The sequence below is a fragment of the Camelus bactrianus genome, chromosome 36, assembly GCF_048773025.1.
Source record: "Camelus bactrianus isolate YW-2024 breed Bactrian camel chromosome 36, ASM4877302v1, whole genome shotgun sequence".
Taxonomy (NCBI): Eukaryota; Metazoa; Chordata; class Mammalia; order Artiodactyla; family Camelidae; genus Camelus; species Camelus bactrianus.
This window is the reverse complement of record NC_133574.1, coordinates 6,842,809-6,914,897: the sequence shown is the minus strand read 5'-3', so window position 1 is coordinate 6,914,897 and position 72,089 is coordinate 6,842,809.

The following is a 72,089-nucleotide window of genomic DNA, read 5'->3' as shown; positions in this document are numbered from 1 at the left end:
CTAGGAAACAGACTGAGAAATCAGAGTAAAAGTTTCTCCTGCCACGCGTTCCGTTGGTGCTAAATGAACAAAAGTCTCTCCACATGCTCAGTTCTGAGAGATAAGTGTGTGTAAAAGCCGTCCTTCACCTAGCTTGTTGGGAACACAAAGTTTTTTTCAGTTGCAAACCCAACTCCGTAAATATATATGGGGAGGTACTAGCTCCAACTCTGTTTTACAGTGAAAACTGCAGGAACTTCAAACCGGCACTAGGAAACAGACTGAGAAACCAGAGTAAAAGTGTCTCCTGCAACCCGTTCCCTTGGTGCTAGATGAACGAACGTCTCTCCACATGCTCCGTTCTGAGAGATAATTGTGTGTAAAAGCCGTCCATCACCTAGCTGGTTGGGAACACAAAGTTTCTTTTCAGTTGCAAACTCCACTCCAAACATATATATGGGGAGGTACTAGCTCCAAGTCTGTTTTACACTGAAAACTGGAGAAACTTCTAACCGGCACTAGGAAACAGACTGAGAAACCAGAGTAAAGTTTCCCTGCGACCCGTTCCCTTGGTGCTATGTGAACGAACGTCTCTCCACATGCTCAGTTCTGAGAAATAAGTGTGTGTTGAAGCCGCCCTTCACCTAGCTTGTTGGGAACACAAAGATTCTTTTCAGTTGCAAACTCCACTCCATACATATATATGAGGAGGTACTAGCTCCAACTCGGCTTTATTGTGAAAACTGCAGGAACTTCAAACCGGCACTAGGAAACACACTGAGAAACCAGAGTAAAAGTTTGTCATGCAACCCGATCCCTTGGTGCTAGATGAACGAACGTCTCTCCACATGCTCAGTTCTGAGAGATAAGTGTGTGTGAAAGCCGTCCTTCACCCAGGTTGTTGGGAACACAAAGTTTCTTTTCAGTTGCAAACTCCCCTCCAGACATATATATGGGGAGGTACTAGCTCCAACTCGGTATTACAGCGAAAACTGCAGGATCTTCCAACCGGCACTAGGAAACAGACTGAGAAACTAGAGTAAAAGTTTCTACTGCAACCCGTTCCCTTGGTGCTAGATGAACGAACGACTCTCCACATGCTCAGTTCTGAGAGATAAGTGTGTGTGGAAGCCATCCTTCACTTAGCTTGTTGGGAACACAAAGATTCTTTTCAGTTGCAAACTCCAATCTATACATATATATGGGGAGGTACTAGCTCCAACTTGATTTTACAGTGAAAACTGAAGGAATTTTAAACCGGCACTGGGAAACCGAATGAGAAACCAGAGTAAAAGTTTCCCCTGCAACCCGTTCCTTTGGTGCTAGATGAACGAACGTTTCTCCACATGCTCAGTTCTGAGAGATATGTGTGTGTAAAAGCCATCCTTAACCTAGCTTGTTGGGAACACAAAGTCTCTTTTCAGTTGCAAACTCCACTCCATATATATATATGGGGAGGTACTAGCTCCAACTCTGTTTTACAGTGAAAACTGCAGGAACTTCAAACTGGCACTAGGAAACAGACTGAGAAACCAGAGTATAAGTTTCTCCTGCAACCCGTTCCCTTGTTGCTAGATGAACGAACGTCTCTCCACATGCTCAGTTCTGAGAGATAAGTGTGTGTGGAAGCCGTCCTTCAACTAGCTTGTTGGGAACACAAAGTTTATTTCAGTTGCAAACTCCACTCCATACATATATATGGGGAGGTACTAGCTCCAACTCTGTTTTACAGTGAAAACTGCAGGAACTTCAAACCGGCACTAGGAAACAGACTGAGAAACCAGAGTAAAAGTTTCCCCTGCAACCCGTTCCCTTGGTGCTAGATGAACGAACGTCTCTCCACATGCTCCGTTCTGAGAGATAAGTGTGTGTTAAAGCCGTCCATCACATAGCTTGTTGGGAACACAAAGTCTCTTTTCAGTTGCAAACTCCACTCCAAATATATATATGGGGAGGTACTAGCTCCAACTCTGTTTTACAGTGAAAACTGGAGAAACTTCAAACCGGCACTAGGAAACAGACTGAGAAACAAGAGTAAAGTTTCCCTGCGACCCGTTCCCTTGGTACTAGGTGAACGAACGTCTCTCCACATGCTCAGTTCTGAGAGATAAGTGTGTGTGGAAGCCGCCCTTCACCTAGCTTGTTGGGAATACAAAGATTCTTTTCATTTGCAAACTCCACTCCATACATATATATGAGGAGGTACTAGCTCCAACTCGGCTTTATTGTGAAAACTGCAGGAACTTCAAACCGGCACTAGGAAACACACTGAGAAACCAGAGTAAAAGTTTGTCCTGCAACCCGTTCCCTTGGTGCTAGATGAACGAACATCTCTCTACAAGCTCAGTTCTGAGAGATAAGTGTGTGTGAAAGCCGTCCTTCACCTAGCTTGTTGGGAACACAAAGTTTCTTTATAGTTGCAAACTCCCCTCCAGACATATATATGGGGAGGTACTAGCTCCAACTCGGTTTTACAGTGAAAACTGCAGGAACTTCAAACCGGCACTATGAAACAGACTGAGAAACCAGAGTAATAGTTTCTCCTGCAACCCGTTCCTTTGGTGCTAGATGAACGAACGTCTCTCCACATGCTCAGTTCTGAGAGATAAGTGTGTGTGAAAGCCGTCCTTCACCTAGCTTGTTGGGAACACAAAGTTAATTTCAGTTGCAAACTGCACTCCATACATATATATGGGGAGGTACTAGCTCCAACTCTGTTTTACAGCGAAAACTGCAGGATCTTCCAACCGGCACTAGGAAACAGATTGAAAATCCAGAGTAAAAGTTTCTCCTTCAACCCGTTCCCTTGGTGCTAGATGAACGAACGTCTCTCCACATGCTCAGATCTGAGAGATAAGTGTGTGTGGAAGCCATTCTTCACCTAGCTTGTTGGGAACACAAAGTTTCTTTTCAGTTGTAAACTCCAATCCATACATATATATGGGGAGTTACTACCTCCAACTTAGATTTACAGTGAAAACTGAAGGAATTTTAAACCGGCACTGGGAAACCGAATGAGAAACCAGAGTAAAAGTTTCCCCTGCAACCCGTTCCTTTGGTGCTAGATGAACGAACGTTTCTCCACATGCTCAGTTCTGAGAGATATGTGTGTGTAAAAGCCATCCTTAACCTAGCTTGTTGGGAACACAAAGTCTCTTTTCAGTTGCAAACTCCACTCCATACATATATATGGGGAGGTACAAGCTCCAACTCTGTTTTACAGTGAAAACTGCAGGAATTTCAAACCGGCACTAGGAAACAGACTGAGAAACCAGAGTAAAAGTTTCTACTGCAACCCGTTCCCTTGGTGCTAGATGAGCGAACGTCTCTCCACATGCTCAGTTCTGAGAGATAAGTGTGTGTGGAAGCCGCCCTTCACTTAGCTTGTTGGGAACACAAAGTTTCTTTTCAGATGCAAACTCCAATCCATACATACATATGGGGAGGTACTAGCTCCAACTCGGTTTTTCTGTGAAAACTGTAGGAACATCAAACCGGCACTAGGAAACAGACTGAGAAACCAGAGTATAGTTTATCCTTCAACCCGTTCCCTTGATTCTAGATGAACGAACGTCTCTCCATATGCTCCGTTCTGAGAGATAAGTGTGTGTAAAAGCCGTCCATCACCTAGCTTGTTGGGAACACAAAGTTTCTTTTCAGTTGCAAACTCCAGTCCATACATATATATGGGGAGGTACTAGCTCCAACTCGGTTTTACAGTGAAAACTGCAGGAACATCAAACCGGCACTAGGAAAAAGACTGAGAAACCAGAGTAAAAGTTTCTCCTGCCACCCGTTCCGTTGGTACTAGACGAACTAACGTCTCTCAACATGCTCAGTTCTGAGAGATAATTGTGTGTAAAAGCCGACCTTCACCTAGCTTGTTGGGAACACAAAGTTTTTTTCAGTTGCAAACCCAACTCCATACATATATATGGGGAGGTAACAGCTCCAACACTGTTTTACAGTGAAAACTGCAGGAACTTCAAACCGGCACTAGGAAACAGACTGAGAAACCAGAGTAAAAGTTTCTCCTGCAACCAGTTCCCTTATTGCTAGATGAACGAACGTCTCTCCACATGCTCAGTTCTGAGAGATAAGTGTGTGTGGAAGCCGTACTTCACCTAGCTTGTTGGGAACACAAAGTTTTTTTCAGTTGCAAACTCCACTCCATACATATATATGGGTAGGTACTAGCTCCAACTCTGTTTTACAGTGAAAACTGCAGGAACTTCAAACCGGCACTAGGAAACAGACTGAGAAACCAGAGTAAAAGTTTCTCCTGCAACCCGTTCCCTTGTTGCTAGATGAACGAACGTCTCTCCACATGCTCAGTTCTGAGAGATAACTGTGTGTGAAAGCCGTCCTTCACCTAGCTTGTTGGGAACACAAAGTTTCTTTTCAGTTGCAAACTCCCCTCCAGACATATATATGGGGAGGTACTAGCTCCAACTCGGTTTTACAGTGAAAACTGCAGGAACTTCAAACCGGCACTAGGAAACAGACTGAGAAACCAGAGTAAAAGTTTCTCCTGCAACCCGTTTCGTTTTTTGCTAGATGAACGAACATCTTTCCACATGCTCAGTTCTGAGAGATAAGTGTGTGTGAAAGCCGTCCTTCACCTAGCTTGTTGGGAACACAAAGTTTTTTTCAGTTGCAAACTCCACTCCATACATATATATGGGGAGGTACTAGCTCCAACTCGGTTTTACGGCGAAAACTGCAGGATCTTCCAACCGGCACTAGGAAACAGACTGAGAAATCAGAGTAAAAGTTTCTCCTGCCACCCGTTCCGTTGGTGCTAGATGAACAAACGTCTCTCCACATGCTCAGTTCTGAGAGATAAGTGTGTGTAAAAGCCGTCCTTCACCTAGCTTGTTGGGAACACAAAGTTTCTTTTAAGTTGCAAACTCCACTGCATACATATATATGGGGAGGTACTAGCTCCAACTCTGTTTTACAGTGAAAACTGCAGGAACTTCAAACCGGCACTAGGAATCAGACTGAGAAACCAGAGTAAAAGTTTCTCCTGCAACCCGTTCCCTTGGTGCTAGGTGAACGAACGTCTCTCCACATGCTCAGTTCTGAGAGATAAGTGTGTGTGGAAGCCGCCCTTCACTTAGCTTGTTGGGAACACAAAGTTTCTTTTCAGATGCAAACTCCAATCCATACATATATATGGGGAGGTACTAGCTCCAACTCGGATTTACTGTGAAAACTGTAGGAACTTCAAACCGGCACTAGGAAATAGACTGAGAAACCAGAGTAAAGTTTCTCCTGCAACCCGTTCCCTTGGTTCTAGATGAACGAACGTCTCCCCATATGCTCCGTTCTGAGAGATAAGTGTGTGTAAAAGCCGTCCATGACCTAGCTTGTTGGGAACACAAATTTTCTTTTCAGTTGCAAACTCCACTCCATACATATATATGGGGAGGTACTAGCTCCAACTCGGTTTTACAGTGAAAACTACAGGAACATCAAACCGGCACTAGGAAAAAGACTGAGAAACCAGAGTAAAAGTTTCTCCTGCCACCCGTTCCGTTGGTGCTAGACGAACTAACGTCTCTCAACATGCTCAGTTCTGAGAGATAATTGTGTGTGGAAGCCGTCCTTCACCTAGCTTGTTGGGAACACAAAGTTTCTTTTCAGATGCAAACTCAACTCCATACATATATATGGGGAGGTACTAGCTCCAACTCGGTTTTACTGTGAAAACGGTAGGAACTTCAAACAGGCACTAGGAATCAGACTGAGAAACCAGAGTAAAAGTTTCCCTGCAAACCGTTCCCTTGGTGCTAGATGAATGAACGTCTCTCCACATGCTCCGTTCTGAGAGATAATTGTGTGTAAATGCCGTCCATCACCTAGCTGGTTGGGAACACAAAGTTTCTTTTCAGTTGCAAACTCCACTCCAAAATATATATGGGGAGGTACTAGCTCCAAGTCTGTTTTACAGTGAAAACTGGAGAAACTTCAAACCGGCACTAGGAAACAGACTGAGAAACCAGAGTAATATTCCCTGCGACCCGTTCCCTTGGTGCTACGTGAACGAACGTCTCTCCACATGCTCAGTTCTGAGAGATAAGTGTGTGTTGAAGCCGCCCTTCACCTAGCTTGTTGGGAACACAAAGATTCTTTTCAGTTGCAAACTCCACTCCATACATATATATGAGGAGGTACTAGCTCCAACTCGGCTTTATTGTGAAAACTGCAGGAACTTCAAACCGGCACTAGGAAACACACTGAGAAACCAGAGTAAAAGTTTGTCATGCAACCCGATCCCTTGGTGCTAGATGAACGAACTTCTCTCCACATGCTTAGTTCTGAGAGATAAGTGTGTGTGAAAGCCGTCCTTCACCCAGCTTGTTGGGAACACAAAGTTTCTTTTCAGTTGCAAACTCCCATCCAGACATATATATGGGGAGGTACCAGCTCCAACTCGGTATTACAGCGAAAACTGCAGGATCTTCCAACCGGCACTAGGAAACAGACTGAGAAACTAGAGTAAAAGTTTCTCCTGCAACCCGTTCCCTTGGTGCTAGATGAACGAACGTCTCTCCACATGCTCAGTTCTGAGAGATAAGTGTGTGTGGAAGCCATTCTTCACCTAGCTTGTTGGGAACACAAAGTTTCTTTTCAGTTGTAAACCCCAATCCATACATATATATGGGGAGTTAATACCTCCAACTTAGTATTACAGTGAAAACCGAAGGAATTTTAAACCGGCACTGGGAAACCGAATGAGAAACCAGAGTAAAAGTTTCCCCTGCAACCCGTTCCTTTGGTGCTAGATGAACGAACGTTTCTCCACATGCACAGTTCTGAGAGATATGTGTGTGTAAAAGCCATTCTTAACCTAGCTTGTTGGGAACACAAAGTCTCTTTTCAATTGCAAACTCCACTCCAGACATATATATGGGGAGGTACAAGCTCCAACTCTGTTTTACAGTGAAAACTGCAGGAACTTCAAACCGGCACTAGGAAACAGACTGAGAAACCAGAGTATAAGTTTCTCCTGCAACCCGTTCCCTTGGTGCTAGATGAACGAACGTCTCTCCACATGCTCAGTTCTGAGAGATAAGTGTGTGTGGAAGCCGTCCTTCAACTAGCTTGTTGGGAACACAATGTTTATTTCAGTTGCAATCTCCACTCCATACATATATATGGGGAGGTACTAGCTCCAACTCTGTTTTACAGTGAAAACTGCAGGAATTTCAAACCGGCACTAGGAAACAGACTGAGAAACCAGAGTAAAAGTTTCCCCTGCAACCCGTTCCCTTGGTGCTAGATGAACGAACGTCTCTCCACATGCTTCGTTCTGAGAGATAAGTGTGTGTTAAAGCCGTCCATCACCTAGCTTACTGGGAACACAAAATCTCTTTTCAGTTGCAAACTCCACTCCAAACATATATATGGGGAGGTACTAGCTCCAACTCTGTTTTACAGTGAAAACTGGCGAAACTTCAAACCGGCACTAGGAAACAGACTGAGAAACCAGAGTAAAGTTTCCCTGCGACCCGTTCCCTTGGTACTAGGTGAACGAACGTCTCTCCACATGCTCAGTTCTGAGAGATAAGTGTGTGTGGAAGCCGCCCTTCACCTAGCTTGTTGGGAATACAAAGATTCTTTTCATTTGCAAACTCCACTCCATACATATATATGAGGAGGTACTAGCTCCAACTCGGCTTTATTGTGAAAACTGCAGGAACTTCAAACCGGCACTAGGAAACACACTGAGAAACCAGAGTAAATGTTTGTCCTGCAACCCGTTCCCTTGGTGCTAGATGAACGAACGTCTCTCCACATGCTCAGTTCTGAGAGATAAGTGTGTGTGAAAGCCGTCCTTCACATAGCTTGTTGGGAACACAAAGTTTCTTTATAGTTACAAACTCCCCTGCAGACATATATATGGGGAGGTACTAGCTCCAACTCGGTTTTACAGTGAAAACTGCAGGAACTTCAAACCGGCACTATGAAACAGACTGAGAAACCAGAGTAATAGTTTCTCCTGCAACCCGTTCCTTTGGTGCTAGATGAACGAACGTCTCTCCACATGCTCAGATCTGAGAGATAAGTGTGTGTGAAAGCCGTCCTTCACCTAGCTTGTTGGGAACACAAAGTTAATTTCAGTTGCAAACTGCACTCCATACATATATATGGGGAGGTACTAGCTCCAACTCGGTTTTACAGCGAAAACTGCAGGATCTTCGAACCGGCACTAGGAAACAGATTGAAAATCCAGAGTAAAAGTTTCTCCTTCAACCCGTTCCCTTGGTGCTAGATGAACGAAAGTCTCTCCACATGCTCAGATCTGAGAGATAAGTGTGTGTGGAAGCCATTCTTCACCTAGCTTGTTGGGAACACAAAGTTTCTTTTCAGTTGTAAACTCCAATCCATACATATATATGGGGAGTTACTACCTCCAATTAATTTTACAGTGAAAACCGAAGGAATTTTAAACCGGCACTGGGAAACCAAATGAGAAACCAGAGTAAAAGTTTCCCCTGCAACCCGTTCCTTTGGTGCTAGATGAACGAACGTTTCCCCACATGCTCAGTTCTGAGAGATATGTGTGTGTAAAAGCCATCCTTAACCTAGCTTGTTGGGAACACAAAGTTTCTTTTCAGTTGCAAACTCCACTCCATACATATATATGGGGAGGTACAAGCTCCAACTCTGTTTTACAGTGAAAACTGCAGGAACTTCAAACCGGCACTAGGAAACAGACTGAGAAACCAGAGTAAAAGTTTCTACTGCAACCCGTTCCCTTGGTGCTAGATGAACGAACGTCTCTCCACATGCTCAGTTCTGAGAGATAAGTGTGTGTGGAAGCCGCCCTTCACTTAGCTTGTTGGGAACACTAAGTTTCTTTTCAGATGCAAACTCCAATCCATACATATATATGGGGAGATAGTAGCTCCAACACGGTTTTACTGTGAAAACTGTAGGAACTTCAAACCGGCACTAGGAAACAGACTGAGAAACCAGAGTAAAGTTTCACCTACAACCCGTTCCCTTGGTTCTAGATGAACGAACGTCTCTCCATATGCTCCGTTCTGAGAGATAAGTGTGTGTAAAAGCCGTCCATCACCTAGCTTGTTGGGAACACAAAGTTTCTTTTCAGTTGCAAACTCCACTCCATACATATATATGGGGAGGTACTAGCTCCAACTCGGTTTTACAGTGAAAACTGCAGGAACATCAAACCGGCACTAGGAAAAAGACTGAGAAACCAGAGTAAAAGTTTCTCCTGCCACCCGTTCCGTTGGTGCTAGACGAACTAACGTCTCTCAACATGCTCAGTTCTGAGAGATAATTGTGTCTAAAAGCCGACCTTCACCTAGCTTGTTGGGAACACAAAGTTTTTTCAGTTGCAAACCCAACTCCATACATATATATCGGGAGGTAACAGCTCCAACCCTGTTTTACAGTGAAAACTGCAGGAACTTCAAACCGGCACTAGGAAACAGACTGAGAAACCAGAGTAAAAGTTTCTCCTGCAACCCGTTCCCTTAGTGCTAGATGAACGAACGTCTCTCCACATGCTCAGTTCTGAGAGATAAGTGTGTGTGGAAGCCGTACTTCACCTAGCTTGTTGGGAACACAAAGTTTTTTCAGTTGCAAACTCCACTCCATACATATATATGGGTAGGTACTAGCTCCAACTCTGTTTTACAGTGAAAACTGCAGGAACTTCAAACCGGCACTAGGAAACAGACTGAGAAACCAGAGAAAAATTTTTACCTGCATCCCGTTCCCTTGGTGCTAGATGAACGAAAGTCTCTCCACATGCTCAGTTCTGAGAGATTAGTGTGTGTGGAAGCCGTCCTTCACCTAGCTTGTTGGGAACACAAAGTTTCTTTTCAGATGCAAAATCCACTCCATACATATATATGGGGAGATACTAGCTCCAACTCTGTTTTACAGTGAAAACTGCAGGAAATTCAAACCGGCATTAGGAAACAGACTGAGAAACCAGATTATAAGTTTCCCCTGCAAACCGTTCCCTTGGTGCTAGATGAACGAACGTCTCTCCACATGCTCAGTTCTGAGAGATAAGTGAGTGTGGAAGCCGTCCTTCACCTACCTTGTTGGGAACACAAAGTTTCTTTTCAGATGCAAAATCCACTCCATACATATATATGGGGAGATACTAGCTCCAACTCGGTTTTACAGAGAAAACTGCAGGAACTTCAAACCGGCACTAGGAAACAGACTGAGAAACCAGAGTAAAAGTTTCCCCTGAAACCCGTTCCCTTTTTGCTGGATGAACGAACGTCTCTCCACATGCTCAGTTCTGAGAGATAAGTGTGTGTGGAAGCCGTACTTCAACTAGCTTTTTGGGAGCACAAAGTTTCTTTTCAGATGCAAACAACACTCCATATATTTATATGGGGAGATACTAGCTCCAACACGGTTTTACAGTGAAAACTGCAGGAAATTCAAACCGGCACTAGGAAACAGACTGTGAAACCAGAGTAAAAGTTTCCCCTGCAACCCGTTCCATTGGTGTTAGATGAACGAACGTCTCTCCACATGCTCCGTTCTGAGAGATAAGTGTGTGTGGAAGCTGTACTTCACCTAGCTTGTTGGGAACACAAAGTTTCTGTTCAAATGCAAACTCCAATCCATACATATATATGGGGAGATACTAGCTCCAACACGGTTTTACAGTGAAAACTGCAGGAACTTCAAACCGGCACTAGGAAACAGACTGAGAAACCAGAGTAAAAGTTTCCCCAACAACCCGTTCCCTTGGTGCTAGATGAAAGAAAGTCTCTCCAAATGCTCCGTTCTGAGAGATAAGTGTGTGTGGAAGCCGTCCTTCACCTAGCTTGTTGTGAACACATAGATTCTTTTCAGATGCAAACTCCACTCCATACATATATATGGGGAGATACTAGCTCCAAATCGGTTTTACAGTGAAAACTGCAGGAACTTCAATCCGTCACTAGGAAACAGACTGAGAAACCAGAGTAAAAGTTTCCCCTGCAACCCGTTCCCTTTGCGCTAGATGAACTTACGTCTCTCCACATGCTCAGTTCTGAGAGATAAGTGTGTGTAAAAGCCGTCGTTCCCCTAGCTTGTTGGAAACACAAAGTTTCTTTTCAGTTGCAAACGCAAATCCATACATATATATGGGGAGGTACCAGCTCCAAATTGGTTTTACAGTGAAAACTGAAAGAATTTTAAAACGGAACTGGGAAACCGACTGAGAAACCAGAGTAAAAGTTTACCCTGCAACCCGTTCCTTTGGTGCTGGATGAACGAACGTCTCTCCACATGATCAGTTCTGAGAGATAAGTGTGTGTGAAAGCCGTCCTTCAACTAGCTTGTTGGAAACAAAAAGTTTCTTTTCAGTTGCAAACTCCAATCCATACATATATATGGGGAGGTACTAGCTCATACTCGGCTTTACTGTGAAAACTGCAGGAACTTCAAACCGGCACTAGGAAACAGACTGAGAAACCAGAGTTAAAGTTTCTCCTGCAACCCGTTCCCTTGGTGCTAGATGAACGAAAGTCTCTCCACATGTCCAATTCTGAGAGATAAGTGTGTGTAAAAGCCGTCCTTCACCTAGCTTGTTGGGAACACAAAGTTTCTTTTCAGTTCCACACTCCCCTCCATACAAATATATGGGGAGGAACTAGCTCCAACTCGGTTTTATAGAGAAAACTGCAGGAACATCAAACCGGCACAAGGAAACAGACTGAGAAACCAGAGTAAAATTTTCTCCTTCAACCCGTTCCCTTGGTGCTAGATGAACGAACGTCTCTCCACATGCTCAGTTCTGAGAGATATGTGTGTGTAAAAGCCGTCCTTCAACTAGCTTGTTGGAAACAAAAAGTTTCTTTTCAGATGCAAACTCCAATCCATACATATATATTGGGAGGTACTAGCTCCAACTTGGTTTTACAGTGAAAACTGAAGGAAATTTAAAACGGCACTGTGAAACAGACAGAGAAACCAGAGTAAAAGTTTCCCCTGCAACCCGTTCCCTTGGTGCTGGATGAACGAACGTCTCTCCACATGTTCAGTTCTGAGAGTTAAGTGTGTGTAAAAGCCGTCCTTGACCTAGCTTGTTGGGAACACAAAGTTTTTTTCAGTTGCAAACTACAATCCATACATATATATTGGGAGGTACTAGCACCAACTCTGTTTTACAGTGAAAACAGGAACTTCAAACCGGCACTAGGAAACAGACTGAGAAACCAGAGTAAAAGTTTCTCCTGCAACCCGTTCCCTTGGTGCTAGGTGAACGAACGTCTCTCCACATGCTCAGTTCTGAGAGATAAGTGTGTGTAAAAGCCGTCCTTCACGTACCTTTTTGGAAACACAAAGTTTCTTTCCAGTTGCAAACTCCAATCCATACATATATATGGGGAGGTACTAGCTCCAACTTGGTTTTACAGTAAAAACAGAAGGAACTTTAAACCGGCACTGGGAAACAGACTGAGAAACCAGAGTAAAAGTTTCCCCTGAAACCCGTTCCCTTTTTGCTGGATGAACGAACGTCTCTCCACATGTTCAGTTCTGAGAGATAAGTGTGTGTGAAAGCCGTCCTTCACCTAGCTTGTTGGGAACACAAAGTTTTTTTCAGTTGCAAATTACACTCCATACATATATATTAGGAGGTACTAGCTCCAACTCTGTTTTACAGTGAAAACTGCAGGAACTTCAAACCGGCACTAGGAAACAGACTGAGAAACCTGAGTAAAAGTTTCTCCTGCAACCCGTTCCCTTGGTGCTAGATGAACGAACGTCTCTCCACATGCTCAGTTCTGAGAGATAAGTGTGTGTGGAAGCCGTACTTCAACTAGCTTTTTGGGAGCACAAAGTTTCTTTTCAGATGCAAACAACACTCCATATATTTATATGGGGAGATACTAGCTCCAACTCGGTTTTACAGTGAAAACTGCAGGAAATTCAAACCGGCACTAGGAAACAGACTGTGAAACCAGAGTAAAAGTTTCCCCTGCAACCCGTTCCATTGGTGTTAGATGAACGAACGTCTCTCCACATGCTCCGTTCTGAGAGATAAGTGTGTGTGGAAGCTGTACTTCACCTAGCTTGTTGGGAACACAAAGTTTCTGTTCAGATGCAAACTCCAATCCATACATATATATGGGGAGATACTAGCTCCAACACGGTTTTACAGTGAAAACTGCAGGAACTTCAAACCGGCACTAGGAAACAGACTGAGAAACCAGAGTAAAAGTTTCCCCAACAACCCGTTCCCTTGGTGCCAGATGAACGAACGTCTCTCCAAATGCTCCGTTCTGAGAGATAAGTGTGTGTGGAAGCCGTCCTTCACCTAGCTTGTTGTGAACACATAGATTCTTTTCAGATGCAAACTCCAATCCATACATATATATGGGGAGATACTAGCTCCAAATCGGTTTTACAGTGAAAACTGCAGGAACTTCAATCCGTCACTAGGAAACAGACTGAGAAACCAGAGTAAAAGTTTCCCCTGCAACCCGTTCCCTTTGCGCTAGATGAACGTACGTCTCTCCACATGCTCAGTTCTGAGAGATAAGTGTGTGTAAAAGCCGTCGTTCCCCTAGCTTGTTGGAAACACAAAGTTTCTTTTCAGTTGCAAACGCAAATCCATACATATATATGGGGAGGTACTAGCTCCAAATTGGTTTTACAGTGAAAACTGAAAGAATTTTAAACCGGAACTGGGAAACCGACTGAGAAACCAGAGTAAAAGTTTACCCTGCAACCCGTTCCTTTGGTGCTGGATGAACGAACGTCTCTCCACATGATCAGTTCTGAGAGATAAGTGTGTGTGAAAGCCGTCCTTCAACTAGCTTGTTGGAAACAAAAAGTTTCTTTTCAGTTGCAAACTCCAATCCATACATATATATGGGGAGGTACTAGCTCATACTCGGCTTTACTGTGAAAACTGCAGGAACTTCAAACCGGCACTAGGAAACAGACTGAGAAACCAGAGTTAAAGTTTCTCCTGCAACCCGTTCCCTTGGTGCTAGATGAACGAAAGTCTCTCCACATGCCCAATTCTGAGAGATAAGTGTGTGTGAATGCCGTCCTTCACCTAGCTTGTTGGGAACACAAAGTTTCTTTTCAGTTCCACACTCCCCTCCATACATATATATGGGGAGGTACTAGCTCCAACTCGGTTTTATAGAGAAAACTGCAGGAACATCAAACCGGCACAAGGAAACAGACTGAGAAACCAGAGTAAAGTTTTCTCCTGCAACCCGTTCCCTTGGTGCTAGATGAACGAACGTCTCTCCACATGCTCAGTTCTGAGAGATAAGTGTGTGTAAAAGCCGTCCTTCAACTAGCTTGTTGGAAACAAAAAGTTTCTTTTCAGATGCAAACTCCAATCCATACATATATATTGGGAGGTACTAGCTCCAACTTGGTTTTACAGTGAAAACTGAAGGAAATTTAAAACGGCACTGTGAAACAGACAGAGAAACCAGAGTAAAAGTTTCCCCTGCAACCCGTTCCCTTGGTGCTGGATGAACGAACGTCTCTCCACATGTTCAGTTCTGAGAGTTAAGTGTGTGTAAAAGCCGTCCTTGACCTAGCTTGTTGGGAACACAAAGTTTTTTTCAGTTGCAAACTACAATCCATACATATATATTGGGAGGTACTAGCACCAACTCTGTTTTACAGTGAAAACAGGAACTTCAAACCGGCACTAGGAAACAGACTGAGAAACCAGAGTAAAAGTTTCTCCTGCAACCCGTTCCCTTGGTGCTAGGTGAACGAACGTCTCTCCACATGCTCAGTTCTGAGAGATAAGTGTGTGTAAAAGCCGTCCTTCACGTAGCTTTTTGGAAACACAAAGTTTCTTTCCAGTTGCAAACTCCAATCCATACATATATATGGGGAGGTACTAGCTCCAACTTGGTTTTACAGTAAAAACAGAAGGAACTTTAAACCGGCACTGGGAAACAGACTGAGAAACCAGAGTAAAAGTTTCCCCTGAAACCCGTTCCCTTTTTGCTGGATGAACGAACGTCTCTCCACATGTTCAGTTCTGAGAGATAAGTGTGTGTGAAAGCCGTCCTTCACCTAGCTTGTTGGGAACACAAAGTTTTTTTCAGTTGCAAATTACACTCCATACATATATATTAGGAGGTACTAGCTCCAACTCTGTTTTACAGTGAAAACTGCAGGAACTTCAAACCGGCACTAGGAAACAGACTGAGAAACCTGAGTAAAAGTTTCTCCTGCAACCCGTTCCCTTGGTGCTAGATGAACGAACGTCTCTCCACATGCTCAGTTCTGAGAGATAAGTGTGTGTGGAAGCCGTACTTCAACTAGCTTTTTGGGAGCACAAAGTTTCTTTTCAGATGCAAACAACACTCCATATATTTATATGGGGAGATACTAGCTCCAACTCGGTTTTACAGTGAAAACTGCAGGAAATTCAAACCGGCACTAGGAAACAGACTGTGAAACCAGAGTAAAAGTTTCCCCTGCAACCCGTTCCATTGGTGTTAGATGAACGAACGTCTCTCCACATGCTCCGTTCTGAGAGATAAGTGTGTGTGGAAGCTGTACTTCACCTAGCTTGTTGGGAACACAAAGTTTCTGTTCAGATGCAAACTCCAATCCATACATATATATGGGGAGATACTAGCTCCAACACGGTTTTACAGTGAAAACTGCAGGAACTTCAAACCGGCACTAGGAAACAGACTGAGAAACCAGAGTAAAAGTTTCCCCAACAACCCGTTCCCTTGGTGCCAGATGAACGAACGTCTCTCCAAATGCTCCGTTCTGAGAGATAAGTGTGTGTGGAAGCCGTCCTTCACCTAGCTTGTTGTGAACACATAGATTCTTTTCAGATGCAAACTCCAATCCATACATATATATGGAGAGATACTAGCTCCAAATCGGTTTTACAGTGAAAACTGCAGGAACTTCAATCCGTCACTAGGAAACAGACTGAGAAACCAGAGTAAAAGTTTCCCCTGCAACCCGTTCCCTTTGCGCTAGATGAACGTACGTCTCTCCACATGCTCAGTTCTGAGAGATAAGTGTGTGTAAAAGCCGTCGTTCCCCTAGCTTGTTGGAAACACAAAGTTTCTTTTCAGTTGCAAACGCAAATCCATACATATATATGGGGAGGTACTAGCTCCAAATTGGTTTTACAGTGAAAACTGAAAGAATTTTAAACCGGAACTGGGAAACCGACTGAGAAACCAGAGTAAAAGTTTACCCTGCAACCCGTTCCTTTGGTGCTGGATGAACGAACGTCTCTCCACATGATCAGTTCTGAGAGATAAGTGTGTGTGAAAGCCGTCCTTCAACTAGCTTGTTGGAAACAAAAAGTTTCTTTTCAGTTGCAAACTCCAATCCATACATATATATGGGGAGGTACTAGCTCATACTCGGCTTTACTGTGAAAACTGCAGGAACTTCAAACCGGCACTAGGAAACAGACTGAGAAACCAGAGTTAAAGTTTCTCCTGCAACCCGTTCCCTTGGTGCTAGATGAACGAAAGTCTCTCCACATGCCCAATTCTGAGAGATAAGTGTGTGTGAATGCCGTCCTTCACCTAGCTTGTTGGGAACACAAAGTTTCTTTTCAGTTCCACACTCCCCTCCATACATATATATGGGGAGGCACTAGCTCCAACTCGGTTTTATAGAGAAAACTGCAGGAACATCAAACCGGCACAAGGAAACAGACTGAGAAACCAGAGTAAAGTTTTCTCCTGCAACCCGTTCCCTTGGTGCTAGATGAACGAACGTCTCTCCACATGCTCAGTTCTGAGAGATAAGTGTGTGTAAAAGCCGTCCTTCAACTAGCTTGTTGGAAACAAAAAGTTTCTTTTCAGATGCAAACTCCAATCCATACATATATATTGGGAGGTACTAGCTCCAACTTGGTTTTACAGTGAAAACTGAAGGAAATTTAAAACGGCACTGTGAAACAGACAGAGAAACCAGAGTAAAAGTTTCCCCTGCAACCCGTTCCCTTGGTGCTGGATGAACGAACGTCTCTCCACATGTTCAGTTCTGAGAGTTAAGTGTGTGTAAAAGCCGTCCTTGACCTAGCTTGTTGGGAACACAAAGTTTTTTTCAGTTGCAAACTACAATTAAAACATATATATTGGGAGGTACTAGCTCCAACTCTGTTTTACAGTGAAAACAGGAACTTCAAACCGGCACTAGGAAACAGACTGAGAAACCAGAGTAAAAGTTTCTCCTGCAACCCGTTCCCTTGGTGCTAGGTGAACGAACGTCTCTCCACATGCTCAGTTCTGAGAGATAAGTGTGTATGAAAGCCGTCCTTGACCTAGCTTGTTGGGAACACAAAGTTTCTTTTCAGTTGTAAACTCCCCTCCATACATATATATGGGAAGGAACTAGCTCCAACTCTGTTTTACAGTGAAAACTGCAGGAACTTCAAACCGGCACTAGGAAACATACTGAGAAACCAGAGTTATAGTTTGTACTGCAAACCGTTCTCTTGGTGCTAGATGAACGAACGTCTCTCCACATGCTCAGTTCTGAGAGATAAGTGTGTGTGGAAGCCGTCTTTCACTTTGCTTGTTGGGAACACAAAGTTTCTTTTCAGTTGCAAACTCCAATCCATATATATATATGGGGAGGTACTAACCCCAACTCGGTTTTACTCTGAAAACTGTAGGAACTTCAAACCGGCACTAGGAAACAGACTGAGAAACCAGAGTAAAAGTTTCTCCTGCAACCCGTTCCCTTGATGCTAGATGAACGAACGTCTCTCCACATGCTCAGTTCTGAGAGATATATGTGTATGAAAGCCGTCCTTCACCTAGCTTGTTGGGAACACAAAGTTTTTTTCAGTTGCAAACTCCCCTCCTTACATTTATATGGGGAGGAACTAGGTCCAACTCGGTTTTACAGTGAGAACTGGAGGAACTTCAACCCGGCACTAGGAAACAGACTGAGAAACAAGAGTAAAAGTTTCTCCTGCAACCCGTTCCGTTGGTGCTAGATGAACGAACGTCTCTTCACATGCTCAGTTCTGAGAGATAAGTGTGTGTGAAAGCCGTCCTTCACCTAGCTTGCTTGGGAACACAAAGTTTTTTTCAGTTGCAAAATCCATTCCATACATATATATAGGGAAGTACTAGCTCCAAATCTGTTTTACAGTGAAAACTGCAGGAAATTCAAACTGGCACTAGGAAACAGACTGAGAAACCAGAGTAAAAGTTTCTCCTGCAACCCGTTCCCTTGGTGCTAGATGAACGAACGTCCTTCCACGTGCTCGGTTCTGAGTGATAAGTGTGTGTAAAGCCGTCCTTCACCTAGCTTGTTGGGAACTCAAAGTTTCTTTTCAGTTGCAAACTCCACTCCATACATATATATGGGGAGGTACTAGCTCCAACTTGGTTTTACAGTGAATACTTCAGGAACTTCAAACCGGCACTAGGTAACAGACTGAGAATCCAGAGAAAAAGTTTGTCCTGCAACCCGTTCCCTTGGTGCTAAATGAACAAACGTCTCTCCACATGCTCAGTTCTGAGAGATAAGTGTGTGTGAAAGCCGTCCTTCACCAGCTTGTTGGGAACACAAATTTTCTTTTCATTTGCAACTCCACTCCATACATATATATGGGTAGTTACTAGCTCCACTCGTTTTTTCAGTGAAAACTGCAGGAACTTCATACCGGCACTAGGAAACAGGCTGAGAAATCAGAGTAAAACTTTCCCCTTCAACCCGTTCCCTTGGTGCTAGATGAAGGAACGTCTCTCCACATGCTCAGTTCTGAGAGATAAGTGTGCATGAAAGCCGTCCTTCACCTAGCTTGTTGGGAACACAAAGTTTCTTTTCATTTGCAAACTCCACTCCATACATATATATTGGGAGGTACTAGCTCCAACTCTGTTTTACAGTGAAAACTGCAGGAACATCAAACCGGCACTAGGAAACAGACTGAGAAACCAGAGTAAAAGTTTCCCCTGCCACCCGTTCCCTTGGTGCTATATGAACGAACGTCTCTACACATGCTCAGTTCTGAGAGATATGTGTGTGTGAAAGCCGTCCTTCACCTAGATTGTTGGGAACACAAATTTTCTTTTCAGTTGCAAACTCCACTCCATACGTATATATGGGGAGATACTAGCCCCAACTCGGGTTTACTGTGAAATCTGCAGGAACTTCAAACCGGCACTAGGAAACAGACTGAGAAACCAGAGTAAATGTTTCACCTGCAACGCGTTCCCTTGGTGCTAGATGAAAGAACGTCTCTCCACATGCTCAGTTCTATGAGATAAGTGTGTGTGAAAGCCGTCCTTCACCTATCTTGTTGGGAACAAAAAGTTTCTTTTCAGTTGCAAATTCCACTCCATATATATATATATGGGGAGGTACTAGCTCCAACTCGGTTTTACAGTTAAAACTGCAGGAACTTCAAACCGGCACTAGGAAACAGACTGAGAAATCAGAGTAAAAGTTTCTCCTGCAACCCGTTCCCTTGGTGCTAGATGAACGAACGTCTCTCCACATGCTCAGTTCTGAGAGATAAGTGTGTGTAAAAGCCGTCCTTCACCTAGCTTGTTGGGAACACAAAGATTCTTTTCAGTTGCAAACTCCAATCCATACATATATATGGGGAGGTACTAGCTCCAACTCGGTTATACCGTGAAAACTGAAGGAACTTCAAACCGGCACTGGGAAACAGTCTGAGAAACCAGAGTAAAATTTTCCCCTGCAACACATTCCTTTGGTGCTAGATGAACGAACGTCTCTCCACATGCTCAGTTCTGAGAGAAAAGTGTGTGTGAAAGCCGTCCTTCACCTAGTTTGTTGGGAACACAAATTCCTTTTCAGATGTAAACTCCCCTCCATACATATATATATGGGGAGGTACAAGCTCCAACTCGGTTTTACAGTGAAAACTGCAGGAACTTCAAACCGGCAGTAGGAAACAGACAGAGAAACCAGAGTAAAAGGTTCTCCTGCAACCCGTTCCGTTGTTGCTAGATGAACAAACGTCTCTCCACATGCTCAGTTCTGAGAAATAAGTGTGTGTAAAAGCCGTACTTCAACTAGCTTCTTGGAAACACATAGTTTCTTTTCAGTTGCAAACTCCAATCCATAAATATATATGGGGAGGTTCTAGCTCCAACTCGGTTATACAGTGAAAACTGAAGGAACTTCAAACCGGCACTGGGAAACAGACAGAGAAACCAGAGTATAAGTTTCCCCTGCAACCCGTTCCCTTGGTGCTAGATGAACGAACGTCTCTCCACATGCTCATTTCTGAGAGATAAGTGTGTGTGAAAGCCGTCCTTCACCAGCTTGTTGGGAACACAAAGTTTTTTTCAGTTGCAAACTCCACTCCATACATATATATGGGGAGGTACTAGCACCAACTCGGTTTTACTGTGAAAACTGCAGGAACTTCAAACCGGCACTAGGAAACAGACTGAGAAACCAGAGTAAAAGTTTCCCCTGCAACCCGTTATATTGGTGCTACATGAAAGAACGTCTCTCCACATGCTAAGTTCTGAGAGATAAATGTGTGTGGAAGCCGTCCTTCACCTATCTTGTTGGGAACACAAAATTTCTTTTCAGTTGCAAACTCCACTGCATGCATATATATGGGGAGGTACTAGCTCCAACCCGGTTATACAGTGAAAACTGAAGTAACATCAAACCGGCACTGGGAAACAGACTGAGAAACCAGAGTAAAATTTTCCCCTGAAACCCGTTCCCTTGGTGCTAGATGAACAAACGTCTCTCCACATGCTCAGTTCTGAGAGATAAGTGTGTGTGAAAGCTGTCCTTCACCTAGTTTGTTGGGAACACAAATTTCTTTTCAGTTGCAAACTCCCCTCCATACATATATATATTGGTAGGTACTAGCTCAAACTCGGTTTTAAAGTGAAAACTGCAGGAACTTCAAACCGGCAGTAGGAAACAGACTGAGAAACCAGAGTAAAAGTTTCTCCTGCAACCCGTTCCGTTGTTGCTAGATGAACAAACGTCTCTCCACATGCTCAGTTCTGAGAGATAAGTGTGTGTAAAAGCCGTCCTTCAACTAGCTTCTTGGAAACACATAGTTTCTTTTCAGTTGCAAACTCCAATCCATACATATATATGGGGAGGTCCTAGCTCCAACTCGGTTATACAGTGAAAACTGAAGGAACTTCAAACCGGCACTGGGAAACATACTGAGAAACCAGAGTATAAGTTTCCCCTGCAACACGTTCCCTTGGTGCTAGATGAACGAACGTCTCTCCACATGCTCAGTTCTGAGAGATAAGTGTGTGTGAAAGCCGTCCTTCACCTAGCTTGTTGGGAACACAAAGTTTCTTTTCAGATGCAAACTCCCCTCCATACATATATATATGGGGAGGTACTAGCTCCAACTCGGTTTTACAGTGAAAAGTGCAGGAACTTCAAACCGGCACTAGGAAACAGACTGAGAAACCAGAGTAAAAGTTCTCCTGCAACCCATTCCTTTGGTGCTAGATGAACAAACATCTCTCCACATGCTCAGTTCTGAGAGATAAGTGTGTGTAAAAGCCGTCCTTCACCTAGCTTGTTGGGAACACACAGTTTCTTTTCAGTTGCAAACTCCAATCCATACATATATATGGGGAGGTACTAGCTCCATCTCGGTTTTACAGTGAACAGTGAAGGAACTTCAAACCGGCACTGGGAAACAGACTGAGAAACCAGAGTAAATGATTCCCCTGCAACCAGTTCCGTTGGTTCTAGATGAAAGAAAGTCTCTCCACGTGCTCAGTTCTGAGAGATAATTGTGTGTTGAAGCCGTACTTCACCTAGCTTGTTGGGAACACAAAATTTCTTTTCAGTTGCAAACTCCACTGCATGCATATATATGGGGAGGTACTAGCTCCAACCCGTTTATACAGTGAAAACTGAAGGAACTTCAAACCGGCACTGGGAAACAGACTGAGAAACCAGAGTAAATGTTTCCCCTGCAACCCGTTCCGTTGGCTCTAGATGAACGAAAGTCTCTCCACGTGCTCAGTTCTGAGAGATAATTGTGTGTGAAAGCCGTCCTTCACCTAGCTTGTTGGGAACACAAAGTTTCTTTTCAGTTGCAACCTCCCATCCATACATATATATATTGGGAGGTACTAGCTCCAACTCGGTTTTACAGTGAAAACTGCAGGAACTTCAAACCGGCACTAGGAAACAGACTGAGAAACCAGAGTAAAAGTTTCTCCAGCTACCCGTTCCCTTGGTGCTAGATGAACAAAAGTCTCTCCACATGCTCAGTTCTGAGAGATAAGTGTGTGTAAAAGCCGACCTTCACCTAGCTTGTTGGGAACACAAAGTTTTTTTCAGTTGCAAACTCCACTCCTTAAATATATATGGGGAGGTACTAGCTCCAAATCTGTTTTACAGTGAAAACTGCTGGAACATCAAACCAGCACTAGGAAACAGACTGAGAAACCAGAGTAAAAGTTTCTCCTGCAAACCGTTCCCTTGGTTCTAGATGAACGAACGTCTCTCCACATGCTCATTTCTGAGAGATAAGTGTGTGTGAAAGCCGTCCTTCAACAGCTTGTTGGGAACACAAAGTTTCTTTTCAGTTGCAAACTCCACTCCATACATATATATGGGGAGGTACTGGCACCAACCCGGTTTTACTGTGAAAACTGCAGGAACTTCAAAATGGCACTAGGAAACAGACTGAGAAACCAGAGTAAAATTTCCCCTGCAACCCGTTCCATTGGTGCTACATGAAAGAACGTCTCTCGACATGCTAAGTTCTGAGAGATAAGTGTGTGTGGAAGCCGTCCTTCACCTATCTTGTTGGGAACACAAAATTTCTTTTCAGTTGCAAACTCCACTGCATGCATATATATGGGGAGGTACTAGCTCAAACCCGGTTATACAGTGAAAACTGAAGGAACTTCAAACCGGCACTGGGAAACAGACTGAGAAACCAGAGTAAAATTTTCCCCTGAAAACCGTTCCCTTGGTGCTAGATGAACAAACGTCTCTCCACATGCTCAGTTCTGAGAGATAAGTGTGTGTGAAAGCTGTCCTTCACCTAGATTGTTGGGAACACAAATTTTTTTTCAGTTGCAAACTCCCCTCCATACATATATATATTGGGAGGTACTAGCTCCAAGTCGGTTTTAAAGTGAAAACTGCAGGAACTTCAAACCGGCAGTAGGAAACAGACTGAGAAACCAGAGTAAAAGTTTCTCCTGCAACCCGTTCCGTTGTTGCTAGATGAACAAACGTCTCTCCACATGCTCAGTTCTGAGAGATAAGTGTGTGTAAAAGCCGTCCTTCACCTAGCTTCTTGGAAACACATAGTTTCTTTTCAGTTGCAAACTCCAATCCATACATATATATGGGGAGGTTCAAGCACCAACTCGGTTATACAGTGAAAACTGAAGGAACTTCAAACCGGCACTGGGAAACAGACTGAGAAACCAGAGTAAAAGTTTCCCCTGCAACCCGTTCCCTTGGTGCTAGATGAACGAACGTCTCTCCATATGCTCAGTTCTGAGAGATAAGTGTGTGTGAAAGCCGTCCTTCACCTAGCTTGTTGGGAACACAAAGTTTCTTTTCAGTTGCAAACTCCCCTCCATACATATATATATGGGGAGCTACTAGCTCCAACTCGGTTTAACATTGAAAAGTGCAGGAACTTCAAACCGGCACTGGGAAACAGACTGAGAAACCAGAGTAAATGTTTCCCCTGCAAACCGTTCCGTTGGTTCTAGATGAACGAAAGTCTCTCCACGTGCTCAGTTCTGAGAGATAATTGTGTGTGAAAGCCGTCCTTCACCTAGCTTGTTGGGAACACAAAGTTTCTTTTCAGTTGCAAACTCCCCTCCAAACATATATATATGGGGAGGTACTAGCTCCAACTCGGTTTTACAGTGAAAACTGCAGGGAATTCAAACCGGCACTAGAAAACAGACTGAGAAACCAGAGTAAAAGTTTCTCCTGCAACCCGTTCCGTTGGTGCTAGATGAACAAAAGTCTCTCCACATGCTCAGTTCTGAGAGATAAGTGTGTGTAAAAGCCGTCCTTCACCTAGCTTGTTGGGAACACAAAGTTTTTTTCAGTTGCAAACTCCACTCCTTAAATATATATGGGGAGGTACTAGCTCCAACTCGATTTTACAGTGAAAACTGCAGGAACTTCAAACCAGCACTGGGAAACTGAATGAGAAACCAGAGTAAATGTTTCCCCTGCAACCCGTTCCCTTGGTGCTAGATGAACGAACGTCTCTCCACATGCTCATTTCTGAGAGATAAGTGTGTGTGAAAGCCGTCCTTCACCAGCTTGTTGGGAACACAAAATTTCTTTTCAGTTGCAAACTCCACTCCATACATATATAAATTGGGAGGTACTAGCACCAACTCGGTTTTACTGTGAAAACTGCAGGAACTTCAAACCGGCACTAGGAAACAGACTGAGAAACCAGAGTAAAAGTTTCCCCTGCAACCCGTTCCATTGGTGCTACATGAAAGAACGTCTCTCCACATGCTAAGTTCTGAGAGATAAGTGTGTGTGGAAGCCTTCCTTCACCTATCTTGTTGGGAACACAAAATTTCTTTTCAGTTGCAAACTCCACTGCATGCATATATATGGGGAGGTACTAGCTCCAACCCGGTTATACAGTGAAAACTGAAGGAACTTCAAACCGGTACTGGGAAACAGACTGAGAAACCAGAGTAAAAGTTTCCCCTGAAACCCGTTCCCTTGGTGCTAGATGAATGAAAGTCTCTCCACATGCTCAGTTCTGAGAGATAAGTGTGTATGAAAGCTGTACTTCACCTAGTTTGATGGGAACACAAATTTCTTTTCAGTTGCAAACTCCCCTCCATACATATATATATTGGGAGGTACTAGCTCCAACTCGGTTTTAAAGTGAAAACTGCAGGAACTTCAAACCGGCAGTAGGAAACAGACTGAGAAACCAGAGTAAAAGTTTCTCCTGCAACCCGTTCCTTTGGTGCTAGATGAACAAACGTCTCTCCACATGCTCAGTTCTGAGAGATAAGTGTGTGTAAAAGCCGTCCTTCACCTAGCTACTTGGAAACACATAGTTTCTTTTCAGTTGCAAACTCCAATCCATACATATATAAGGGGAGGTTCTAGCTCCAACTCGGTTATACGGTGAAAACTGAAGGAACTTCAAACCGGCACTGGGAAACAGACTGAGAAACCAGAGTAAATGTTTTTCCTGCAACCCGTTCCCTTGGTGCTAGATGAACGAACGTCTCTCCATATGCTCAGTTCTGAGAGATAAGTGTGTGTGAAAGCCGTCCTTCACCAGCTTGTTGGGAACACAAAGTTTCTTTTCAGTTGCAAACTCCCCTCCATACATATATATATGGGGAGGTACAAGCTCCAACTCGTTTTTACATTGAAAAGTGCAGGAACTTCAAACCGGCACTAGGAAACAGACTCAGAAACCAGAGTAAAATTTTTTCCTGCAACCCGTTCCGTTGGTGCTAGATGAACAAACGTCTCTCCACATGCTCAGTTCTGAGAGATCAGTGTGTGTAAAAGCCGTCCTTCACCTAGCTTGTTGGGAACACAAAGTTTCTTTTCAGTTGCAAACTCCAATCCATACATATATATGGGGAGGTACTAGCTCCAACTCGGTTTTACAGTGAACACTGAAGGAACTTCAAAACGGCACTGGGAAACAGACTGAGAAACCAGAGTAAAAGTTTCCCCTGCAACCCGTTCCCTTGGTGCTAGATGAACGAAAGTCTCTCCACATGCTCAGTTCTGAGAGATAACTGTGTGTGAAAGCCGTCCTTCACCTAGCTTGTTGGGAACACATAGTTTCTTTTCAGTTGCAAACTCCCCTCCATACATATATATATGGGGAATTACTAGCTCCAACTCGGTTTTACAGTGAAAACTGCAGGAACTTCAAACCGGCACTAGGAAACAGACTGAGAAACCAGAATAAAAGTTTCCCCTGCAACCCGTTCCGTTGGTGCTAGATGAGCAAACGTCTCTCCACATGCTCAGTTCTGAGAGATAAGTGTGTGTAAAAGCTGTCCTTCACCTAGCTTGTTGGGAACACAAAGTTTTTTCAGTTGCAAACTACACTCCATAAATATATATGGGGAGGTACTAGCTCCAAATCTGTTTTACAGTGAAAACTGCTGGAACATCAAACCAGCACTAGGAAACAGACTGAGAAACTAGAGTAAAAGTTTTTCCTGCAACCCGTTCCCTTGGTGCTAGATGAACGAACGTCTCTCCACATGCTCCGTTCTGAGAGATAAGTGTGTGTAAAGCCGTCCTTCACCTAGCTTTTTGTGAACACAAAGTTTCTTTTCAGTTGCAAACTACACTCCATACATATACATGGGGAGGTACTAGCTCCAACTCGGTTTTACAGTGAAAACTGCAGGAACTTCAAACCAGCACTAGGAAACTAACTGAAAACCAGGGTAAATGTTTCCCCTGCAAACCGTACCCTTGGTGCTAGATGAACGAACGTCTCTCCACATGCTCATTTCTGAGAGATAAGTGTGTGTGAAAGCCGTCCTTCACCAGCTTGTTGGGAACATAAAGTTTCTTTTCAGTTGCAAACCCCGCTCCATACATATATATGGGGAGGTACTAGCACCAACTCGGTTTTACAGTGATAACTGCAGGAACTTCAAACCGGCACTAGGAAACAGACTGAGAAACCAGAGTAAAAGTTTCTCCTGCAACCCGTTCCATTGGTGCTACATGAAAGAACGTCTCTCCACATGTTCAGTTCTGAGAAATAAGTGTGTGTGGAAGCCGTCCTTCACCTATCTTGTTGGGAACACAAAATTTCTTTTCAGTTGCAAACTCAACTGCATACATATATATGGGGAGGTACTAGCTCCAACCCGGGTATACAGTGAAAACTGAAGGAACTTCAAACCGGCACTGGGAAACAGACTGAGAAACCAGAGTAAAAGTTTCCCCTGCAACCTGTTCCCTTGGTGCTAGATGAACGAACGCCTCTCCACATGCTCAGTTCTGAGAGATAAGTGTGTGTGAAAGCCGTCCTTCACCTAGCTTGTTGGGAACACAAAGTTTCTTTTCAGTTGCAAACTCCCCTCCATACATATATATATGGGGAGCTACTAGCTCCAACTCGGTTTAACATTGAAAAGTGCAGGAACTTCAAACCGGCACTGGGAAACAGACTGAGAAACCAGAGTAAATGTTTCCCCTGCAAACCGTTCCGTTGGTTCTAGATGAACGAAAGTCTCTCCACGTGCTCAGTTCTGAGAGATAATTGTGTGTGAAAGCCGTCCTTCACCTAGCTTGTTGGGAACACAAAGTTTCTTTTCAGTTGCAAACTCCCCTCCAAACATATATATATGGGGAGGTACTAGCTCCAACTCGGTTTTACAGTGAAAACTGCAGGGAATTCAAACCGGCACTAGAAAACAGACTGAGAAACCAGAGTAAAAGTTTCTCCTGCAACCCGTTCCGTTGGTGCTAGATGAACAAAAGTCTCTCCACATGCTCAGTTCTGAGAGATAAGTGTGTGTAAAAGCCGTCCTTCACCTAGCTTGTTGGGAACACAAAGTTTTTTTCAGTTGCAAACTCCACTCCTTAAATATATATGGGGAGGTACTAGCTCCAACTCGATTTTACAGTGAAAACTGCAGGAACTTCAAACCAGCACTGGGAAACTGAATGAGAAACCAGAGTAAATATTTCCCCTGCAACCCGTTCCCTTGGTGCTAGATGAACGAACGTCTCTCCACATGCTCATTTCTGAGAGATAAGTGTGTGTGAAAGCCGTCCTTCACCAGCTTGTTGGGAACACAAAATTTCTTTTCAGTTGCAAACTCCACTCCATACATATATAAATTGGGAGGTACTAGCACCAACTCGGTTTTACTGTGAAAACTGCAGGAACTTCAAACCGGCACTAGGAAACAGACTGAGAAACCAGAGTAAAAGTTTCCCCTGCAACCCGTTCCATTGGTGCTACATGAAAGAACGTCTCTCCACATGCTAAGTTCTGAGAGATAAGTGTGTGTGGAAGCCTTCCTTCACCTATCTTGTTGGGAACACAAAATTTCTTTTCAGTTGCAAACTCCACTGCATGCATATATATGGGGAGGTACTAGCTCCAACCCGGTTATACAGTGAAAACTGAAGGAACTTCAAACCGGTACTGGGAAACAGACTGAGAAACCAGAGTAAAAGTTTCCCCTGAAACCCGTTCCCTTGGTGCTAGATGAATGAAAGTCTCTCCACATGCTCAGTTCTGAGAGATAAGTGTGTATGAAAGCTGTACTTCACCTAGTTTGATGGGAACACAAATTTCTTTTCAGTTGCAAACTCCCCTCCATACATATATATATTGGGAGGTACTAGCTCCAACTCGGTTTTAAAGTGAAAACTGCAGGAACTTCAAACCGGCAGTAGGAAACAGACTGAGAAACCAGAGTAAAAGTTTCTCCTGCAACCCGTTCCTTTGGTGCTAGATGAACAAACGTCTCTCCACATGCTCAGTTCTGAGAGATAAGTGTGTGTAAAAGCCGTCCTTCACCTAGCTACTTGGAAACACATAGTTTCTTTTCAGTTGCAAACTCCAATCCATACATATATAAGGGGAGGTTCTAGCTCCAACTCGGTTATACAGTGAAAACTGAAGGAACTTCAAACCGGCACTGGGAAACAGACTGAGAAACCAGAGTAAATGTTTTTCCTGCAACCCGTTCCCTTGGTGCTAGATGAACGAACGTCTCTCCATATGCTCAGTTCTGAGAGATAAGTGTGTGTGAAAGCCGTCCTTCACCAGCTTGTTGGGAACACAAAGTTTCTTTTCAGTTGCAAACTCCCCTCCATACATATATATATGGGGAGGTACTAGCTCCAACTCGGTTTTACATTGAAAAGTGCAGGAACTTCAAACCGGCACTAGGAAACAGACTCAGAAACCAGAGTAAAATTTTTTCCTGCAACCCGTTCCGTTGGTGCTAGATGAACAAACGTCTCTCCACATGCTCAGTTCTGAGAGATCAGTGTGTGTAAAAGCCGTCCTTCACCTAGCTTGTTGGGAACACAAAGTTTCTTTTCAGTTGCAAACTCCAATCCATACATATATATGGGGAGGTACTAGCTCCAACTCGGTTTTACAGTGAACACTGAAGGAACTTCAAAACGGCACTGGGAAACAGACTGAGAAACCAGAGTAAAAGTTTCCCCTGCAACCCGTTCCCTTGGTGCTAGATGAACGAAAGTCTCTCCACATGCTCAGTTCTGAGAGATAACTGTGTGTGAAAGCCGTCCTTCACCTAGCTTGTTGGGAACACATAGTTTCTTTTCAGTTGCAAACTCCCCTCCATACATATATATATGGGGAATTACTAGCTCCAACTCGGTTTTACAGTGAAAACTGCAGGAACTTCAAACCGGCACTAGGAAACAGACTGAGAAACCAGAATAAAAGTTTCTCCTGCAACCCGTTCCGTTGGTGCTAGATGAGAAAACGTCTCTCCACATGCTCAGTTCTGAGAGATAAGTGTGTGTAAAAGCTGTCCTTCACCTAGCTTGTTGGGAACACAAAGTTTTTTCAGTTGCAAACTACACTCCATAAATATATATGGGGAGGTACTAGCTCCAAATCTGTTTTACAGTGAAAACTGCTGGAACATCAAACCAGCACTAGGAAACAGACTGAGAAACTAGAGTAAAAGTTTTTCCTGCAACCCGTTCCCTTGGTGCTAGATGAACGAACGTCTCTCCACATGCTCCGTTCTGAGAGATAAGTGTGTGTAAAGCCGTCCTTCACCTAGCTTTTTGTGAACACAAAGTTTCTTTTCAGTTGCAAACTACACTCCATACATATACATGGGGAGGTACTAGCTCCAACTCGGTTTTACAGTGAAAACTGCAGGAACTTCAAACCAGCACTAGGAAACTAACTGAAAACCAGGGTAAATGTTTCCCCTGCAAACCGTACCCTTGGTGCTAGATGAACGAACGTCTCTCCACATGCTCATTTCTGAGAGATAAGTGTGTGTGAAAGCCGTCCTTCACCAGCTTGTTGGGAACATAAAGTTTCTTTTCAGTTGCAAACTCCGCTCCATACATATATATGGGGAGGTACTAGCACCAACTCGGTTTTACAGTGATAACTGCAGGAACTTCAAACCGGCACTAGGAAACAGACTGAGAAACCAGAGTAAAAGTTTCTCCTGCAACCCGTTCCATTGGTGCTACATGAAAGAACGTCTCTCCACATGTTCAGTTCTGAGAAATAAGTGTGTGTGGAAGCCGTCCTTCATCTATCTTGTTGGGAACACAAAATTTCTTTTCAGTTGCAAACTCAACTGCATACATATATATGGGGAGGTACTAGCTCCAACCCGGGTATACAGTGAAAACTGAAGGAACTTCAAACCGGCACTGGGAAACAGACTGAGAAACCAGAGTAAAAGTTTCCCCTGCAACCTGTTCCCTTGGTGCTAGATGAACGAACGCCTCTCCACATGCTCAGTTCTGAGAGATAAGTGTGTGTGAAAGCCGTCCTTCACCTAGCTTGTTGGGAACACAAAGTTTCTTTTCAGTTGCAAACTACACTCCATATATATATATATGGGGAGGTACTAGCTCCAACTCGGTTTTACAGTGAAAACTGCAGGAACTTCAAACCGGCACTAGGAAACAGAATGAGAAACCAGAGTAAAAGTTTCTCCTGCAACCCGTTCCGTTGGTGCTAGATGAACAAACGTCTCTCCACATGCTCAGTCCTGAGAGATAAATTTGTGTAAAAGCCGTCCTTCACCTAGCTTGTTGGGAACACAAAGTTTTTTTCAGTTGCTAACTCCACTCCATAAATATATATGGGGAGGTACTAGCTCCAAATCTGTTTTACAGTGAAAACTGTTGGAACATCAAACCAGCACTAGGAAACAGACTGAGAAACCAGAGTAAAAGTTTCTCCTGCAACCCGTTCCCTTGGTGCTAGATGAACGAACGTCTCTCCACATGCTCCGTTCTGAGAGATAAGTGTGTGTAAAAGCCGTCCTTCACCTAGCTTTTTGTGAACACAAAGTTTCTTTTCAGTTGCAAACTACACTCCATACATATACATGTGTAGGTACTAGCTCCAACTCGGTTTTACTGTGAAAACTGCAGGATCTTCAAACCAGCACTGGGAAACTGACTGAGAATCCAGAGTAAATGTTTCCCCTGCAAACCGTTCCCTTGGTGCTAGATGAACGAACGTCTCTCCACATGCTCATTTCTGAGAGATAAGTGTGTGTGAAAGCCGTCCTTCACCAGCTTGTTGGGAACACAAAGTTTCTTTTCAGTTGCAAACTCCACTCCATACATAAATATCTGGAGGTACTAGCACCAACTCGGTTTTACAGTGAAAACTGCAGGAACTTCAAACCGGCACTAGGAAACAGACTGAGAAACCAGAGTAAAAGTTTCCCCTGCAACCCGTTCCATTGGTGCTACATGAAAGAACGTCTCTCCACATGCTAAATTCTGAGAAATAAGTGTGTGTGGAAGCCGTCCTTCACCTATCTTGTTGGGAACACAAAATTTCTTTTCAGTTGCAAACTCCACTGCATGCATATATATGGGGAGGTACTAGCTCCAACCCGGTTATACAGTGAAAACTGAAGGAACTTCAAACCGGTACTGGGAAACAGACTGAGAAACCAGAGTAAAAGTTTCCCCTGAAACCCGTTCCCTTGGTGCTAGATGAATGAAAGTCTCTCCACATGCTCAGTTCTGAGAGATAAGTGTGTATGAAAACTGTACTTCACCTAGTTTGATGGGAACACAAATTTCTTTTCAGTTGCAAACTCCCCTCCATACATATATATATTGGGAGGTACTAGCTCCAACTCGGTTTTAAAGTGAAAACTGCAGGAACTTCAAACCGGCAGTAGGAAACAGACTGAGAAACCAGAGTAAAAGTTTCTCCTGCAACCCGTTCCTTTGGTGCTAGATGAACAAACGTCTCTCCACATGCTCAGTTCTGAGAGATAAGTGTGTGTAAAAGCCGTCCTTCACCTAGCTACTTGGAAACACATAGTTTCTTTTCAGTTGCAAACTCCAATCCATACATATATAAGGGGAGGTTCTAGCTCCAACTCGGTTATACAGTGAAAACTGAAGGAACTTCAAACCGGCACTGGGAAACAGACTGAGAAACCAGAGTAAATGTTTTTCCTGCAACCCGTTCCCTTGGTGCTAGATGAACGAACGTCTCTCCATATGCTCAGTTCTGAGAGATAAGTGTGTGTGAAAGCCGTCCTTCACCAGCTTGTTGGGAACACAAAGTTTCTTTTCAGTTGCAAACTCCCCTCCTTACATATATATATGGGGAGGTACTAGCTCCAACTCGGTTTTACATTGAAAAGTGCAGGAACTTCAAACCGGCACTAGGAAACAGACTCAGAAACCAGAGTAAAATTTTTTCCTGCAACCCGTTCCGTTGGTGCTAGATGAACAAACGTCTCTCCACATGCTCAGTTCTGAGAGATAAGTGTGTGTGAAAGCCGTCCTTCACCTAGCTTGTTGGGAACACAAAGTTTCTTTTCAGTTGCAAACTCCAATCCATACATATATATGGGGAGGTACTAGCTCCAACTCGGTTTTACAGTGAACACAGAAGGAACTTCAAAACGGCACTGGGAAACAGACTGAGAAACCAGAGTAAAAGTTTCCCCTGCAACCCGTTCCCTTGGTGCTAGATGAACGAAAGTCTCTCCACATGCTCAGTTCTGAGAGATAACTGTGTGTGAAAGCCGTCCTTCACCTAGCTTGTTGGGAACACATAGTTTCTTTTCAGTTGCAAACTCCCCTCCATACATATATATATGGGGAATTACTAGCTCCAACTCGGTTTTACAGTGAAAACTGCAGGAACTTCAAACCGGCACTAGGAAACAGACTGAGAAACCAGAATAAAAGTTTCCCCTGCAACCCGTTCCGTTGGTGCTAGATGAGCAAACGTCTCTCCACATGCTCAGTTCTGAGAGATAAGTGTGTGTAAAAGCTGTCCTTCACCTAGCTTGTTGGGAACACAAAGTTTTTTCAGTTGCAAACTACACTCCATAAATATATATGGGGAGGTACTAGCTCCAAATCTGTTTTACAGTGAAAACTGCTGGAACATCAAACCAGCACTAGGATCAGACTGAGAAACTAGAGTAAAAGTTTTTCCTGCAACCCGTTCCCTTGGTGCTAGATGAACGAACGTCTCTCCACATGCTCCGTTCTGAGAGATAAGTGTGTGTAAAGCCGTCCTTCACCTAGCTTTTTGTGAACACAAAGTTTCTTTTCAGTTGCAAACTACACTCCATACATATACATGGGGAGGTACTAGCTCCAACTCGGTTTTACAGTGAAAACTGCAGGAACTTCAAACCAGCACTAGGAAACTAACTGAAAACCAGGGTAAATGTTTCCCCTGCAAACCGTACCCTTGGTGCTAGATGAACGAACGTCTCTCACATGCTCATTTCTGAGAGAAAAGTGTGTGTGAAAGCCGTCCTTCACCAGCTTGTTGGGAACACAAAGTTTCTTTTCAGTTGCAAACTCCGCTCCATACATATATATGGGGAGGTACTAGCACCAACTCGGTTTTACAGTGATAACTGCAGGAACTTCAAACCGGCACTAGGAAACAGACTGAGAAACCAGAGTAAAAGTTTCTCCTGCAACCCGTTCCATTGGTGCTACATGAAAGAACGTCTCTCCACATGTTCAGTTCTGAGAAATAAGTGTGTGTGGAAGCCGTCCTTCACCTATCTTGTTGGGAACACAAAATTTCTTTTCAGTTGCAAACTCAACTGCATACATATATATGGGGAGGTACTAGCTCCAACCCGGGTATACAGTGAAAACTGAAGGAACTTCAAACCGGCACTGGGAAACAGACTGAGAAACCAGAGTAAAAGTTTCCCCTGCAACCTGTTCCCTTGGTGCTAGATGAACGAACGCCTCTCCACATGCTCAGTTCTGAGAGATAAGTGTGTGTGAAAGCCGTCCTTCACCTAGCTTGTTGGGAACACAAAGTTTCTTTTCAGTTGCAAACTACACTCCATATATATATATATGGGGAGGTACTAGCTCCAACTCGGTTTTACAGTGAAAACTGCAGGAACTTCAAACCGGCACTAGGAAACAGAATGAGAAACCAGAGTAAAAGTTTCTCCTGCAACCCGTTCCGTTGGTGCTAGATGAACAAACGTCTCTCCACATGCTCAGTCCTGAGAGATAAATTTGTGTAAAAGCCGTCCTTCACCTAGCTTGTTGGGAACACAAAGTTTTTTTCAGTTGCTAACTCCACTCCATAAATATATATGGGGAGGTACTAGCTCCAAATCTGTTTTACAGTGAAAACTGTTGGAACATCAAACCAGCACTAGGAAACAGACTGAGAAACCAGAGTAAAAGTTTCCCCTGCAACCCGTTCCCTTGGTGCTAGATGAACGAACGTCTCTCCACATGCTCCGTTCTGAGAGATAAGTGTGTGTAAAAGCCGTCCTTCACCTAGCTTTTTGTGAACATAAAGTTTCTTTTCAGTTGCAAACTACACTCCATACATATACATGGGTAGGTACTAGCTCCAACTCGGTTTTACTGTGAAAACTGCAGGATCTTCAAACCAGCACTGGGAAACTGACTGAGAATCCAGAGTAAATGTTTCCCCTGCAAACCGTTCCCTTGGTGCTAGATGAACGAACGTCTCTCCACATGCTCATTTCTGAGAGATAAGTGTGTGTGAAAGCCGTCCTTCACCAGCTTGTTGGGAACACAAAGTTTCTTTTCAGTTGCAAACTCCACTCCATACATATATATCTGGAGGTACTAGCACCAACTCGGTTTTACAGTGAAAACTGCAGGAACTTCAAACCGGCACTAGGAAACAGACTGAGAAACCAGAGTAAAAGTTTCTCCTGCAACCCGTTCCATTGGTGCTACATGAAAGAACGTCTCTCCACATGCTCAGTTCTGAGAGATAAGTGTGTGTGGAAGCCGTCCTTCACCTATATTGTTGGGAACACAAAATTTCTTTTCAGTTGCAAACTCCACTGCATACATATATATGGGGAGGTACTAGCTCCAACTCGGTTTTACAGTGAAAACTGCAGGAACTTCAAACCGGCACTAGGAAACAGACTGAGAAACCAGAGTAAAAGTTTCTCCTGCAACCCGTTCCCTTGGTGCTAGATGAAAGAATGTCTCTCCACATGCTCAGTTCTGAGAGATAAGTGTGTGTAAAAGCCGTCCTTCACCTAGCTTGTTGGGAACACAAAGATTCTTTTCAGTTGCAAACCCCAATCCATACATATTTACGGGGAGGTACAAGCTCCAACTCTGTTTTACAGTGAAAACTGCAGGAACATTAAACCGGCACTAGGAAACAGACTGAGAAACCAGAGTAAAAGTTTCCCCTGAAACCCGTTCCCTTGGTGCTAGATGAAAGAACGTCTCTCCAAATGCTCAGTTCTGAGAGATAAGTGTGTGTGGAAGCCGTCCTTCACCTAGCTTGTTGGGAACACAAAGTTTCTTTTAAGATGCAAACTCCCCTCCTTACATATATATGGGAAGGAACAAGCTCCAACTCGGTTTTACTGTGAAAAATGCAGGAACTTCAAATCGGCACTAGGAAACAGACTGAGAAACCAGAGTAAAATTTTCTCCTGCAACCCGTTCCGTTGGTGCTAGATGAACGATCGTCTCTCCACATGCTCAGTTCTGAGAGGTAAGTGTGTGTGAAAGCCGTCCTTCACATAGCTTGTTGGGAACACAAAGTTTCTTTTCAGTTGCAAACTCCACTCCATACATATATACGGGGAGGTACTTGCTCCAACTCTGTTTTACAGTGAAAAATGCAGGAAATTCAAACCGGCCCTAGGAAACAGACTGAGAAACCAGAGTAAAAGTTTCTCCTGCAACCCGTTCCCTTGGTGCTAGATGAACGAACGTCTCTCCACATGCTCAGTTCTGAGAGATAAGTGTGTGTGGAAGCCGTCCTTCACCTAGCTTGTTGGGAACACATAGTTTCTTTTCAGATTCAAACCCCACTCCATACATATATATGGGGAGATAGTAGCTCCAACTCGGTTTTACTGTGAAAACTGTAGGAACTTCAAACAGGCACTAGGAAACAGACTGAGAAACCAGAGTAAAAGTTTCTCCTGCAACCCGTTCCCTTGGTGCTAGATGAACGTACTTCTCTCCACATGCTCCGTTCTGAGAGATAAGTGTGTGTAAAAGCCTTCCATCACCTAGCTTGATGGGAACACAAAGTTTCTTTTCAGTTGCAAACTCCACTCCGTACATATATATGGGGAGGTTCTAGCTCAAACTCTGTTTTACAGTGAAAACTGCAGGAACTTCAAACCGGCAGAAGGAAACAGACTGAGAAACCAGATTAAAAGTTTTTCCTGCAACTCGTTCCATTTGTGCTAGATGAACAAACGTCTCTCCACATGCTCAGTTCTGAGAGATTAGTGTGTGTAAAAGCCGTCCTTCACCTAGCTTCTTGGAAACACATAGATTCTTTTCAGTTGCAAACTCCAATCCATACATATATACTGGGAGGTACTAGCTCCAACTCGGTTATACAGTGAAAACTGAAGGAACATTAAACCGGCACTGGGAAACAGACTGAGATACCAGAGTAAAAGTTTCCCCTGCAACCCGTTCCCTTGGTGCTAGATGAACGAACGTCTCTCCACATGCTCAGTTCTGAGAGATAATTGTGTGTGAAAGCCGTCCTTCACCTAGCTTGTTGGGAACACAAAGTTTCTTTTCAGTTGCAAACTCCCCTCCATACATATATATATGGGGAGGTACTAGCTCCAACTCGGTTTTACAGTGAAAACTGCAGGAACTTCAAACCGGCACTAGGAAACAGACTGAGAAACCAGAGTAAATGTTTTTCCTGCAACCCGTTCCGTTGGTGCTAGATGAACAAACGTCTCTCCACATGCTCTGTTCTGAGAGATAAGTGTGTGTAAAAGCCGTCCTTCACCTATCTTGTTGGGAACACAAAGTTTTTTTCAGTTGCAAACTCCACTCCTTAAATATATATGGGGAGGTACTAGCTCCAAATCTGTTTTACAGTGAAAACTGCTGGAACATCAAACCAGCACTTGGAAACAGACTGAGAAACCAGAGTAAAAGTTTCTCCTGCAAACCGTTCCCTTGGTTCTAGATGAATGAACGTCTCTCCACATGCTCCGTTCTGAGAGATAAATGTGTGTAAAAGCCGTCCTTCACCTAGCTTATTGTGAACACAAAGTTTCTTTTCAGTTGCAAACTACACTCCATACATATACATGGGGAGGTACTAGCTCCAACTCGGTTTTACAGTGAAAACTGCAGGAACTTCAAACCAGCACTGGGAAACTGAATGAGAAACCAGAGTAAATGTTTCCCCTGCATACCGTTCCCTTGGTGCTAGATGAACGAACGTCTCTCCACATGCTCATTTCTGAGAGATAAGTGTGTGTGAAAGCCGTCCTTCACCAGCTTGTTGGGAACACAAAGTTTCTTTTCAGTTGCAAACTCCACTCCATACATATATATGGGGAGGTACTAGCACCAACTCGGTTTTACAGTGAAAACTGCAGGAACTTCAAACCGGCACTAGGAAACAGACTGAGAAACCAGAGTAAAAGTTTCCCCTGCAACCCGTTCCATTGGTGCTACATGAAAGAACGTCTCTCCACATGCTAAATTCTGAGAGATAAGTGTGTGTGGAAGCCGCCCTTCACCTATCTTGTTGGGAACACAAAATTTCTTTTCAGTTGCAAACTCCACTGCATGCATATATATGGGGAGGTACTAGCTCCAACCCGGTTATACAGTGAAAACTGAAGGAACTTCAAACCGGCACTGGGAAACAGACTGAGAAACCAGAGTAAAATTTTCCCCTGAAACCCGTTCCCTTGGTGCTAGATGAACGAACATCTCCCCACATGCTCAGTTCTGAGAGATAAGTGTGTGTGAAAGCCGTCCTTCACCTAGTTTGTTGGGAACACAAATTTCTTTTCAGTTGCAAACTCCCCTCCATACATATATATATTGGGAAGTTCTAGCTCCAACTCGGTTTTAAACTGAAAACTGCAGGAAATTCAAACCGGCAGTAGGAAACAGACTGAGAAACCAGAGTAATCGTTTCTCCTGCAACCCGTTCCGTAGGTGCTAGATGAACAAACGTCTCTCCACATGCTCAGTTCAGAGAGATAAGTGTGTGTAAAAGCCGTCCTTCACCTAGCTTCTTGGAAACACATAGTTTCTTTTCAGTTGCAAACTCCAATCCATACATATATATGGGGAGGTTCTAGCTCCAACTCGGTTATACAGTGAAAACTGAAGGAGCTTCAAACCGGCACTGGGAAACAGACTGGGAAACCAGAGTAAAAGTTTCCCCTGCAACCCGTTCCCTTGGTGCTAGATGAACGAACGTCTCTCCATATGCTCAGTTCTGAGAGATAAGTGTGTGTGAAAGCCGTCCTTCACCTAGAATGTTGGGAACACAAAGTTTCTTTTCAGTTGCAAACTCCCATCCATACATATATATATGGGGAGGTACTAGCTCCAACTCGGTTTTACAGTGAAAAGTGCAGGAACTTCAAACCGGCACTAGGAAACAGACTGAGAAACCAGAGTAAAAGTTTCTCCTGCAACCCGTTCCGTTGGTGCTAGATGAACAAACGTCTCTCCACATGCTCAGTTCTGAGAGATAAGTGTGTGTAAAAGCCGTCCTTCACCTAGCTTGTGGGGAACACAAAGTTTCTTTTCAGTTGCAAACTCCAATCCATACATATATATGGGGAGGTACTAGCTCCAACTCGATTTTACAGTGAACACTGAAGGAACTTCAAACCGGCACTGGGAAACAGACTGAGAAACCAGAGGAAAAGTTTCCCCTGCAACCCGTTCCCTTGGTGCTAGATGAACGAAAGTCTCTCCACATGCTCAGTTCTGAGAGATAATTGTGTGTGAAAGCCGTCCTTCACCTAGCTTGTTGGGAACACAAAGTTTCTTTTCAGTTGCAAACTCGCCTCCATACATATATATATGGGGAGTTACTAGCTCCAACTCGGTTTTACAGTGAAAACTGCAGGAACTTCAAACCGGCACTAGGAAACAGACAGAGAAACCAGAATAAAAGTTTCTCCTGCAACTCGTTCCGTTGGTGCTAGATGAACAATCGTCTCTCCACATGCTCAGTTCTGAGAGATAAGTGTGTGTAAAAGCCATCCTTCACCTAGCTTGTTGGGAACACAAAGTTTTTTCAGTTGCAAACTACACTCCATAAATATATATGGGGAGGTACTAGCTCCAAATCTGTTTTACAGTGAAAACTGCTGGAACATCAAACCAGCACTAGGAAACAGACTGAGAAACCAGAGTAAAAGTTTCTCCTGCAACCCGTTCCCTTGGTGCTAGATGAACGAACGTCTCTCCACATGCTCCGTTCTGAGAGATAATTGTGTGTGAAAGCCGTCCTTCACCAGCTTGTTGGGAACACAAAGTTTCTTTTCAGTTGCAAACTCCACTCCATACATATATATGGGGAGGTACTAGCACCAACTCGGTTTTACAGTGAAAACTGCAGGAACTTCAAACCGGCAATAGGAAACAGACTGAGAAACCAGAGTGAAAGTTTCTCCTGCAACCCGTTCCACTGGTGCTACATGAAAGAACGTCTCTCCACATGCTAAATTCTGAGAGATAAGTGTGTGTGGAAGCCGTCCTTCACCTATCTTGTTGGGAACACAAAATTTCTTTTCAGTTGCAAACTCCACTGCATGCATATATATGGGGAGGTACTAGCTCCAACCCGGTTATACAGTGAAAACTGAAGGAACTTCAAACCGGCACTGGGAAACAGACTGAGAAACCAGAGTAAAATTTTCCCCTGAAACCCGTTCCCTTGGTGCTAGATGAACGAACGTCTCTCCACATGCTCAGTTCTGAGAGATAAGTGTGTGTGGAAGCCGTCCTTCACCTAGTTTGTTGGGAACACAAATTTCTTTTCAGTTGCAAACTCCCCTCCATACATATAGAGTGGGAAGTTCTAGCTCCAACTCGGTTTTAAACTGAAAACTGCAGGAACTTCAAACCGGCACTGGGAAACAGACTGAGAAACCAGAGGAAAAGTTTCCCCTGCAACCCGTTCCCTTGGTGCTAGATGAACGAACGTCTCTCCACATGCTCAGTTCTGAGAGATAATTGTGTGTGAAAGCCGTCCTTCACCTAGCTTGTTGGGAACACAAAGTTTCTTTTCAGTTGCAAACTCGCCTCCATACATATATATATGGGGAGTTACTAGCTCCAACTCGGTTTTACAGTGAAAACTGCAGGAACTTCAAACCGGCACTAGGAAACAGACAGAGAAACCAGAATAAAAGTTTATCCTGCAACTCGTTCCGTTGGTGCTAGATGAACAATTGTCTCTCCACATGCTCAGTTCTGAGAGATAAGTGTGTGTAAAAGCCGTCCTTCACCTTGCTTGTTGGGAACACAAAGTTTTTTCAGTTGCAAACTACACTCCATAAATATATATGGGGAGGTACTAGCTCCAAATCTGTTTTACAGTGAAAACTGCTGGAACATCAAACCAGCACTAGGAAACAGACTGAGAAACCAGAGTAAAAGTTTCTCCTGCAACCCGTTCCCTTGGTGCTAGATGAACGAACGTCTCTCCACATGCTCCGTTCTGAGAGATAATTGTGTGTGAAAGCCGTCCTTCACCAGCTTGTTGGGAACACAAAGTTTCTTTTCAGTTGCAAACTCCACTCCATACATATATATGGGGAGGTACTAGCACCAACTCGGTTTTACAGTGAAAACTGCAGGAACTTCAAACCGGCAATAGGAAACAGACTGAGAAACCAGAGTGAAAGTTTCTCCTGCAATCCGTTCCACTGGTGCTACATGAAAGAACGTCTCTCCACATGCTAAATTCTGAGAGATAAGTGTGTGTGGAAGCCGTCCTTCACCTATCTTGTTGGGAACACAAAATTTCTTTTCAGTTGCAAACTCCACTGCATGCATATATATGGGGAGGTACTAGCTCCAACCCGGTTATACAGTGAAAACTGAAGGAACTTCAAACCGGCACTGGGAAACAGACTGAGAAACCAGAGTAAAATTTTCCCCTGAAACCCGTTCCCTTGGTGCTAGATGAACGAACGTCTCTCCACATGCTCAGTTCTGAGAGATAAGTGTGTGTGAAAGCCGTCCTTCACCTAGTTTGTTGGGAACACAAATTTCTTTTCAGTTGCAAACTCCCCTCCATACATATATAGTGGGAAGTTCTAGCTCCAACTCGGTTTTAAACTGAAAACTGCAGGAACTTCAAACCGGCAGTAGGAAACAGACTGAGAAACCAGAGTAAACGTTTCTCCTGCAACCCGTTCCATAGGTGCTAGATGAACAAACGTCTCTCCACATGCTCAGTTCTGAGAGATAAGTGTGTGTAAAAGCCGTCCTTCACCTAGCTTCTTGGAAACACATAGTTTCTTTTCAGTTGCAAACTCCAATCCATACATATATATGGGGAGGTTCTAGCTCCAACTCGGTTATACAGTGAAAACTGAAGGAACTTCAAACCGGCACTGGGAAACAGAGTGGGAAACCAGAGTAAAAGTTTCTCCTGCAACCCGTTCCCTTGGTGCTAGATGAACGAACGTCTCTCCATATGCTCAGTTCTGAGAGATAAGTGTGTGTGAAAGCCGTCCTTCACCTAGCTTGTTGGGAACACAAAGTTTCTTTTCAGTTGCAAACTCCCCTCCATACATATATATATGTGGAGGTACTAGCTCCAACTCGGTTTTACAGTGAAAAGTGCAGGAACTTCAAACCGGCACTAGGAAACAGACTGAGAAACCAGAGTAAAAGTTTCTCCTGCAACCCGTTCCGTTGGTGCTAGATGAACCAACGTCTCTCCACATGCTCAGTTCTGAGAGATAAGTGTGTGTAAAAGCCGTCCTTCACCTATCTTGTTGGGAACACAAAATTTCTTTTCAGTTGCAAACTCCACTGCATGCATATATATTGGGAGGTACTAGCTCCAACCCGGTTATACAGTGAAAACTGAAGGAACTTCAAACCGGCACTGGGAAACAGACTGAAACCAGAGTAAAATTTTCCCCTGAAACCCGTTCCCTTGGTGCTAGATGAACGAACGTCTCCCCACATGGTCAGTTCTGAGAGATAAGTGTGTGTGAAAGCCGTCCTTCACCTAGTTTGTTGGGAACACAAATTTCTTTTCAGTTGCAAACTCCCCTCCATACATATATATATTGGGAAGTTCTAGCTCCAACTCGGTTTTAAACTGAAAACTGCAGGAACTTCAAACCGGCAGTAGGAAACCGACTGAGAAACCAGAGTAATCGTTTCTCCTGCAACCCGTTCCGTAGGTGCTAGATGAACAAACGTCTCTCCACATGCTCAGTTCAGATAGATAAGTGTGTGTAAAAGCCGTCCTTCACCTAGCTTCTTGGAAACACATAGTTTCTTTTCAGTTGCAAACTCCAATCCATACATATATATGGGGAGGTTGTAGCTCCAACTCGGTTATACAGTGAAAACTGAAGGAACTTCAAACCGGCAATTGGAAACAGACTGGGAAACCAGAGTAAAAGTTTCCCCTGCAACCCGTTCCCTTGGTGCTAGATGAACGAAAGTCTCTCCATATGCTCAGTTCTGAGAGATAAGTGTGTGTGAAAGCCGTCCTTCACCTAGATTGTTGGGAACACAAAGTTTCTTTTCAGTTGCAAACTCCCCTCCATACATATATATATGGGGAGGTACTAGCTCCAAATCTGTTTTACAGTGAAAACTGCTGGAACATCAAACCAGCACTAGGAAACAGACTGAGAAACCAGAGTAAAAGTTTCTCCTGCAATCCGTTCCCTTGGTGCTAGATGAACGAAAGTCTCTCCACATGCTCAGTTCTGAGAGATAAGTGTGTGTGAAAGCCGTCCTTCATCTAGCTTGTTGGGAACACAAAGTTTTTTCAGTAGCAAAATACACTCCATTCATATATATGGGGAGGTACTAGCTCCAACTCTGTCTTACAGTGAAAACTGCAGGAACTTCAAACCGGCACTATGAAACAGACTGAGAAACCAGAGTAAAAGTTTCTCCTGCAACCCGTTCCCTTGGTGCTAGATGAACGAAAGTCTCTCCACATGCACAGTTCTGAGAGATAATTGTGTGTGGAAGCAGTCCTTCACCTAGATTGTTGGGAACACAAAGTTTCTTTTCAGATGCAAACTCTACTCCATACATATATATGGGGAGGTACTAGCTCCAACTTGATTTTACTGTGAAAACTGTAGGAACTTCAAACCGGCACTAGGAAACAGACTGAGAAACCAGAGTAAAAGTTTCTCCTGCATCCCGTTCCCTTTGTGCTAGATGAACGAACGTCTCTCCACATGCTCAGTTCTGAGAGATAAGTGTGTGTGTAAGCCGTCCTTCACCTAGCTTGTTGGGAACACAAAGTTTATTTTCAGATGCAAACTCCAATCCATACAAATATATGGGGAGGTACTAGCTCCAACTCTGTTTTACAGGGAAAACTGCAGGAACTTCAAACCGGCACAAGGAAACAGACTGAGAAACCAGAGTAAAACTTTCTCCTGTAACCCGTTCCCTTGGTGCTAGATGAACGAACGTCTCTCCACATGCTCAGTTCTGAGAGATAAGTGTGTGTAAAAGCCGTACTTCACCTAGCTTGTTGGGAACACAAAGTTTCTTTTCAGTATCAGACTCCAATCCATACATATATATGGGGAGGTACTAGCTCCAACTTGGCTTTACAGTGAAAACTGCAGGAACTTCAAACCGGCACTAGGAAACAGACAGAGAAACCAGAGTTAAAGTTTCCCCTGCAAACCGTTCCCTTGGTGCTAGATGAACGAACGTCACTCCACATGCTCAATTTTGAGAGATAAGTGTGTGTGAAAGCCGTCCTTCACCTACCTTGTTGGGAACACAAAGTTTCTTTTCAGTTGCAAACTTCCATCCATACATATATATGGGGAGGTACTAGCTCCAACTCGGTTTTACAGAGAAAACTGCAGGAACTTCAATCCGGCACTAGGAAACAGACTGAGAAACAAGAGTAAATGTTTCTCCTGCAACCCGTTCCCTTGGTGCTAGATGAACGAACGTCTCTCCACATGCTCAGTTCTGAGAGATAATTGTGTGTAAAAGCCGTCCTTCAACAAGCTTGTTGGAAACACAAAGATTCTTTTCAATTGCAAACTCCAATCCATACATATATATTGGTAGGTACTAGCTCCAACTTGGTTTTACAGTGAAAACTGAAGGAAATTTTAACCGGCACTGTGAAACAGACTGAGAAACCAGAGAAAAGTTTCCCCTGCAACCCGTTTCCTTAGTGCTGGATGAACGAACGTCTCTCCACATGTTCAGTTCTGGGAGATAAGTGTGTGTTAAAGCCGTCCTTAACCTAGCTTGTTGGGAACACAAAGTTTTTTTCAGTTGCAAATTACACTCCATACATATATATTGGGAGGTACTAGCTCCAACTGTGTTTTACAGTGAAAACTACAGGAACTTCAAACCGGCACTAGGAAACAGACTGAGAAACCAGAGTAAAGGTTTCTCCTGCACCCCGTTCCATTGGTGTTAGATGAACGAACGTCTCCCCACATGCTCAGTTCTGAGAGATAAGTGTGTATGAAAGCCGTACTTCACCTAGATTGTTGGGAACACAAAGTTACTTTTCAGTTGCAAACTCCCCTCCATACATATATATAGGGAGGAACTAAATCCAACTCGGTTTTACAGTGAAAACTGCAGGAACTTCAAACCGGAACTAGGAAACAGACTGAGAAACCAGAGAAAAGTTTCCCCTGCAAACCGTTCCCTTGGTGCTAGATGAACGAAAGTCTCTCCACATGCTCAGTTCTGAGAGATATGTGTGTGTGGAAGCCGTCCTTCACCTAGCATGTAAGGAACACAAAGTTTCTTTTCAGTTGCAAACTCCTATCCATATATATATATGGGGAGGTAATAGCCCCAACTCTGTTTTACTGTGAAAACTGTAGGAACCTCAAACCGGCACTAGGAAACAGACTGAGAAACCAGAGTAAAATTTCTCCTGAAACCCGTTCCCTTGATGCTAGATGAACGAAAGTCTCTCCACATGCTCAGTTCTGAGAGATAAATGTGCATGAAAGCCGTCCTTCACCTAGCTTATTGGGAACACAAAGTTTCTTTTCAGTTGAAACTCCCCTCCTTACATATATACGGGGAGGAACTAGCTCCAACTCGGTTTTACAGTGAAAACTGCAGGAACTTCAAACCGGCACTAGGAAACAGACTGAGAAACCAGAGGAAAAGTTTCTCCGGCAACCCGTTCCCTTGGTGCTAGATGAACGAACGTCTCTTCACATGCTTAGTTCTGAGAGATAAGTGTGTGTGAAAGCCGTCCTTCACCTAGATTGTTGGGAACACAAAGTTTTTTTCAGTTGCAAACTCCACTCCATACATATATATAGGGAAGTACAAGCTTCAACTCTGTTTTACAGTGAAAACTGCAGGAACTTCAAACGGGCACTAAGAAACAGACTGAGAAACCAGAGAAAAAGTTTCCCCTGCAACCCGTACCCTTGGTGCTAGATGAACGAACGTCTCTCCACGTGCTCCGTTCTGAGAGAAAAGTGTGTGTGGAAGCCGTCCTTCACCTAGCTTGTTGGGAACACAAAGTTTCTTTTCAGTTACAAACTCCACTCCATACATATATATGTGGAGGTACAAGCTCCAACATGGTTTTACAGTGAATACTGCAGGAACTTCAAACCGGCACTAGGAAACAGACTGAGAAATCAGAGTAAAAGTTTCTCCTGCCACCCGTTCCGTTTGTTCTAGATGAACAAAAGTCTCTCCACATGCTCAGTTCTGAGAGATAAGTGTGTGTAAAAGCCGTCCTTCACCTAGCTTGTTGGGAACACAAAGTTTTTTTCATTTGCAAACCCAACTCCATAAATATATATGGGGAGGTACTAGCTCCAACTCTGTTGTACAGTGAAAACTGCAGGAACTTCAAACCGGCACTAGGAAACAGAATGAGAAACCAGAGAAAATGTTTCTCCTGCAACCCGTTCCCTTGGTGCTAGATGAACGAACGTCTCTCCACATGCTCAGTTCTGAGAGATAAGTGTGTGTGTAAGCCGTCCTTCACCTAGCTTGTTTGGAACACAAAGTTTCTTTTCAGATGCCAACTCCAATCCATACATATATATGGGGAGGTACTAGCTCCAACTCGGTTTTACTGTGAAAACTGTAGGAACTTCAAACAGGCACTAGGAAACAGACTGAGAAACCAGAGTAAAAGTTTCTCCTGCAACCAGTTCCCTTGTTGCTAGATGAACGAACGTCTCTCCACATGCTCCGTTCTGAGAGATAAGTGTGTGTAAAGCCGTCCATCACCTAGATTGTTGGGAACACAAAGTTTCTTTTCAGTTGCAAAATCCACTCCATATATATACATATGGGGAGTTACTAGCTCCAACTCTGTTTTACAGTGAAAACTGCAGGAACTTCAAACCGGCACTAGGAAACAGACTGAGAAACCACAGTAAAAGTTTCTCCTGCAACCCGTTTCCTTGATGCTAGATGAACGAACGTCTCTCCACATGCTCAGTTCTGAGAGATAATTGTGTGTGAAAGCCGTCCTTCACCTAGCTTGTTGGGAACACAAAGTTTCTTTTCAGATGCAAATTCCACTCCATACATGTATAAGGGGAGGTACTAGCTCCAACTCGGTTTTACTGTGAAAACTGTAGGAACTTCAAACCGGCACTAGGAAACAGACTGAGAAACCAGAGAAAAAGTTTCTCTTGCAACCCGTTCCCTTGGTGCTAGATGAACGAACGTCTCTCCACATGTTCCGTTCTGAGAGATAAGTGTGTGTAAAAGCCGTCCATCACCTAGCTTGTTGGGAACACAAAGTTTCTTTTCAGTTGCAAATTCCACTCCATACATATATATGGGGAGGTACTAGCTCCAACTCTGTTTTACAGAGAAAACTGCAGAAACTTCAAACCGGCACTAGGAAACAGACTGAGAAACCAGAGTAAATGTTTCCCCTGCAACCCGTTCCCTTGGTGCTAGATGAACGAACGTCTCTCCACATGCTCAGTTCTGAGAGATAAGTGTGTGTGAAAGAAGTCCTTCACCTAGCTTGTTTGGAACACAAAGTTTATTTCAGTTGCAAATTACCCTCCTGACAAATATATGGGGAGGTTCTAGCTCCAACTCGGTTTTACAGTGAAAACTGCAGGAACTTCAAACCGGCACTAGGAAACAGACTGAGAAACCAGAGTAAAAGTTTCTCCTGCAACCCGTTCCGTTGGTGCTAGATGAACGAACGTCTCTCCACATGCTCAGTTCTAAGAGATAAGTGAGTGTGGAAGCCGTCCTTCACCTAGCTTGTTGGGAAAACAAAGTTTCTTTTCAGTTGCAAACTCCAATCCATACATATATATGGGGAGGTACTAGCTCCAACTCGGTTTTACAGCGAAAACTGCAGGATCTTCCAACCGGCACTAGGAAACAGACTGAGAAATCAGAGAAAAAGTTTCTACTGCCACCCGTTCCGTTGGTGCTAGATGAACAAAAGTCTCTCCACATGCTCAGTTCTGAGAGATAAGTGTGTGTAAAAGCCGTCCTTCAACTAGCTTGTTGGGAACACGAAGTTTTTTTCAGTTGCAAACCCAACTCCATACATATATATGGGGAGGTACTAGCTCCAACTCGGTTTTACAGTGAAAACTGCAGGAAATTCAAACCGGCACTAGGAAACAGACTGAGAAACCAGAGTAAAAGTTTCTCCTGCAACCCGTTCCCTTGGTGCTAGATGAACGAACGTCTCTCCACATGCTCAGTTCTGAGAGTTAAATGTGTGTGTAAGCCGACCTTCACCTAGCTTGTTGGGAACACAAAGTTTATTTTTAGATGCAAACTCCAATCCATACAAATATATGGGGAGGTACTAGCTCCAACTCGGTTTTACAGTGAAAACTGCAGGAACTTCAAACCGGCACTAGGAAACAGACTGAGAAACCAGAGTAAAGTTTCCCTGCGACCCGTTCCCTTGGTGCTGGGTGAACGAACGTCTCTCCACATGCTCAGTTCTGAGAGATAAGTGTGGGTGGAAGCCGCCTATCACCTAGCTTGTTGGGAACACAAAGACTCTTTTCAGTTGCAAACACCACTCCATACATATATATGAGGAGGTACTAGCTCCAACTCGGCTTTATTGTGAAAACTGCAGGAACTTCAAACCGGCACTAGGAAACACACTGAGAAACCAGAGTAAAAGTTTGTCCTGCAACCCGGTCCCTTGGTGCTAGATGAACGAACGTCTCTCCACGTGCTCAGTTCTGAGAGATATGTGTGTGTAAAAGCCATCCTTAACCTAGCTTGTTGGGAACACAAAGTTTCTTTTCAGTTGCAAACTCCACTCCATACATATATATGGGGAGGTACTAGCTCCAACTCTGTTTTACAGTGAAAACTGCAGGAACTTCAAACCGGCACTAGGAAACAGACTGAGAAAACAGAGTAAAAGTTTCTCCTGCAACCCGTTCCCTTGGAGCTATATGAACGAACATCTCTCCACATGCTCCGTTCTGAGAGATAAGTGTGTGTAAAAGCCGTCCATCACCTAGCTTGTTGGGAACACAAAGTTTCCTTTCAGTTGCAAACTCCACTCCAAAAATATATATGGGGAGGTACTAGCTCCAACTCTGTTTTACAGTGAAAACTGGAGAAACTTCAAACCGGCACTAGGAAACACACTGAGAAACCAGAGTAAAAGTTTGTCCTGCAACCCGTTCCCTTGGTGCTAGATGAACGAACGTCTCCCAACATGCTCAGTTCTGAGAGATAAGTGTGTGTGAAAGCCGTACTTCACCTAGCTTGTTGGGAACACAAAGATTCTTTTCAGTTGCAAATTCCCCTCCAGACATATATATGGGGAGGTACTAGCTCCAACTCGGTTTTACAGTGAAAACTGCAGGAACTTCAAACCGGCACTAGGAAACAGACTGAGAAACCAGAGTAATAGTTTCTCCTGCAACCCGTTCCGTTGGTGCTAGATGAACGAACGTCTCTCCACATGCTCAGTTCTGAGAGATAAGTGTGTGTGAAAGCCGTCCTTCACCTAGCTTGTTGGGAACACAAATTTTTTTTCAGTTGCAAATTCCACTCCATACATACATATGGGGAGGTACAAGCTCCAACTCGGGTTTACAGTGAAAACTGCAGGATCTTCCAACCGGCACTAGGAAACAGACTGAGAAACCAGAGTAAAATTTTCTCCTGCAACCCGTTCCCTTGGTGCTAGATGAACGAACGTCTCTCCACATGCTCAGTTCTGAGGGATAAGTGTGTGTGGAAGCCACCTTTCACCTAGCTTGTTGGGAACACAAAGTTTCTTTTCAGTTGCAAACTCCAATCCATACATATATATGGGGAGGTACTAGCTCCAACATGGTTTTACAGTGAAAACTGAAGGAATTTTAAACCGGCACTGGGAAACCGACTGAGAAACCAGAGTAAAAGTTTCCCTGCAACCTGTTCCTTTGGTGCTAGATGAACGAACGTTTCTCCACATGCTCAGTTCTGAGAGATATGTGTGTGTAAAAGCCATCCTTAACCTAGCTTGTTGGGAACACAAAGTTTCTTTTCAGTTGCAAACTCCACTCCATACTTATATATGGGGAGGTACTAGCTCCAACTCTGTTTTACAGTGAAAACTGCAGGAAATTCAAACCGTCACTAGGAAACAGACTGAGAAACCAGAGTATAAGTTTCTACTGCAACCCGTTCCCTTGGTGCTAGATGAACGAACGTCTCTCCACATGCTCAATTCTGAGAGATATGTGTGTGTGGAAGCCGTCCTTCACCTAGCTTGTTGGGAACACAAAGTTTTTTTCAGTTACAAACTCCACTCCATACATATATATGGGGAGGTACTAGCTCCAAATCTGTTTTACAGTGAAAACTGCAGGAAATTCAAACCGGCACTAGGAAACAGACTGAGAAACCAGAGTAAAAGTTTTTCCTGCATCCCGTTCCCTTGGTGCTAGATGAACGAACGTCTCTCCACATGCTCAGTTCTGAGAGATAAGTGTGTGTGGAACCCGTCCTTCACATAGCTTGTTGGGAACACAAACTTTCTTTTCAGATGCCAACTCCACTCCATACATATATATGGGGAGATACTAGCTCCAACTCGGTTTTTAGAGTGAAAACTGCAGGAAATTCAAACCGGCACTAGGAAACAGACTGAGAATCCAGAGTAAAAGTTTCCCCTGCAACCCGTTCCCTTGGTGCTAGATGAACGAACGTCTCTCCACATGCTCAGTTCTGAGAGATAAGTGTGTGTGGAAGCCGTCCTTCACCTAGATTGTTGGGAACACAAAGTTTCTTTTCAGATGCAAACTCCACTCCATACATATATATGGGGAGATACTAGCTCCAACTCGGTTTTACAGTGAAAACTGCGGGAACTTCAAAATGGCACTAGGAAACAGACTGAGAAACCAAATTAAAAGTTTCCCCTGCAACCCGTTCCCTTGGTGCTCGATGAAAGAACGTCTCTCCACATGCTCAGTTCTGAGAGATAAGTGTGTGTAAAAGCCGTCCTTCACCTAGCTTGTTGGAAACACAAAGTTTTTTTTCAGTTGCAAACTCCAATCCTACATATATATGGGGAGGTACTAGCTCCAACTCGGTTTTACAGTGAACACTGGAGGAACTTCAAACCGGCACTGGGAAACAGACTGAGAAACCAGAGTAAAAGTTTCCCCTGAAACCCGTTCCCTTGGTGCTGGATGAACGAACTTCTCTCCACATGTTCAGTTCTGAGAGATAAGTGTGTGTGAAAGCCGTCCTTCACCTAGCTTGTTGGGAACACAAAGTTTTTTTCAGTTGCAAAATACACTCCATACATATATATTGGTAGGTACTAGCTCCAACTCTGTTTTACAGTGAAAACTGCAGGAACTTCAAACCGGCAGAAGGAAACAGACTGAGAAACCAGATTAAAAGTTTTTCCTGCAACTCGTTCCATTTGTGCTAGATGAACAAACGTCTCTCCACATGCTCAGTTCTGAGAGATTAGTGTGTGTAAAAGCCGTCCTTCACCTAGCTTCTTGGAAACACATAGATTCTTTTCAGTTGCAAACTCCAATCCATACATATATACTGGGAGGTACTAGCTCCAACTCGGTTATACAGTGAAAACTGAAGGAACATTAAACCGGCACTGGGAAACAGACTGAGATACCAGAGTAAAAGTTTCCCCTGCAACCCGTTCCCTTGGTGCTAGATGAACGAACGTCTCTCCACATGCTCAGTTCTGAGAGATAATTGTGTGTGAAAGCCGTCCTTCACCTAGCTTGTTGGGAACACAAAGTTTCTTTTCAGTTGCAAACTCCCCTCCATACATATATATATGGGGAGGTACTATCTCCAACTCGGTTTTACAGTGAAAACTGCAGGAACTTCAAACCGGCACTAGGAAACAGACTGAAAAACCAGAGTAAAAGTTTTTCCTGCAACCCGTTCCGTTGGTGCTAGATGAACAAACGTCTCTCCACATGCTCTGTTCTGAGAGATAAGTGTGTGTAAAAGCCGTCCTTCACCTATCTTGTTGGGAACACAAAGTTTTTTTCAGTTGCAAACTCCACTCCTTAAATATATATGGGGAGGTACTAGCTCCAAATCTGTTTTACAGTGAAAACTGCTGGAACATCAAACCAGCACTTGGAAACAGACTGAGAAACCAGAGTAAAAGTTTCTCCTGCAAACCGTTCCCTTGGTTCTAGATGAATGAACGTCTCTCCACATGCTCCGTTCTGAGAGATAAATGTGTGTAAAAGCCGTCCTTCACCTAGCTTACTGTGAACACAAAGTTTCTTTTCAGTTGCAAACTACACTCCATACATATACATGGGGAGGTACTAGCTCCAACTCGGTTTTACAGTGAAAACTGCAGGAACTTCAAACCAGCACTGGGAAACTGAATGAGAAACCAGAGTAAATGTTTCCCCTGCATACCGTTCCCTTGGTGCTAGATGAACGAACGTCTCTCCACATGCTCATTTCTGAGAGATAAGTGTGTGTGAAAGCCGTCCTTCACCAGCTTGTTGGGAACACAATGTTTCTTTTCAGTTGCAAACTCCACTCCATACATATATATGGGGAGGTACTAGCACCAACTCGGTTTTACAGTGAAAACTGCAGGAACTTCAAACCGGCACTAGGAAACAGACTGAGAAACCAGAGTAAAAGTTTCCCCTGCAACCCGTTCCATTGGTGCTACATGAAAGAACGTCTCTCCACATGCTAAATTCTTAGAGATAAGTGTGTGTGGAAGCCGCCCTTCACCTATCTTGTTGGGAACACAAAATTTCTTTTCAGTTGCAAACTCCTCTGCATGCATATATATGGGGAGGTACTAGCTCCAACCCGGTTATACAGTGAAAACTGAAGGAACTTCAAACCGGCACTGGGAAACAGACTGAGAAACCAGAGTAAAATTTTCCCCTGAAACCCGTTCCCTTGGTGCTAGATGAACGAACGTCTCCCCACATGCTCAGTTCTGAGAGATAAGTGTGTGTGAAAGCCGTCCTTCACCTAGTTTGTTGGGAACACAAATTTCTTTTCAGTTGCAAACTCCCCTCCATACATATATATATTGGGAAGTTCTAGCTCCAACTCGGTTTTAAACTGAAAACTGCAGGAAATTCAAACCGGCAGTAGGAAACAGACTGAGAAACCAGAGTAATCGTTTCTCCTGCAACCCGTTCCGTAGGTGCTAGATGAACAAACGTCTCTCCACATGCTCAGTTCAGAGAGATAAGTGTGTGTAAAAGCCGTCCTTCACCTAGCTTCTTGGAAAAACATAGTTTCTTTTCAGTTGCAAACTCCAATCCATACATATATATGGGGAGGTTCTAGCTCCAACTCGGTTATACAGTGAAAACTGAAGGAGCTTCAAACCGGCACTGGGAAACAGACTGGGAAACCAGAGTAAAAGTTTCCCCTGCAACCCGTTCCCTTGGTGCTAGATGAACGAACGTCTCTCCATATGCTCAGGTCTGAGAGATAAGTGTGTGTGAAAGCCGTCCTTCACCTAGAATGTTGGGAACACAAAGTTTCTTTTCAGTTGCAAACTCCCATCCATACATATATATATGGGGAGGTACTAGCTCCAACTCGGTTTTACAGTGAAAAGTGCAGGAACTTCAAACCGGCACAAGGAAACAGACTGAGAAACCAGAGTAAAAGTTTCTCCTGCAACCCGTTCCGTTGGTGCTAGATGAACAAACGTCTCTCCACATGCTCAGTTCTGAGAGATAAGTGTGTGTAAAAGCCGTCCTTCACCTAGCTTGTTGGGAACACAAAGTTTCTTTTCAGTTGCAAACTCCAATCCATACATATATATGGGGAGGTACTAGCTCCAACTCGATTTTACAGTGAACACTGAAGGAACTTCAAACCGGCACTGGGAAACAGACTGAGAACCCAGAGGAAAATTTTCCCCTGCAACCCGTTCCCTTGGTGCTAGATGAACGAAAGTCTCTCCACATGCTCAGTTCTGAGAGATAATTGTGTGTGAAAGCCGTCCTTCACCTAGCTTGTTGGGAACACAAAGTTTCTTTTCAGTTGCAAACTCGCCTCCATACATATATATATGGGGAGTTACTAGCTCCAACTCGGTTTTACAGTGAAAACTGCAGGAACTTCAAACCGGCACTAGGAAACAGACAGAGAAACCAGAATAAAAGTTTCTCCTGCAACTCGTTCCGTTGGTGCTAGATGAACAATCGTCTCTCCACATGCTCAGTTCTGAGAGATAAGTGTGTGTAAAAGCCATCCTTCACCTAGCTTGTTGGGAACACAAAGTTTTTTCAGTTGCAAACTACACTCCATAAATATATATGGGGAGGTACTAGCTCCAAATTTGTTTTACAGTGAAAACTGCTGGAACATCAAACCAGCACTAGGAAACAGACTGAGAAACCAGAGTAAAAGTTTCTCCTGCAACCCGTTCCCTTGGTGCTAGATGAACGAACGTCTCTCCACATGCTCCGTTCTGAGAGATAATTGTGTGTGAAAGCCGTCCTTCACCAGCTTGTTGGGAACACAAAGTTTCTTTTCAGTTGCAAACTCCACTCCATACATATATATGGGGAGGTACTAGCACCAACTCGGTTTTACAGTGAAAACTGCAGGAACTTCAAACCGGCAATAGGAAACAGACTGAGAAACCAGAGTGAAAGTTTCTCCTGCAACCCGTTCCACTGGTGCTACATGAAAGAACGTCTCTCCACATGCTAAATTCTGAGAGATAAGTGTGTGTGGAAGCCGTCCTTCACCTATCTTGTTGGGAACACAAAGTTTCTTTTCAGTTGCAAACTCCACTCCATACTTATATATGGGGAGGTACTAGCTCCAACTCTGTTTTACAGTGAAAACTGCAGGAAATTCAAACCGGCACTAGGAAACAGACTGAGAAACCAGAGTATAAGTTTCTACTGCAACCCGTTCCCTTGGTGCTAGATGAACGAACGTCTCTCCACATGCTCAATTCTGAGAGATATGTGTGTGTGGAAGCCGTCCTTCACCTAGCTTGTTGGGAACACAAAGTTTTTTTCAGTTACAAACTCCACTCCATACATATATATGGGGAGGTACTAGCTCCAAATCTGTTTTACAGTGAAAACTGCAGGAAATTCAAACCGGCACTAGGAAACAGACTGAGAAACCAGAGTAAAAGTTTTTCCTGCATCCCGTTCCCTTGGTGCTAGATGAACGAACGTCTCTCCACATGCTCAGTTCTGAGAGATAAGTGTGTGTGGAACCCGTCCTTCACCTAGCTTGTTGGGAACACAAACTTTCTTTTCAGATGCCAACTCCACTCCATACATATATATGGGGAGATACTAGCTCCAACTCGGTTTTTAGAGTGAAAACTGCAGGAAATTCAAACCGGCACTAGGAAACAGACTGAGAATCCAGATTAAAAGTTTCCCATGCAACCCTTTCCCTTGGTGCTAGATGAACGAACGTCTCTCCACATTCTCAGTTCTGAGAGATAAGTGAGTGTGGAAGCCGTCCTTCACCTAACTTGTTGGGAACACAAAGATTCTTTTCAGATGCAAATTCCAATCCATACATATATATGCGGAGATACTAGCTCCAACTATGTTTTACAGAGAAAACTGCAGGAACTTCAAACCGGCACTAGGAAACAGACTGAGAAACCAGAGTAAAAGTTTCCCCTGCAACCCGTTCCCTTGGTGCTAGATGAACGAACGTCTCTCCACATGCTCAGTTCTGAGAGATAAGTGTGTGTGGAAGCCGTCCTTCACCTAGATTGTTGGGAACACAAAGTTTCTTTTCAGATGCAAACTCCACTCCATACATATATATGGGGAGATACTAGCTCCAACTCGGTTTTACAGTGAAAACTGCGGGAACTTCAAAATGGCACTAGGAAACAGACTGAGAAACCAAATTAAAAGTTTCCCCTGCAACCCGTTCCCTTGGTGCTCGATGAAAGAACGTCTCTCCACATGCTCAGTTCTGAGAGATAAGTGTGTGTAAAAGCCGTCCTTCACCTAGCTTGTTGGAAACACAAAGTTTTTTTTCAGTTGCAAACTCCAATCCTACATATATATGGGGAGGTACTAGCTCCAACTCGGTTTTACAGTGAACACTGGAGGAACTTCAAACCGGCACTGGGAAACAGACTGAGAAACCAGAGTAAAAGTTTCCCCTGAAACCCGTTCCCTTGGTGCTGGATGAACGAACTTCTCTCCACATGTTCAGTTCTGAGAGATAAGTGTGTGTGAAAGCCGTCCTTCACCTAGCTTGTTGGGAACACAAAGTTTTTTTCAGTTGCAAAATACACTCCATACATATATATTGGTAGGTACTAGCTCCAACTCTGTTTTACAGTGAAAACTGCAGGAACTTCAAACCGGCAGAAGGAAACAGACTGAGAAACCAGATTAAAAGTTTTTCCTGCAACTCGTTCCATTTGTGCTAGATGAACAAACGTCTCTCCACATGCTCAGTTCTGAGAGATTAGTGTGTGTAAAAGCCGTCCTTCACCTAGCTTCTTGGAAACACATAGATTCTTTTCAGTTGCAAACTCCAATCCATACATATATACTGGGAGGTACTAGCTCCAACTCGGTTATACAGTGAAAACTGAAGGATCATTAAACCGGCACTGGGAAACAGACTGAGATACCAGAGTAAAAGTTTCCCCTGCAACCCGTTCCCTTGGTGCTAGATGAACGAACGTCTCTCCACATGCTCTGTTCTGAGAGATAATTGTGTGTGAAAGCCGTCCTTCACCTAGCTTGTTGGGAACACAAAGTTTCTTTTCAGTTGCAAACTCCCCTCCATACATATATATATGGGGAGGTACTATCTCCAACTCGGTTTTACAGTGAAAACTGCAGGAACTTCAAACCGGCACTAGGAAACAGACTGAGAAACCAGAGTAAAAGTTTTTCCTGCAACCCGTTCCGTTGGTGCTAGATGAACAAACGTCTCTCCACATGCTCTGTTCTGAGAGATAAGTGTGTGTAAAAGCCGTCCTTCACCTATCTTGTTGGGAACACAAAGTTTTTTTCAGTTGCAAACTCCACTCCTTAAATATATATGAGGATGTACTAGCTCCAAATCTGTTTTACAGTGAAAACTGCTGGAACATCAAACCAGCACTTGGAAACAGACTGAGAAACCAGAGTAAAAGTTTCTCCTGCAAACCGTTCCCTTGGTTCTAGATGAATGAACGTCTCTCCACATGCTCCGTTCTGAGAGATAAATGTGTGTAAAAGCCGTCCTTCACCTAGCTTACTGTGAACACAAAGTTTCTTTTCAGTTGCAAACTACACTCCATACATATACATGGGGAGGTACTAGCTCCAACTCGGTTTTACAGTGAAAACTGCAGGAACTTCAAACCAGCACTGGGAAACTGAATGAGAAACCAGAGTAAATGTTTCCCCTGCATACCGTTCCCTTGGTGCTAGATGAACGAACGTCTCTCCACATGCTCATTTCTGAGAGATAAGTGTGTGTGAAAGCCGTCCTTCACCAGCTTGTTGGGAACACAAAGTTTCTTTTCAGTTGCAAACTCCACTCCATACATATATATGGGGAGGTACTAGCACCAACTCGGTTTTACAGTGAAAACTGCAGGAACTTCAAACCGGCACTAGGAAACAGACTGAGAAACCAGAGTAAAAGTTTCCCCTGCAACCCGTTCCATTGGTGCTACATGAAAGAACGTCTCTCCACATGCTAAATTCTGAGAGATAAGTGTGTGTGGAAGCCGCCCTTCACCTATCTTGTTGGGAACACAAAATTTCTTTTCAGTTGCAAACTCCTCTGCATGCATATATATGGGGAGGTACTAGCTCCAACCCGGTTATACAGTGAAAACTGAAGGAACTTCAAACCGGCACTGGGAAACAGACTGAGAAACCAGAGTAAAATTTTCCCCTGAAACCCGTTCCCTTGGTGCTAGATGAACGAACGTCTCCCCACATGCTCAGTTCTGAGAGATAAGTGTGTGTGAAAGCCGTCCTTCACCTAGTTTGTTGGGAACACAAATTTCTTTTCAGTTGCAAACTCCCCTCCATACATATATATATTGGGAAGTTCTAGCTCCAACTCGGTTTTAAACTGAAAATTGCAGGAAATTCAAACCGGCAGTAGGAAACAGACTGAGAAACCAGAGTAATCGTTTCTCCTGCAACCCGTTCCGTAGGTGCTAGATGAACAAACGTCTCTCCACATGCTCAGTTCAGAGAGATAAGTGTGTGTAAAAGCCGTCCTTCACCTAGCTTCTTGGAAAAACATAGTTTCTTTTCAGTTGCAAACTCCAATCCATACATATATATGGGGAGGTTCTAGCTCCAACTCGGTTATACAGTGAAAACTGAAGGAGCTTCAAACCGGCACTGGGAAACAGACTGGAAAACCAGAGTAAAAGTTTCCCCTGCAACCCGTTCCCTTGGTGCTAGATGAACGAACGTCTCTCCATATGCTCAGGTCTGAGAGATAAGTGTGTGTGAAAGCCGTCCTTCACCTAGAATGTTGGGAACACAAAGTTTCTTTTCAGTTGCAAACTCCCATCCATACATATATATATGGGGAGGTACTAGCTCCAACTCGGTTTTACAGTGAAAAGTGCAGGAACTTCAAACCGGCACAAGGAAACAGACTGAGAAACCAGAGTAAAAGTTTCTCCTGCAACCCGTTCCGTTGGTGCTAGATGAACAAACGTCTCTCCACATGCTCAGTTCTGAGAGATAAGTGTGTGTAAAAGCCGTCCTTCACCTAGCTTGTTGGGAACACAAAGTTTCTTTTCAGTTGCAAACTCCAATCCATACATATTTATGGGGAGGTACTAGCTCCAACTCGATTTTACAGTGAACACTGAAGGAACTTCAAACCGGCACTGGGAAACAGACTGAGAAACCAGAGGAAAAGTTTCCCCTGCAACCCGTTCCCTTGGTGCTAGATGAACGAAAGTCTCTCCACATGCTCAGTTCTGAGAGATAATTGTGTGTGAAAGCCGTCCTTCACCTAGCTTGTTGGGAACACAAAGTTTCTTTTCAGTTGCAAACTCGCCTCCATACATATATATATGGGGAGTTACTAGCTCCAACTCGGTTTTACAGTGAAAACTGCAGGAACTTCAAACCGGCACTAGGAAACAGACAGAGAAACCAGAATAAAAGTTTCTCCTGCAACTCGTTCCGTTGGTGCTAGATGAACAATCGTCTCTCCACATGCTCAGTTCTGAGAGATAAGTGTGTGTAAAAGCCATCCTTCACCTAGCTTGTTGGGAACACAAAGTTTTTTCAGTTGCAAACTACACTCCATAAATATATATGGGGAGGTACTAGCTCCAAATCTGTTTTACAGTGAAAACTGCTGGAACATCAAACCAGCACTAGGAAACAGACTGAGAAACCAGAGTAAAAGTTTCTCCTGCAACCCGTTCCCTTGGTGCTAGATGAACGAACGTCTCTCCACATGCTCAGTTCTAAGAGATAAGTGAGTGTGGAAGCCGTCCTTCACCTAGCTTGTTGGGAAAACAAAGTTTCTTTTCAGTTGCAAACTCCAATCCATACATATATATGGGGAGGTACTAGCTCCAACTCGGTTTTACAGCGAAAACTGCAGGATCTTCCAACCGGCACTAGGAAACAGACTGAGAAATCAGAGAAAAAGTTTCTACTGCCACCCGTTCCGTTGGTGCTAGATGAACAAAAGTCTCTCCACATGCTCAGTTCTGAGAGATAAGTGTGTGTAAAAGCCGTCCTTCAACTAGCTTGTTGGGAACACGAAGTTTTTTTCAGTTGCAAACCCAACTCCATACATATATATGGGGAGGTACTAGCTCCAACTCTGTTTTACAGTGAAAACTGCAGGAAATTCAAACCGGCACTAGGAAACAGACTGAGAAACCAGAGTAAAAGTTTCTCCTGCAACCCGTTCCCTTGGTGCTAGATGAACGAACGTCTCTCCACATGCTCAGTTCTGAGAGTTAAATGTGTGTGTAAGCCGTCCTTCACCTAGCTTGTTGGGAACACAAAGTTTATTTTTAGATGCAAACTCCAATCCATACAAATATATGGGGAGGTACTAGCTCCAACTCGGTTTTACAGTGAAAACTGCAGGAACTTCAAACCGGCACTAGGAAACAGACTGAGAAACCAGAGTAAAGTTTCCCTGCGACCCGTTCCCTTGGTGCTGGGTGAACGAACGTCTCTCCACATGCTCAGTTCTGAGAGATAAGTGTGGGTGGAAGCCGCCTATCACCTAGCTTGTTGGGAACACAAAGACTCTTTTCAGTTGCAAACTCCACTCCATACATATATATGAGGAGGTACTAGCTCCAACTCGGCTTTATTGTGAAAACTGCAGGAACTTCAAACCGGCACTAGGAAACACACTGAGAAACCAGAGTAAAAGTTTGTCCTGCAACCCGGTCCCTTGGTGCTAGATGAACGAACGTCTCTCCACGTGCTCAGTTCTGAGAGATATGTGTGTGTAAAAGCCATCCTTAACCTAGCTTGTTGGGAACACAAAGTTTCTTTTCAGTTGCAAACTCCACTCCATACATATATATGGGGAGGTACTAGCTCCAACTCTGTTTTACAGTGAAAACTGCAGGAACTTCAAACCGGCACTAGGAAACAGACTGAGAAAACAGAGTAAAAGTTTCTCCTGCAACCCGTTCCCTTGGAGCTATATGAACGAACATCTCTCCACATGCTCCGTTCTGAGAGATAAGTGTGTGTAAAAGCCGTCCATCACCTAGCTTGTTGGGAACACAAAGTTTCCTTTCAGTTGCAAACTCCACTCCAAACATATATATGGGGAGGTACTAGCTCCAACTCTGTTTTACAGTGAAAACTGGAGAAACTTCAAACCGGCACTAGGAAACACACTGAGAAACCAGAGTAAAAGTTTGTCCTGCAACCCGTTCCCTTGGTGCTAGATGAACGAACGTCTCTCCACATGCTCAGTTCTGAGAGATAAGTGTGTGTGAAAGCCGTACTTCACCTAGCTTGTTGGGAACACAAAGATTCTTTTCAGTTGCAAATTCCCCTCCAGACATATATATGGGGAGGTACTAGCTCCAACTCGGTTTTACAGTGAAAACTGCAGGAACTTCAAACCGGCACTAGGAAACAGACTGAGAAACCAGAGTAATAGTTTCTCCTGCAACCCGTTCCGTTGGTGCTAGATGAACGAACGTCTCTCCACATGCTCAGTTCTGAGAGATAAGTGTGTGTGAAAGCCGTCCTTCACCTAGCTTGTTGGGAACACAAATTTTTTTTCAGTTGCAAATTCCACTCCATACATACATATGGGGAGGTACAAGCTCCAACTCGGGTTTACAGTGAAAACTGCAGGATCTTCCAACCGGCACTAGGAAACAGACTGAGAAACCAGAGTAAAATTTTCTCCTGCAACCCGTTCCCTTGGTGCTAGATGAACGAAAGTCTCTCCACATGCTCAGTTCTGAGGGATAAGTGTGTGTGGAAGCCACCTTTCACCTAGCTTGTTGGGAACACAAAGTTTCTTTTCAGTTGCAAACTCCAATCCATACATATATATGGGGAGGTACTAGCTCCAACATGATTTTACAGTGAAAACTGAAGGAATTTTAAACCGGCACTGGGAAACCGACTGAGAAACCAGAGTAAAGTTTCCCTGCAACCCGTACCTTTGGTGCTAGATGAACGAACGTTTCTCCACATGCTCAGTTCTGAGAGATATGTGTGTGTAAAAGCCATCCTTAACCTAGCTTGTTGGGAACACAAAGTTTCTTTTCAGTTGCAAACTCCACTCCATACTTATATATGGGGAGGTACAAGCTCCAACTCTGTTTTACAGTGAAAACTGCAGGAAATTCAAACCGGCACTAGGAAACAGACTGAGAATCCAGAGTATAAGTTTCTACTGCAACCCGTTCCCTTGGTGCTAGACGAACGAACGTCTCTCCACATGCTCAATTCTGAGAGATATGTGTGTGTGGAAGCCGTCCTTCACCTAGCTTGTTGGGAACACAAAGTTTTTTTCAGTTACAAACTCCACTCCATACATATATATGGGGAGGTACTAGCTCCAAATCTGTTTTACAGTGAAAACTGCAGGAAATTCAAACCGGCACTAGGAAACAGACTGAGAAACCAGAGTAAAAGTTTTTCCTGCATCCCGTTCCCTTGGTGCTAGATGAACGAACGTCTCTCCACATGCTCAGTTCTGAGAGATAAGTGTGTGTGGAACCCGTCCTTCACCTAGCTTGTTGGGAACACAAACTTTCTTTTCAGATGCCAACTCCACTCCATACATATATATGGGGAGATACTAGCTCCAACTCGGTTTTTAGAGTGAAAACTGCAGGAAATTCAAACCGGCACTAGGAAACAGACTGAGAATCCAGATTAAAAGTTTCCCAAGCAACCCTTTCCCTTGGTGCTAGATGAACGAACGTCTCTCCACATTCTCAGTTCTGAGAGATAAGTGAGTGTGGAAGCCGTCCTTCACCTAGCTTGTTGGGAACACAAAGATTCTTTTCAGATGCAAATTCCAATCCATACATATATATGCGGAGATACTAGCTCCAACTATGTTTTACAGAGAAAACTGCAGGAACTTCAAAATGGCACTAGGAAACAGACTGAGAAACCAAATTAAAAGTTTCCCCTGCAACCCGTTCCCTTGGTGCTCGATGAAAGAACGTTTCTCCACATGCTCAGTTCTGAGAGATAAGAGTGTGTAAAAGCCGTCCTTCACCTAGCTTGTTGGAAACACAAAGTTTTTTTCAGTTGCAAACTCCAATCCTACATATATATGGGGAGGTACTAGCTCCAACTCGGTTTTACAGTGAACACTGGAGGAACTTCAAACCGGCACTGGGAAACAGACTGAGAAACCAGAGTAAAAGTTTCTCCTGAAACCCGTTCCCTTGGTGCTGGATGAACGAACTTCTCTCCACATGTTCAGTTCTGAGAGATAAGTGTGTGTGAAAGCCGTCCTTCACCTAGCTTGTTGGGAACACAAAGTTTTTTTTAGTTGCAAATTACACTCCATACATATATATTGGGCGGTACTAGCTCCAACTCGGTTTTACAGTGAAAACTGCAGGAACTTCAAACCGGCACTAGGAAACAGACTGAGAAACCAGAGTAAAAGTTTCCCCTGCAACCCGTTCCATTGGTGTTAGATGAACGATCGTCTCTCCACATGCTCCTTTCTGAGAGATAATTGTGTGTGGAAGAAGTACTTCACCTAGCTTGTTGGGAACACAAAGTTTCTTTTCAGATGGAAACTCCAATCCATACATATATATGGGGAGATACTAGCTCCAACTCTTTTTTACAGTGAAAACTGCAGGAACTTCAAACCGGCACTAGGAAACAGACTGAGATACCTGAGTAAAGGTTTCCCCTGCAACCCGTTCCCTTGGTGCTAGATGAACGAACGTCTCTCCACATGCTCCGTTCTGAGAGATAACTGTGTGTGGAAGCCGTCCTTCACCTAGCATGTTGGGAACACATAGTTTCTTTTCAGATGCAAACTCCACTCCATACATATATATGGGGAGATACTAGCTCCAACTCGGTTTTACAGTGAAAACTGCAGGAACTTCAAACCGGCACTAGGAAACAGACTGAGAAACCAGAGTAAAAGTTTCCACTGCAACCCGTTCCCTTTGCGCTAGATGAACGTACGTCTCTCCACATGCTCAGTTCTGAGAGATAAGTGTGTGTAAAAGCCGTTCTTCAACTAGCTTGTTGGAAACACAAAGTTTCTTTTCAGTTGCAAAATCAAATCCATACATATATATGGGCAGGTACTAGCTCCAACTTGGTTTTACAGTGAAAACTGAAAGAAATTTAAACCGGCACTGGGAAACCGACTGAGAAATCAGAGATAAAGTTTACCCTGCAACCCGTTCCTTTGGTGCTAGATGAACGAACGTTTCTCCACATGCTCAGTTCTGAGAAATGTGTGTGTAAAAGCCATCCTTAACCTAGCTTGTTGGGAACACAAAGTTTTTTTCAGTTACAAACTCCACTCCATACATATATATGGGGAGATACTAGCTCCAACTCGGTTTTACATTGAAAACTGCAGGAACTTCAAACCAGCACTAGGAAACAGACTGAGAAACCAAAGTAAAAGTTTCCCCTGCAACCGGTTCCCTTGGTGCTAGATGAACGAACTTCTATCCACATGCTCAGTTCTGAGAGATAAGTGTGTGTGGAAGCCGTCTTTCAACAAGCTTTTTGGGAACACAAAGTTTCTTTTAAGTTGCAAACTCCACTCCATACATATTTATGGGGAGGTACTAGCTTCAACTCAGTTTTACTGTGAGAACTGTAGGAACTTCAAACCGGCACTAGGAAACAGACTGAGAAACCAGAGTAAAAGTTTCTCCTGCAACCCGTTCCCTTGGTGCTAGATGAACGAACGTCTCTCCACATGCTCAGTTCTGAGAGATAATTGTGTATGAAGCCGTCCTTCACATAGCTTGTTGGGAACACAAAGTTTCTTTTCAGTTGCAAACTCCCCTCCATACATATATATGGGGAGGAAGTAGCTCCAACTCGGTTTTTCAGTGAAAACTGCAGGAACTTCAAACCGGCACTAGGAAACAGACTGAGAAACCAGAGTTATAGTTTGTCCTGCAAACCGTTCTCTTGGTGCTAGATGAACGAACGTCTCTCCACATGCTCAGTTCTGAGAGATAAGTGTGTGTGGAAGCCGTCCTTCACCTTGCTTGTTGGGAACACAAAGTTTCTTTTCAGTTGCAAACTCCAATCCATATATATATATGGGGAGGTACTAGCCCCAACTCGGTTTTACTCTGAAAACTGTAGGAAGTTCAAACCGGCACTAGGAAACAGATTGAGAAACCAGAGTAAAAGTTTCTCCTGCAACCCGTTCCCTTGATGCTAGATGAACGAACGTCTCTCCAAATACTCAGTTCTGAGAGATATGTGTGTATGAAAGCCGTCCTTCACCTAGCTTGTTGGGAACACAAAGTTTCTTTTCATTTGCAAACTCCCCTCCTTACATATATATGGGAGGAACTAGCTCCAACTCGGTTTTACAGTGAGAACTGCAGGAACTTCAAACCGGCACTAGGAAACAGACTGAGAAACCAGAGTAAAAGTTTCTCCTGCAACCCGTTCCCTTGGTGCTTGATGAACGAACGTCTCTCCACATGCTCAGTTCTGAGAGATAAGTGTGTGTGAAAGCCGTCCTTCACCTAGCTTGTTTGGGAACACAAAGTTTTTTTCATTTGGAAACTCCACTCCATACATATATATTGGGAAGTACTAGCTCCAACTATGTTTTACAGTGAAAACTGCAGGAAATTCAAACCGGCACTAGGAAACAGACTGAGAAAACAGAGTAAAAGTTTCTCCTGCAACCCGTTCCCTTGGTGCTAGATGAACGAACGTCTCTCCACGTGCTCGGTTCTGAGAGATATGTGTGTGTAAAGCCGTCCTTCACCTAGCTTGTTGGGAACACAAAGTTTCTTTTCAGTTGCAAACTCCACTCCATACATATATATGGGGAGGTACTAGCTCCAACTTGGTTTTACAGTGAATACTGCAGGAACTTCAAACCGGCACTAGGTAACAGACTGAGAATCCAGAGAAAAAGATTCTCCTGCAACCCGTTCCCTTGGTGCTAAATGTACGAACGTCTCTCCAAATGCTCAGTTCTGAGAGATAAGTGTGTGTGAAAGCCTTCCTTCACCAGCTTGTTGGGAACAAAAAATTTCTTTTCAGTTGCAAACTCCACTCCATACATATATATGGGTAGGTACTAGCTCCACTCTTTTTTTCAGTGAAAACTGCAGGAACTTCATACCGGCACTAGGAAACAGGCTGCGAAATCAGAGTAAAATTTTCACCTTCAACCCGTTCCCTTGGTGCTAGATGAAGGAACGTCTCTCCACATGCTCAGTTCTGAGAGATAAGAGTGCGTGAAAGCCGTCCTTCTCCTAGCATGTTGGGAACACAAAGTTTCTTTTCAGTTGCAAACTCCACTCCATACATATATATGGGGAGGTACTAGCTCCAATTCGGTTTTACAGTGAAAACTGCAGGAAATTCAAACCGGTACTAGGAAACAGACTGAGAAACCAGAGTAAAAGTTTCCCCTGCAACCCGTTACCTTGGTGCTATATGAACGAACGTCTCTACACATGCTCAGTTCTGAGAGATATATGTGTGTGAAATCCGTCCTTCACATAGCTTGTTGGGAACACAAAGTTTCCTTTCAGTTGCAAACTCCACTCCATACATATATATGGGGATATACTAGCCCCAACTCGGCTTTACTGTGAAATCTGCAGGAACTTCAAACCGGCACTAGGAAACAGACTGAGAAAACAGAGTAAATGTTTCACCTGCAACCCGTTCCCTTGGTGCTAGATGAAAGAACGTCTCTCCACATGCTCAGTTCTATGAGATAACTGTGTGTGAAAGCCGTCCTTCACCTATCTTGTTGGGAACAAAAAGTTTCTTTTCAGTTGCAAATTCCACTCCGTATATATATATGGGGAGGTACTATCTCCAACTCGGTTTTACAGTGAAAACTGCAGGAACTTCAAACCGGCACTAGGAAACAGACTGAGAAACCAGAGTAATATTTTCTCCTGCAACCCGTTCCCTTTGTGCTCGATGAACGAACGTCTCTCCACATGCTCAATTCTGAGAAATAATTGTGTGTAAATGCCGACCTTCAACTAGGTTGTTGGGACACAAAGTTTCTTTTCAGATGCAAACTCCACTCCATACATATATATGGGGAGGTACTAGCCCCAACTCGGCTTTACTGTGAAAAATGCAGGAACTTCAAACCGGCACTAGGAATCAGACTGAGAATCCAGAGTAAAAGTTTCTCCTGCAACCCGTTCCCTTGGTGCTAGATGAACGAACGTCTCTCCACATGCTCAGTTCTGAGAGATAAGTGTGTGTGAAAGCCGTCCTTCACCTAGCTTGTTGGGAACAAAAAGTTTCTTTTCACTTGCAAACTCCACTCCATACATATATATGGGGAGGTACTAGCTCCAACTCGGTTTTTCAGTGAAAACTGCAGGAACTTCAAACCGGCACTAGGAAACAGACTGAGAAACCAGAGTAAAAGTTTCTCCTACAACCCGTTCCCTTGGTGCTAGATGAACGAACGTCTCTCCACATGCTCAGTTCTGAGAGATAAGTGTGTGTGAAAGCCGTCCTTCAACTAGCTTGTTGAGAACACAAAGTTTCTATTCAGTAGCAAAATCCACTCCATACATATATATGAGGAAGTACTAGCACCAACTATGTTTTACAGTGAAAATTGCATGAAATTCAAAACGGCACTAAGAAACAGACTGAGAGACCAGAGTAAAAGTTTCCCCTGCAACAAGTTCCCTTGATGCTTGATGAACGAACGTCTCTCCACATGCTCAGTTCTGAGAGATAATTGTGTGTGGAAGCCGTCCTTCACCAAGCTTGTTGGGAACACAAAGTTTCTTTTCAGATGCAAACTCCACTCGATACATATATATGGGGAGGTACTAGCTCCAACTCGGCTTTACTGTGAAAACTGCAGGAACTTCAAACCGGCACTGGGAAACAGACTGAGAAACCAGAGTAAAAGTTTCCCTGCAACCAGATCCCTTGGTGCTAGATGAACGAACGTCTCTCCACATGCTCAGTTCTGAGAGATAAGTGTGTGTGAAAGCCGTCCTTCACCAAGCTTGTTGGGAACACAAAGTTTCTTTTCAGATGCAAACTCGAATCGATACATATATACGGGGAGGTACTAGCTCCAACTCGGCTTTACTGTGAAAACTGCAGGAACTTCAAACCGGCACTGGGAAACAGACTGAGAAACCAGAGTAAAAGTTTCACCTGCAACCCGTTCCCTTGGTGCTAGATGAACGAACGTCTCTCCACATGCTCAGTTCTGAGAGATAAGTGTGTGTAAAAGACGTCCTTCATCTAGCTTGTTGGAAACACAAAGTTTCTTTTCAGTTGCAAACTCCACTCCATACATATATATGGGGAGGTACTAGCTCCAACTCGGTTTTACAGTGAAAAATGAAGGAACTTCAAAACGGCACTGGGAAAGAGACTGAGAAACCAGAGTAAAAGTTTCCCCTGCAACCCGTTCCCTTGGTGCTAGATGAACGAACGTCTCTCCACATGATCAGTTTTGAGAGATAAGTGTGTGTAAAAGCCGTCCTTCACCTAGCTTGTTGGGAACACAAAGTTTCTTTTCAGATGCAAACTCCACTCCATACATATATATGGGAAGGTACTAGCTCCAACTCTTCTTTACTGTGAAAACTGAAGGAAGTTCAAACCGGCACTGGGAAACAGACTGAGAAACCAGAGTAAAAGTTTCCCCTGCAACCCGTTCCCTTGGCGCTAGATGAACGAAAGTCTCTCCACATGCTCAGTTCTGAGAGATAATTGTGTTTCAAAGCCGTACTTCACCTAGCTTGTTGGGAACACAAGGTTACTTTTCAGTTGCAAACTCCACTCCTTACATATATAGGGGAGGTACTAGCTCCTACTCGGTTTACAGTGAAAACTGCAGGAACTTCAAACCGGCACTAGGAAACAGACTGAGAAACCAGAGTAAAAGTTTCTCCTGCAAACCGTTCCCTTGGTGCTAGATGAACGAACGTCTCTCCACATGCACAGTTCAGAGAGATAAGTGTGTGTGAAAGCCGTCTTTCACCTAGCTTGTTGGGAACACAAAGTTTCTTTTCACTTGCAAATTCTACTCCATACATATATATGGGGAAGTACTAGCTCCAAATCCGTTTTTCAGTGAAAACTGCAGGAACATCAAACCGGCACTAGGAAACAGACTGAGGAACGAGTGTAAAAGTTTCTCCTGCAACCCGTTCCCTTGGTGCTAGATGAACGAACGTCTCTCCACATGCTCAGTTCTGAGAGATAAGTGTGTGTGAAAGCCGTCCTTCACCTAGCTTGTTGGGAACACAAAGTTTCTATTCAGTAGCAAAATCCACTCCATACATATATATGGGGAAGTACTAGCACCAACTAAAGTTTACAGTGAAAATTGCATGAAATTCCAAACGGCACTAGGAAACAGACTGAGAGACCAGAGTAAAAGTTTCCCCTAAAACACGTTCCCTTGATGCTTGATGAACGAACGTCTCTCCACATGCTCAGTTCTGAGAGATAAGTGTGTGTGGAAGCTGTCCTTCACCAAGCTTGTAGGGAACACAAAGTTTCTTTTCAGATGCAAACTCCACTCCATACATATATATGGGGAGGTACTAGCTCCAACTCGGCTTTACTGTGAAAACTGCAGGAACTTCAAACCGGCACTGGGAAACAGACAGAGAAACCACAGTAAAAGTTTCCCTGCAACCCGTTCCCTTGGAGCTAGATGAACGAAAGTCTCTCCACATGCTCAGTTCTGAGAGGTAAGTGTGTGTAAAAGCCGTACTTCAAATAGCTTTTTGGGAACACAAAGTTTCTTTTCAGTTGCAAACTCCACTCCATACATATATAGGGGAGGTACTAGATCCTATTCGGTTTTACAGTGAAAACTGCAGGAACTTCAAACCGGCACTAGGAAACAGACTGAGAAACCAGAGTAAAAGTTTCTCCTGCAACCCGTTTCCTTGGTGCTAGATGAACGAAAGTCTCTCCACATGCTCAGTTCTGAGAGATAAATGTGTGTGAAAGCCGTCCTTCACTTAGCTTGTTGGGAACACAAAGTTTCTTTTCACTTGCAAACTCCACTCCATACATATATATGGGGATGTACTAGCTCCAACTCGGTTTTTCAGTGAAAACTGCAGGAACTTCAAACCTGCACTAGGAAACAGACTGAGAAACCAGAGTAAAAGTTTCTCCTGCAACCCGTTCCATTGGTGCTAGATGAACGAACGTCTATCCACATGCTCAGTTCTGAGAGATAAGTGTGTGTGAAAGCCGTCCTTTAACTAGCTTGTTGGGAACACAAAGATTCTAACAGTAGCAAACTCCACTCCATACATATATATGGGGAAGTACTAGCACCAACTATGTTTTACAGTGAAAATTGCATGAAATTCAAAACGGCACTAGGAAACAGACTGAGAGACCAGAGTAAAAGTTTCCCCTGCAACCCGTTCCCTTAGTGCTATATGAACGAACGTCTCTACACATGCTCAGTTCTGAGAGTGATGTGTGTGTGAAAGCCGTCCTTCACCTAGCTTGTTGGGAACACGAAGTTTCTTTTCAGTTGCAAACTCCACTCCATACGTATGTATGGGGAGATACAAGCCCCAACTCGGCTTTACTTTGAAATCTGCAGGAACTTCAAACCGGCACTAGGAAACAGACTGAGAAACCAGAGTAAATGTTTCACCTGCAACGCGTTCCCTTGGTGCTAGATGAAAGAACGTCTCTCCACATGCTCAGTTCTATGAGATAAGTGTGTGTGAAAGCCGTCCTTCACCTATCTTGTTGGGAACAAAAAGTTTCTTTTCAGTTGCAAATTCCACTCCATATATATATATGGGTAGGTACTAGCTCCAACTCGGTTTTACAGTTAAAACTGCAGGAACTTCAAACCGGCACTAGGAAACAGACTGAGAAACCAGAGTAAAAGTTTCTCCTGCAACCCGTTCACTTGTTGCTAGATGAACGAACGTCTCTCCACATGCTCAGTTCTGAGAGATATGTGTGTGTAAAAGCCGTCCTTCAACTAGTTTCTTGAAACACAAAGTTTCTTTTCAGTTGCAAACTCCAATCCATACATATATATGGGGAGGTACTAGCCCCAAATCGGTTATACATTGAAAACTGAAGGAACTTCAAACCGGCACTTGGAAACAGTCTGAGAAACCAGAGTAAAATTTTTCCCTGCAACCCGTTCCCTTGGTGCTAGATGAACGAACGTCTCTCCACATGCTCAGTTCTGAGAGATAAGTGTGTGTGAAAGCCGTCCTTCACCTAGTTTGTTGGGAACACAAATTTCTTTTCAGTTGCATACTCCCCTCCATACATATATATATGGGGAGGTACTAGCTCCAACTCTGTTTTACAGTGAAAACTGCAGGAACTTCAAACCGGCACTGGGAAACAGACTGAGAAACCAGAGTAAAAGTATTTCCTGCAACTCGTTCCGTTGGTGCTAGATGAACAAACGTCTCTCCACATGCTCAGTTCTGAGAGATAAGTGTGTGTAAAAGCCGTCCTTCAACTAGCTTCTTGGAAACACATAGATTCTTTTCAATTGCAAACTCCAATCCATACATATATATGGGGAGGTACTAGCCCCAACTCGGTTATTCAGTGAAAACTGAAGGAACTTCAAACCGGCACTGGGAAATAGACTGAGATACCAGAGTAAAAGTTTCCCCTGCAACCCGTTTCCTTGGTGCTAGATGAACGAACGTCTCTCCACATGCTCAGTTCTGAGAGATAATTGTGTGTGAAAGCCGTCCTTCACCTAGCTTGTTGGGAACACAAAGTTTCTTTTGAGTTGCAAACTCCCCTCCATACATATATATATGGGGACGTACTAGCTCCAACTCGGTTTTACAGTGAAAAGTGCAGGAACTTCAAACCGGCACTAGGAAACAGACTGAGAAACCAGAGTAAAAGTTTCCCCTGCAACCCGTTCCCTTAGTGCTAGATGAACGAACGTCTCTCCACATGCTCAGTTCTGAGAAATATGTGTGTGTGAAAGCCGTCCTTCACCTAGGTTATTGAGAACACAAAATTTCTTTTCAGTTGCAAACTCCCCTCCATACATATATATATGGGGAGTTACTAGCTCCAACTCGGTTTTACAGTGAAAAATGCAGGAATTTCAAACCGGCACTAGGAAACAGACTGAGAAACCAGAGTAAAAGTTTCTTCTGCCACCCGTTCCGTTGGTGCTAGATGAGCAAACGTCTCTCCACATGCTCAGTTCTGAGAGATAAGTGTGTGTGAAAGCCGTTCTTCACCTAGTTTGTTGGGAACACAAATTTCTTTTCAGTTGCAAACTTCCCTCCATACATATATATATGGGGAGGTACTAGCTCCAACTCGGTTTTACAGTGAAAACTGCAGGAACTTCAAACCGGCACTAGGAAACAGACTGAGAAACCAGAGTAAAAGTTTCTCCTGCAACCCGTTCCGTTGGTGCTAGATGAACAAACGGCTCTCCACAAGCTCAGTTCTGAGAGATAAGTGTGTGTAAAAGCCGTCCTTCACCTAGCTTCTTGGAAACACATAGTTTCTTTTCAGTTGCAAACTCCAATCCATACATATATATGGGGAGGTACTAGCTCCAACTCGGTTATACACTGAAAACTGAAGGAACTTCAAACCGGCCCTGGGAAACAGACTGAGAAACCAGAGTAAAAGTTTCACCTGCAACCCGTTCCCTTGGTGCTAGATGAAAGAACGTCTCTCCACATGCTCAGTTCTATGAGATAAGTGTGTGTGAAAGCCTTCCTTCACCTATCTTGTTGGGAACACAAAGTTTCTTTTCAATTGCAAACTCCACTCCATACATATATATGGGGAGGT